Genomic DNA, 72,089 nt, shown 5'->3' with positions numbered 1-72,089 from the left:
ACCAAAAGTTGTTTTTCACAAACATCTATCGCGAATAAACGACTTCAATTAATAAACCCATATATCTCTTCCTCAAACACTTAGTACTGGAAACAAAATTAAGATCCCACAGGCCAGTAATTTGGTCATCAGTTACATCTGGCATTACCAAAACAAGGATGAAAACATTACAAAGAATCCCAAACACAGTTCGTTAGTTGAGCTTGTCGGCACGCCCATTAACCACTAACACGACGTCACACGAGAAACCCAGTGTGGCACCACTCGAGACTAAAATGAAGACTTTACCATAAAGTCGATACATAATAAGACACCATGAACGGACTCAAACATGACGGACATAAAGGTATCAAGACTGGCACAGGAACCGAATACCACAAATTTTAACTGGAAGACTCAAGACCGCTACGATTAAGCAAAAGTCTAGACGATCTAAACGTTTTCACCAATGGTAGAAATTGTAAGCACCCTAACTATCATCGTCGAAGGGCAGCGAAAACTCTAAGGTCTGCAGGCCATGTCATCAACCTGCAATATCCTTCGGATACAATGAAGCAGAAACCAGTCACGAATCCACTCACATCCGCAACGCTGCATTTAAACACAGCAACAAGATAAAAAAATTACCCAGGTCAGTTCATTGCAATAAATGTATCTTACAGGTACGCTTCGTTCACTGTTCGTTACGTGCGACGTTACTGTTAATTTGAATTCCCGACCGGATCTGCTGGGTCTGTTGGCATTGGCTCACAGCAGCTTTTACCCTCATACTTTGTAGAGGGACCTGATTCTGACCATGGCGTTCTTCCTAAGAAAACGATTAATTCTTCAAATGTATATTCGAATATCATTCCCCCACTAGCTTCCCAGACGTCCAACATCTCCCCACATAATTCTATAGTAAATACATGTTGTCAACAAACTATCATGGTTACTTTTTTTTGTTTTTTAATGGACTTGTAGTCCGGGGTGATATGTTACAATCCAGCATCACCGGTCTATTTCGGTCTAACTGTGTTGGTGAGGCAGTAAATTTCCATTGGGCAGTGACTGCGTCACTGCAATTCACTTTGGAGGTGTGGCGGTGGGACTTACAGTCCCGTACCACCCTCTGACGGTGACCCCACTAGCTTCCCAGACGTCCAACATCTCCCCACATAATTCTATAGTAAATACATGTTGTCAACAAACTATCATGGTTACTTTTTTTTGTTTTTAATGGACTTGTAGTCCGGGGTGATATGTTACAATCCAGCATCACCGGTCTATTTCGGTCTAACTGTGTTGGTGAGGCAGTAAATTTCCATTGGGCAGTGACTGCGTCACTGCAATTCACTTTGGAGGTGTGGCGGTGGGACTTACAGTCCCGTACCACCCTCTGACGGTGACCCCACTAGCTTCCCAGACGTCCAACATCTCCCCACATAATTCTATAGTAAATACATGTTATCAACAAACTATCATGGTTACTTTTTTTTTTGTTTTTAATGGACTTGTAGTCCGGGGTGATATGTTATAGTATTACATGAGTCAGGCAGAAATTTTGCATAACCTTCGCAGGTGAGGGTTTTTTTTTTTTTAATTTTATTAAATGGACTTGTAGTCCGGGGTGATGGGTTACAATACAGCTAGTCTTTTCCATTATTTATCAGCCTGTTCCACAAAAGTGGCTGCGAGAAACTCGCCCAGACAATGTCTTGGATGTCGAAAGATCTATTTGCAATACGTTTATTTAGTTTAAGGAGCACGTAGCAGCAGATTGATGAGTAACTAGATTAGGTATTAAGTCTAAAAGCTCTGTAGCTAAAATGAAAAAAGGAACAAGGTGCAGCTATTTGTGTAGTTAGTGAAGAAACCTGTTTAGCTAAAATGATAATGATGATGGAAGGTTTGTGGGGCGCTCAACTGCGCGGTTATCAGCGCCCGTACAAATTCCCAACCTTTACTCTGTCCTGTCTCGCTGCGTTAATATACGGGGATGAAATGATGAGGACAGCACAAACACCCAGTCATCTGAGTTAAAAGGCTCTTGTGAGACGCAAATTAATAATCAATGTACAGCAGTTGAAAATATAGTTAGTAGTTTAAGTGAAGAATAATCAGAGATAGCTGAACAAGCTGGAACACTAGCAAAAATCATCAGATACAACATATTGAAGTGATAGCCTGTTTTAGAGCCCTACATACATACGGCCAAACAACCTGCACTGAAAGAGATGTACATATGGAGGAGAGTAATGTAGCTACCTTAGATAATGTTGTGTCCCAAACCAAGCAGTGGGTAACTAAACAGTTAAATTAAGTAATGGAACATAAGTGGAATGAGCCTACTGTGGTTAATGGTGTTAGGACCAAATGAGACGAATTGAAATTACATGATTTTACTCCATATGATCTCATTGGTGATTTCTATCTGGGTATATTTTTAAAATCATTCGATTTCCTGAAGGATAGTCCGATGAGGAGAAAATCAGATTTGTCGTGGGCTATCTAAGAGGTGATGATATCCAATGGGGATTCATGTCCCAATATAATTATAAAACATTTTATGAATTTCAAGTAGCTTTTAGAAACCAAGACTGGTCGGAAAGAGCTCACAGTAGGTCAAGTGTATAAAAGCTAGTTCCAGGTGAATACACTAACAAGTATGATGGTCTCAAACCTTATTCTGAAAGATAATTGAATCTTAAGAGTACTTGGCTTGTTCCTTACGTTCTGAACACCTTGTGTGCAATTTATTATGTCAATTTCCTTTATCAGTAAGACAGAACGTAATCGGCAGATACCTCAGTGAAGATGAAGTTTTGCCGTATTTCTTATATCAACTAGATGTAATGGATTGTTTGATGAAAATTTCGGAGGGAAAGACATAAAGTGTGTACGAGTATTTCCCAAACTTGGTCAAAGGGTGCAATTTTCGTGTAGAGGGGATCTAGAAAAGTGTGTGTGGTGTTATTCAGAGTAATTAGTGATGTATCTGAAAAACATTTTTTATTGGTTTGAAAATCAATTGTTAATATTTATTTTACACATGGCATTTTATTAAGTAAAGCGAATTACCTATGAGTATTTTTTATTTGCCTATCAAAATAATGACCTTAAATCTATTTTTAATTAGTGATAGCAGAGTTCACTTCTTGTAACTTCAGTAGTAGCTTTTGTTATGTTATCGCTGGCTGAGGGCAACAGAGAAAGAGAAAATATTCAAGATCCAAGGCATTGTCTGAGCATATCCCTGAAATTGAGTTTCTCACAGTCACATTTTATAGAACTGGACAATAAATTATGTTTCCTACTCTTTCGACGGTACGGGACTATAAGTCCCACCGCCACACCTTCACCTGCTAGGCAAAATTTTCTGCCTGACTCATGTAGTACTATCACCGTCAGAGGGTGGTACGGGACTACAAGTCCCACCGCCACACCTCCAAAGTGAATTGCAGTGAAGCAGTCACTGCCCTGTGGAAATTTACTGCCTCACCAACACAGTTAGACCGCAATAGACCGGTGATGCTGTATTGTAACATATCACCCCGGACTACAAGTCCATTAAAAAAAAAAAAAAAAAAAAAACCTACTCTTTCGATGGTGTTTCAGTCACTGCCCTGTGGAAATTTACTGCCTCACCAACACAGTTAGACCGCAATAGACCGGTGATGTTGTATTGTAACATATCACCCCGGACTACAAGTCCATTAAAAAAAAAAACCTACTCTTTCGATGGTGTTTTCATTCCAATATCCTTTTCTATCCTGTAATAGAATTACCAAATGCTCGCAGTAGCACCTCCCGCGGGATGGCAGTGATTTCGTCTTCGATCTAGTTTCATTTCATGGACAGTTATGGAATGTTTGCGGTATGCATTGCATTTAAGACGTTCCTACAGGAAGAAATAACATACGCTAAGGTCAAGAGTTCTAGCAGGGACAGGAATGTCACCGTTAAATGAATGACAGACCTTCAAAATAATTGGTTAATGGCATCCACCGATGGTTGAGCAATATGTAACATGGCTCTGTCCTTCTGAAACCGGACGCTTTCGCTGTTAAGATCATGTAGTATCAGTGTAAAGAGTGTTTCAAGCATATCAAAATACCAAGCGGATGGTACCATTCACAGTAAGGGCCAGTTACGTCATGAGATGATTCCACTCACCAAACTGTAGCCCGTGAGCTATATTCTGGAGCTCGTGACACTCAAAAGGCTTTTTCTATTCCCACTAACAAAAACTTCGTTTGTTAACAAGTCCGTTAAGTTAGGAGTGAACTTCGTCTGACATCGGTATGTTGGTAAGGAAATTGGTGTCCTTGTTGATTTTAACCAACACGTGTGCACTAAATCCCCTGTAAATTACAGAGGTAGAACTTTAATTCGTACCATACTCTTTATATGCTTTGACACCCAATCTGTAGCGCTTATGCATGTTGTCGAACAAAGTAACGAAGTCTCCTCTCGCTGCAAACTCGATCAGCCACAATAGCCTCTGGGGTATTTCCCATTCGAACGCTACCTGGAGGATTCTTCCTAAAGTCTCATTGTAATCGCATGGGCAGACTGGTCACGTCCGTTACGTCCTAGATGGTAATGGTGTCAGTATACCTTTCTCGCAGCAGTCACAAAATCACACTGGTTTAGAAACACTGTCACAGCAACAGCATGTTCCTCACTACACCAGTGCTGCACGATTACTAAATGGAAATGCGTACACAACAACTATGCATCGATTCCGAACAACTGTCGTCTGTAAAGTGCTGATAACACTAACGTTAACAACGTCCTGGTTTACTGCACCAGCCTGCATAAGAAAGAATAAGACTGAAGTATGTATGCCACCACCGTGGTAAGTCAGTTCCGCAACCTGCGGTCAGGTGAGAGTCACAGGGCTGCCAACTGTACTCCACTACCAGATTACGAGCTAGCATGACGAAAGGCTGTGCTCTGTCGCAGAAGTTAAAATGATTACCACACACTGGGTGGCAGACCTGTTGCTTAGGCCTCATGCATGACTGGAAGTGACGCCTTAATAAATCCAAGGCAAGCCAGTGTAAGTTCTGGCTATCCAAATACAGCTGTCAGCGACCGCTGCCTACAATGAAAATTACTCCATGCGGTTCATCCTGGCTCTGCTAGCTGCTGTTACATGAACTGTGCCCAGTCATGATGTTGCCACATGCTGAACTAGTGCCTTCCAACTAGGGCCCAATGCTGGTTGAAATCAAGTGACTCCAGAGTGTCTCCTGCTGATCCTTGGTTTGCAGTCTGCTGTCAACTGCCAGCCGCACCTTCAGAGCCACTGCCTGACCAACATTCACCTGTTCTCTGCTGCAGACTCTTGTCTGTGGCCTTCTGATGCTGCATGCTTCACCGAGATCCCGGGTTCAAGACACAGTACACCATGGCCATGTCCGCCAGCAGAGCACAGTGCCAGTAGCGCAACAAGTGTTAAGCCGACTGTGCTGCATCAGCATCTGATGTAGGAGTATCTTTGTTGCAATACGCTTACCACACAAGACCGTCCAGCTGCTGTGCCTTGCTGAGCAAAGCGACTACAGCCGCCACCACATACTGCCCTGCTTTTCCGTAGTCAACCCTGCTGTCCAGGGTCATCACACACTACAGTGATGCTGTCTACATCAGCTGCATGAATACTTCTGAATATATCATGCTGTGTTACCACTGCATTTATGATTCCAAGATGTCAAAGTAACTGGTTCTTTCTACCTACGACCCAGTCTACAATTATGTACCCGTTTTGTAATGCAAACGATTTTCCTGACTGCTGCTGTAAATAATTATACGTATTAAGGTCACTTTCGGTTTGCTGATTTAATGTACACGCAAAGACCACATCCGAATTTGTGCCAAGTTTAACGATTTTTATTTTCTTTCAAAATTTACATGTAAATATGAAAGTTGAAAGTCGAGCTATCATGATGTCTAGATACGTTCTTATTGTAATTTCATTCATCCTCATTCATCACCGAGATTTCTACACTACTGGCTATAAAATTGCTACATTACGAAAATGACGAGCTACAGACGCGAAATTTAACCGATAAAAGAAGATGCTGTGAAATGAAAATGATTAGTTTTCAGAGCATTCACACAAGGTTGGCGCCGGTGGCGACACCTACAACGTGCTGACATGACGAAAGTTTCCAACAGATTTCTCATACACAAACAGCAGTTGACCGTCGCTGCTTGGTGAAACGTTGTTGTGATGCTTAGTGTAAAGAGGAGAAATGCGTACCATCACGATTCCAACTTTGATAAAGGTCGGATTGTAGTCTATCGCGATTGCGGTTTATCGTATCGCGACGTTGCTGCTCGCGTTGGTCGAGATCCAATGACTGTTATCAGAACATGGAATCGATGGGTTCAGGAGGGTAATACGGAACGCCGTGCTGGATCCCAACGGCCTCGTATCACTAGCAGTCGAGATGATAGGCATCTTATCCGCATGGCTGTAACGGATCGTGCAGCCACGTCTCGATCCCTGAGTCAACAGATGGGGACGTTTGCAAGACAACAACTATCTGCACGAACAGTTAGACGACGTTTGCAGCAGCATGGACTATCGGCTCGGAGACCATGGCTGCGGTTACCCTTGACGCTGCATCACAGGTAGGAGCGCCTGCGACGGTGTACTCAACGACGAACCTGGGTGCACGAATGGCAAAACCGTATTGTTTCGGATGAATCCAGGTTCTGTTTACAGTATCATGATGGTCGCATCCGAGTTTGGCGTCATCGCGGTGAACGCACATTGGAAGCGTGTATTCGTCATCGCCATATTGGCATATCAACCGGCGTGATGATATGCGGTGCCTTTGGTTACTCGTCTCGGTCACCCCTTGTTCGCATTGACGGCACTTTGAACAGTGGACGTTACATTTCAGATGTGTTACGACCCGTGGATCTACTCTTCATTCGAACCCTGCGAAACCATCCATTTCAGCAGGATAATGCAAGACCGCATGTTGCAGGTCCTCTACGGGCCTTTCTGGATACAGAAAATGTTCGACTGCTGGCCTCGCCAGCACATTCTCCAGATCTCTCACCAACTGAAAACGTCTGGTCAATGGTGGCCGAGCAGCTGGCTCGTCACAACACGCCAATCACTACTCTTGATGATCTGTGGTATCGTGTTGAAGCTGCATGGGCAGCTGTACCTGTACACGCCATGCAAGCTCTGTTTGACTCATTGCCCAGGCGTATCAAGGCCGTTATTACGGCCAGAAGTGATTGTTCTGGGTACTGATTTCTCAGGATCTATGCACCCAAATTGCGTAAAAATGTAATCACATGTCAGTTCCAGTATTATGTATTTGTCCAATGAATACCCGTTTATCATCTGCATTTCTTCTTAGTGTAGCTATTTTAATGGCCAGTAGTGTATCTATCTGGCCTATAAAATACAGGGTATAACAAAAAGGTACGGCCAAACTTTCAGGAAACATTCCTCACACGCAAATAAAGAAACGATGTTATGTGGACATGTGTCCGGAAACGCTTAATTTCCATGTTAGAGCTCATTTTAGTTTCGTCTCTATGTACTCCAACGTGATCAAATTGTAAATTTTCACAATCAACATGTGCGGACCGACAAGAATCCGCACGCAATTGTGCAATCACGTCATCAACACAGATTTTCTGTGAACGTTTGTGCAGGCATTGTTGGTGATGTCTTGATTCGTACGCTTCTCAACAACAGATTCGGTGAATGATGGATTGGTAGAGATGGACCAATTCCATGGCCTCCACGCTCTCCTGACCTCAACCCTCTTGACTTTCATTTATATGGGGATTTGAAAGCTGTTGTCTACGCAACACCGGTACCAAATGTACAGACTATTCGTGCTCGTATTGTGGACGGCTGTGATACAATACGCCATTCTCCAGGGCTGCATCAGCGCATCAGGGATTCCATGTGACGGAGGGTGGATGCATGTATCCTCGCTAACGGAGGACATTTTGAACATTTCCTGTAACAAAGTGTTTGAAGTCACGCTGGTACGTTCTGTTGCTGTGTGTTTCCATTCCATGATTAATGTGATTTGAAGAGGAGTAATAAAATGAGGTCTAACATGGAAAGTAAGCGTTTCCGGACACATGTCCACATAACATATTTTCTTTCTTTGTGTGTGAGGAATGTTTCCTGGAAGTTTGGCCGTACCTTTTTGTAACACCCTGTATAAACGGTGTTAATTATTACGGTTAAAAGTTTTGTTCAGATGCGTGGTCATGGAACGACGTGAGCACTGTCAAACGCTGGAGGTGGAAGCCTCTGCGGGAGAAACGAGACATTATGCCGTCGCCGACCCAGACGCCGACTGCCGACAACAGGTGGGATGCCGCACCACAAAGGGTCAGGGGCCACCGCTGGCTGTCCACAGGGAGAGAATCTGGTCATGGTAAGAAATGGAAAACGGGCACTCTCACTTTTCCTCAAAGGTGCTTTGCCGCCAGACGCCACGCTATGTGGATGGGAAGCAGTGATGCATAGGAGAAGCAGTCCTCCACTAACGAAGCCCTCGGGTAGTCAACCACACGGCATCCAGTTCAGTGCAGCCAGCAACGTAACATCACGCCTTAATGGGAGGTTTACTATCTTATGCCCGAAAAAAGCATATTCTTTGAAATTTTTTTTCTCGGGATATGTAATAGATATCAATGTGAAATTTGGTCAAAATATTTATTGATGTTTCCTCAACCAACTGGAATTTTTTCGACCGTAAATGTCAAAGAGCAAAGGCGGAAGTGCCGTCGGAACGCAACAAAATTTCGATGTAGACCTGCATGCGCGGTAAGTCACAGGTCAGCCGGATCGTCTGAAATCAAAATTGAACTGACATTAGCGAAGTATATAAGACTCTTTAGAAGCTGAACCTCGCTTAAGTTATTTGGACAATAGGGAACAAAATGGGGGCCATTTGAAAAACATACGGTTTTTTTCATCGATTTTGCGACTACGTCGGCCAAGTAAAAATATTTATAGGTTATGGATCGGAATAAAAGTGGTGCAACTCCTAGACAATTTAGTTAGCTTCGTCGGAAACAAATACTCGTGCCAATCGGTTCAGTAGATTTGAAGTTACCATTCCAAGCTATAAAAAACGTCATTTCGAGAAAAACACGTTTGAAGGTTTGACTACATATAAATGCAATATTATGCAACGTACGTTCAATCTGCTATTCCGGGTCCATAAACTAGTCCTTCCTCTTCCTCTTAGAGGGCGTTCTGCTCGATGTGGGCCATCCTGCGCTGCTCCAGAGCCGCTCGTACGGCCGGTGACAAGCAGTTTTCGGCCGCTTGAATCCGGTGGTCGTCCGAGTGCTTGGCGAACTGCGTCGAATAGAGTCCCAGGGTAACGTCCATCGTTGTCATGGCCTTCAGAATTGCTGAATACCCTTCGCTGAAGCTGCTCACTGCCAGGAAAGTCGCACGAGGATGCAAATGCTTGGGGGCTAACTTCGAAACAAACGCATTCAAACTTTCATTCCAATTTTGTGTGTTTCCTCCTTTTGTGTGTTTCCTCCCAAGCACCGGCACAATAACTCGTCCTGCTTGAAAGAAAAAAAGCTGGTGAGTGAAAAAGGCCGATTTCAGGCAGGTGCATTTTTTTGTTCAATCGCGAATAACAAACATATCCGTCCATGACGGAATCACCAGCTTCTGACCACTGACAGAACGGACAACGAAGCCCTTCTTCTTTCAGTCATGGTGCCAGTAACTCAAATCTCGCTGTCGTAAACGCAGCGACAAGATCCCTGGTCATCTCTCCTCAGGGAGAAGCTTGTCAAGAACTTTAACTTGGATGCAGATCTCATGACGCCAGTACAGCAGATGCAAGAAAATGTCGTCATAGTACCAAACGTTTTTTACTTAACTACATCACTTCCCACTGCCCGTGTGTTCGTTCTGAACTTTATACGTCGAATTTCCGCTCAACAATGTTCAGAGCGTACATTTGAGGATAAGTAGGGTATAAAGAAGCATCAGGCTTGCTTTTTCTCTTTCAGATGAACTAATAGAAGTACGTATTGTATTACATGCCTTTTCTTACTTTTGTGTTCAAACTTGTTTTGCCAACGGGGGACATGAGTAATTAGGATTTACATTTATTTTTAATGTAATGCTGCGTAAATTTCACGTAGTTTTTACGATGATACACATAGGAAAAAACCTTTTTGACGGTCTGTTCATTCATTTTCCTTCTCCGCTGTAGCATATTGAATCACAGTTTACATAAATAAAGGTTTCTTGAAGATTATATACTGAAGGTGTGCATTCCTGCACAGGGAATCACAATTGAATTGCATTAGTATGTCCAAATGTTCTGCACAGTATTCAGTAATGATTTACGACTATGTTTCATGATTAATTGTTAGTTTTGTCGAGAAAATTTTGAAAACTTTGATCATTGCATTGCCAGTGTTGTTTGCTACTCTCTTCAGAATAATTAAGATTAAGAAAAACAATATGTATGTTACCAGCTAAATATGTCAATTATTTCTCTCAGTTTAAATTTTTTTATGTGTTGGAATGAGAGGAGTTTCTAAGAGTGCAGTTAACGTTACTCTGAGACTCTGTCTGATAAGAACAACTTGCAGCGACAGCTATCACAGGATGCGAATGACTAGCATTCCGCTTTGTCTCCTTTAAACTTCATTAAATGACGTGACTTGATACTATGTCTTACAACACAGGTTTCATTTACAACTACGTGTGTTTGGATATTTGCATGTAAAATCAACGCCTTTTATCCTGATACGATCGGAGAAATTATTACACAAGTAGAAACTATTATTTGTTAGAGGGGAGGAATTGTTGATATGACTATCACTCTTATCTTATCCTTTCTTTGCGGGACTTGCTTAATAGGTTTAAGATGCATTTAAATTGCCCTGCATTGACTGCTTATACTTCATTGGTTTTGTATATCATATTAATGTGTGCGTTCTGTTGGTCTGTATGCTCACAAGGACCAAACAGAACTGGGGTTAATCCGGACCAATATTATGAATGCAGTAGAGAGATAACTTACTTTAGTCTGTAATCTTCATTGGCATCCAGACTTCATTTATGAGGGCCTCTTCCTTTCTCACTATGCTATCCGTTGCTTCGGAAACTTGTTTACGTATTGGATTTTATGGGGAGCAATCTGATTCCCAGATGGTCAAGTCAGAACATATTACAGAAACGACCGAAAAGTTAGTTTAGCTCGATTTGGCGTCTTGCTCATGAGGGATCAGTATTTCCAGCCAGTAAGACGTTAGCAGTGTAATGTTGAAACGTCCCCTTAGAAAAATTATACATGACTGTCCTTAAACTGACACACAATATGTTTAGCACAACGCTATCTGACTTTCAAAAATCCCTACAAAAGAATGGCCCTGACTAACATTAACCTACACCTTTCACAAATCACTTACCTCACAAAAATCTTCATTACTCGAACTACTGCAATTCAGCGAGCGCCACTACTGCCAGCTAAATAAAAGATTCAAACTACTGAAGGCACTAACTACTGATAGGCATAGTTAGCAAATGAAAGATTTTGATAGAGAACAAACAATGTATTTACCTTAATAGTCATAATATATATAGCAGTTCATGACATCCATTCCTGCAAATGTACTGTTTCTGATGGCACACCTCCAGATTATCCATTCTCAAAATCCGCCATCTCACTTCACCACATCCACCACTGCTGGCGGCCCACCTCCAACTGCGCAACGCTACACGCTGTTAACAGCCAACAGCGCAACACTACAATGGCAGACAACAATGCAAACTAGCCACAGACTGCAAACAGCACAGCCAGTGATTTTCATACAGAGCGCTACGTAAAGTTGCCAATAAGAAAACATAAACAGCCTACTCACATAGCCCCCATGCTCCCTACAAAAAATTTTACAAATTGTTTTGGGCAGTGGCCAAATTTTTCATAATTACAATAACAAAGAAATCAAATGCACACACTTATCGATACAATGTTGGTCAAAAGCTAAAATTTTCTCACAGTCCATAAAGACAGTCCTGATCGTTCATCACAGTGAAATTGCAGTGTTTTTCTCAAAGTCTGAGCCGCAAAAGAGAATGCACACGGAAGTAGTGGATTTCCATGCAGTCTCGAAGAAGTAGTGTTGTCCTTGACTGACTCTTGACATGCAGACAGGTAATGGGCCACAACAGAGCATACCCACAGCAGAGTCAGTCGAAGTTTTGAAGAATATTGGTAGGTAGGTCGTCACAGAGTAGACCCACTGTAGTCCTGGTAGAGATTACGGTATTGGTGGGCCACCAGAGGTGCAGACCCAGTGCAGTCCTTTTAGAGATAATGCAGAGATGCAGACCCACTCTAGTCCTTGTAGAGATGGCTAGCAGTCATCCGTTGCGACTGTGCAGGTGCACAATCACCATCAAAGAGCCTTGCGGAGAATATAGCAAGTCCATAAACCACCACTTGTGCACTCACAAAGTTTTTGGAATTGTCCTTAGAACCAGCAATGCTGTTAACCAGTCCCTTGCTGAATTATTAACACACGTGTAAGCACTAACAGTCCCAACTTCTCACATATTGTACATATACTATGTCCAACAGAAACGTGTGCAGTGAAATGGAACTTACAAGAAATAATATGATGAACTGGTGTCAATTACAATTTTATAACATAAGAATACAATTACTAAGGTACAAAATATATCACTAAAGAACATAACAATACAGATTACATTTGTGGTAATACGGGCTTTACAAAAGAGTTGAACTAACATATACATCAGTGTACTGGAATTATGACATAAGTAAATACATAGAAGATCAGAATAACTTTTGAAACATCAACTTTACACATGAGCATTAAAACAAATCAAAGCAAATAATGTCTAAACATTTTTACAAAGTAAATAACATATTTTCAGAAAAATTCTACAACATAACTCTTATTAGCTAAACACATAAAGACAGGGAAAACACAAATTCACATAGTGTAATAACACAAAACTACAGGACAGGGTTGTTTTCAGTGTGACATTTGGTACTGCAGTCCATCTTTCCTCCTATTTCAACATTTGTTTCCACCAAAAAAATTCCTATCCAAGCATGCTTCCTGTATTCTGCTCACATCCTCTTTCAGAAATAGTATTTCTCCACTGTACACTACTTTTTTGGCCAAACCATTTTCTTATAGCTTCTCAATGCATTTCTTCCAATTCATCACAACTCGTCCTCTTATGTAGCCTACCCCATCTGAAGGTAACTTAAATCTACTGAGCTCAGATGCTAAACTAAGGGACGAGGCAATGCAGCAGCACAAAACAATTAGTACAAACAGCAATGACAAAAAATTCAAATTGGCAAAGCAAACAGCAGGAAATCTAAATTAGCAAAGCAATTGCAGTATTACAACTAATATAAGGCACTGTGCAGCAATCAAGAAAAGTAAATCAGTAGTAAAACTGGCTTAACAGAGTAATACAAAGTCAAATTCAGTAACACTATGCCTGGCAAACAGCAGCAGCAAATGCTATATCTTATACTTAAACATGACAAAGCTCAAGCAGAAAAAATATTACAGTAAAAGTGGCCATGTTTAATACCTATGTCACATCTTAACACTAGGGTGATGCATCACCTTAACTTACACTACTAAATAAGTTACCCAGTCACTGACAAAAATTATGTATGCAATTCCTGTGAAGGGAAATGTCTTTTTGTGCTCCCTTGTTTTTTTAAGTAGATTATAAAATGGTTATTTACTGGATCTGTAGGCATAAAATATCTATATTAGTACATCTATTAAATTTTATTTTAACCAATGCAGCAGTGCAGCTAGAAACTAGATATCAAACAAAATGAGCAATCTCTCAACTAGAAAGACAATAGATGTAAAATGTTTCTCATCATTTCATTAGGCATTTTAGTAAATATCATAAATTAACAGCTCCACAGTGTAATCATATATTTTCAAGTTTGAGCGTGTCGTATTTGTGGTGCTTTCTACAAAAAAATGTCAGTAGTGAGGATAATGGCCTCCTTTTTTCTCCACTTGTGCCTCTGAAAGGCGCACACTAATGGCTTTTTTTCCAGGCGACTGTCACGCAGCTGCCCATGTAATGCATCGTGCCCATAACGCATTACGTGAAGGTCACTTAAATTTCTTACCAAAATATTTACAACACCAGTTTGCACTACAGGGGCAGTCCCATATACAAAATTTCACGGGTCGAGAATTTGCGTTGCAAATGTGTAGAAACAAAATCTTATGAATATAACAGTGTCCAAAACATTTTCGCCGGCATTGTGATACATTCACGCATTTACACACATTTCATAACTGTTAAAGTACGATTCTTGGTTTCCAACATCCTTTTCATAAATCATAGTCCCTAACCACTACTCATTATTCCTTACCTTATTACACATATACATATTTGTCGACACTTCTTCAATATTTATTCATAATAAATACGTAGCATAATCAAATTCCTCATATAACATCAGCTTATTGATCATAAACACACCTCAACAGCATAATACACATTGTCATCATAATAATAACATCATAACACCTCAGTCAAATCTCAAAAACGTCGTTGCTTTCTGCAATAATGTCAAAACCTAAATAAAAAACCTCTGCTCATTTCAACAGTGTCATCTATCTCCAACATACTTTAAAAGTCATGATCCCATACCAAATACATTATTCAGAGCTCTCATAGTATCACAATGGTTCCGAAAAAATACGAACAGTTCACAAAGTACAGACAAAATACAATTTCATAAGTGTGAAGTTATCCGTCTGTGTAATTGTGTAAACAGGTGTCACTGATGTAGTAAAAAAATGTTTCTTTCTCTGTTAAATAATCGGATAGCTGGTTATGTGTTAGAGAAATATGGTACCGATGTGTAAAGTTGTATAAGCAAATACCATATTAGCTAGGGCTCCTTGTGCTTGCCAAACACATGGTACACAAAGTAGGCGTGTACCCCCTCAGGATTAATGTAATTATACCCTTAGGTGTTACAGATTACAGCAAGGGAATGAAATGTATCACGGAAAACCTTTGTATCATTGTACTTCAAATATCTTTAGAAATAAATGTTTTAAGTATAAAATTAATCACTCAAATATGTGTACTGTAGCGCTAAGCTGTGCGTCTTGTTGTAAGATAATCTCTGTGGAAGTGTCGTAGTTATCGTCCTCCGAAAGCTAATTTCTGCAGAAGTCAATGTACTTACCTCATGATAAACAAAAGTGAAATGCTTTGTGTATATATATATTAGTTATTACGCTTATTGCCGTGATGAAGAAAATACAATGCTGTAATGCATTGTTGTGCTACGGAAAAGGCTGTCTCATTGTAGCTATACCACAAAAGTTACTACTAAAACATGTTTTACTTTCCAGAATAATTCAGAAAAACTGTGCAGATATAAAACAGAAACACCACAAAAGCAACATTGTGAATTGTCACTCATTAGTAGTGTCGGGATAAAATCGTGTAGCTGTCACATAAACTAACCACTGTGTCATCTGGTATCTCACAGAAAGTACTTTAAATCCAGAATGTATTTTCAAGTCAGCCAAAATGTTGCATTAAAATCTCATTAGCAGTACTGGTAAATGTTCTAAGTATGTAAGCCTGATAGTCGTTACGTAATCGTGCAACTAACAAGCATGAATGTACACACACAATAACACTGTGTCGTCTGTTCACTATAACAATGCACTCATAAATACTGTCTAAATATGTTTCCTAGGTTCTAGACTGGATAGTTAACTGCAAAACATTGTTGCATGTTAACAGTTTCTAAGTCTGACAAGGCATACTAATAACGTGAAGTGAAAAATTTTATGGTAAAGACTAAGTTATAAAGCAGATTATCTTTCAATAAACGGTTTTACATGTGAAATGTGGTGTAAACCTTTACTCTTCCTAGTACGCAGTGTTTCAAGTTCGATGCAATTATCATGTGGTGTACATCGGTAAAGAATACTGGAATTTTTCTCAAGGTTAGCGTCTATGTAATTTTTCCCTGAGCCAGCCTGCGCACGTGGCTGCCTGCGGTGCGTGTCATTGTCTGTCTCTTTGTTGGCGTGCGTCTTTATTGGGATTAAGAGACCTAACTTCTACAAACTCACCTTGTCGAGAGTGCCCTGCTCTGTTTGAATCCCGCCAGTTCTGATGGAATTCAGGTCTGTCATTTTGTTGGTAGTTTACATAGTTTCTTGTTTGTCGGTCATGTGGTGGAGAATTTCTCCCGGAATCGTAACTGCGCGCTAATCTGTTGTGTCTGAAGTTATTCTGTCTCCCTTGATAATAATTGTTTTTGTTTCCATATTGTTTGTTTCTGTGGTAATCTCTGTCATATTCATTACTACGGAAATGCGATCTTTCTCTGTAACTATTATTACTCTGCCAGTGGTTGTCATATGGGTGGTGTCTGTTTTGTTCACGATTTGCGTTGTAAGAATAGCCTTGTCGTGTACAGTTATTATTTCTTTAATTTCGGAATTGTGACGGATGTGATCTGTAATTGTTGTGTTCCTGTTTTCGTGTTCCGCGATTGTCAGTATCAATTTCTAATTCTTTTAAGAGTCCCTGAAAAGCTTCAATGTCGTCTTTGCAACGTCCTGCCAAAATAATATGACGTAAATGTTCAGGCAATTTGATTAAGCAAATGCGGATGAGTTCTGAGGGGCTGTATGGGTTTGACAGGTACTGATTCTTGTGCAACATGTCTTCAAAATATTTCACAAGACTGGAAAATTCAGATTGTTCGAAATGTTTCATCATTATGATGCTATGTTTTACTCGCTCTTGTGTAGCTTGAGACCAATATGCTGAAAGGAAGGCATGACAAAATTCTCCTTCACTGTGGCAGTCGTGAATGACTGATCGCATACTCACAGCTGTTTCATTCTCTAAATAGCCGCACATAAATTCTAATCTGTGCTCTAATGACCAGTTGGGAGGAAAACAATGAGAGAATTGATGGAGCCACGCTTGTGGATGAATGTCGTTGCCTGAATTCTTAAATGTTTTAAATTTACGTGTAGTAATGAACAGCTTATAGTCAAAATCATCATGTCGGCGAGTCGCATATCGATCATTGTTACGTCGTTTCGGCGGTTCCATTTCAAAATTCGGTGCACCTTGCCAATTTCTTTCATAATTTCCGAAATGCGCTGTGTTATTATTTTGTGACTGTTCCATATTTCTATGTCCCTCTTCCCGTATTGGGGCGCGGGTGTCCTCTGAAATACGTAATTCTTGTATTACCTGTGTCAGCTGATCTTGTGCTTCCCGGATTTCTCTTTGGTGTTGCGTATTAATTTGATAGTGATTTTGTTTGAATTTCCTAATTTGTTCGCACTCTTCTGTGTCATTAAAGACTACCGGTTTTGTGTCATTCAGATTATCATCTACCTTCGTAGATAAATTATTTAGCTGATCCAAAAGTTCAACTACTTTCTCTGATAATGAACTAATTTCCTCCATGTGTCTTTCTAAACCAATTTTCAGAGTATCTACTGTGTCCTTTAAATTTTCCTGAGTCTTTGCAAGTTGCATAACCGAATCGGTAGATGCAACTGAGTCAAGTTTAGCTTGCAAGGTCTCATGATTTTCATGAACAATAGTTTGCAGTTGTTTTATGGCTGCTTCGTGATTCTGTAATGCATTTTCATTCCGCGAAAAAATAGGTTGAAAATGCTCACAATTTCGTGTTTTTATGTCATTACAGATTTTTTGACATTTTGATTCAATGTTATGTAACTCAGTAGTTATATCTTCACGTGTTTGTTCAAGCGTGGTGTCTAACTTCCGAAGATTATGTTCCATTGTGTCTAACTTTTGAAGCTTTTGCTGTGTTTGTATCTGATTTTGTTCCATTGTGTTTAACTTTCGAAAATTTTGTTCCATTGTGTCTAACTTTTGAAGCTTTTGCTGTGTTTGTCCCATTTGTTGTATTAATTGTAATAACTATGCACTGGTGTCTGAAACATGTTCCTCAGTGCTTTTCAGCAGTGAATTTGCACCAGCAACATTCACATATTGACAAGCAGAAAATGTGTCTTGACTTATTTGAGAAAATGGTGAGGATCCAGAACCTGAATCTACAGTATTTGCGAGATTGTGTCCTGTCATTTCGGATCCCTGAGGCGAGCTATTGCCGACCGATCGATCGATAATGCTTCCCTGTTCACTAATTGTTTCACTGTCTACGCCATTATTTACCGCCCGCTCCATTTCCCTATGCACAATTACCAAATTACTACTTTGAATGTGTGTTAATTCATTACACAGTAGTGCTGATAAACTACGCTCGTCGTCACTATTATTTCTCAGTTTACTTTGGAGTCTAGTATTACGTTTTTCACACGCCATTATTGTCACAATATTTCGCACGATAACACAGAAAAGCACAATTTGAAGAGCAAAAATAAGAGAACACATTAATATAGCACTGAAAACAATATCTAGTTAATTGCAAGCGCAGCTGTGAAATACTTGGTGCAAATCTACATGCATGCCACAACTGTTTTACTGTACAACAATGAAAGACTGCAACTACAAAGGAGATTCTCTCTACAATTTCGCGCTAGCAATAAACAATAGCTACACTAATTACACAAACTACAAGGAAAAATCTAAAGATTCCAGTGAGGTATCCTCGGGTAAGGGTCGACATATGAAACGTCCCTTAGAAAAATCATACATGACTGTCCTTAAAATGACACACATTATTTTTAGTGCAACGCTATCTGACAGTGTCGTCGTAACTGCCGTCTGCTTCACGTCTGCTGTGCAGCGAACTACCTTAATTTAAGTATTAACTGTATTTTTCTTACTTGTCACTTCTTCTTCCGGGTGTATTTGCTTTTAGGAAGCTTTAATTGTCGGGTGCTATTAATAGTGTTCCATTGATTTCGTGTTTGTTTTGAATACAGTCAGAGAGAGTCCCTTTAGTCAGCCATAGTGCCAGTAGAGTCAGTGTCGTCGTAATTGCCGTCTGCTTCACGTCTGCTGTGCAGCGAATTACCTTAATTTAAGTATTAACTGTATTTTTCTTACTTGTCACTTCTTCCCTCTGTTTTTGCTTTTAGGAAGCTTTAATTGTCGAGTGCTATTAATAGTTCCATAGATTTCGTGTTTGTTTTGAATACAGTCAGAGAGAGTCCCTTTAGTCAACCATAGTGCCAGTAGCGCTAGTGTTTATTTTCAGTACAGTCCAGAGACAGGTAGTGCTATTTTCATTGCTTACTACAAGAAGTGGCTAGCAACCACAGTTTAAGGAATAAACAGTCGCCTTTAGTGAATTAGCAATCTAGTTAAAGGTTGATTTACTCTCTTCAGTAAATTGATTCCTTAGGATGGACAGGATGTGTGACTGCTGTGTACGGACGCAGGAGGAGCTGGCCACTGTTCGCGAACAGCTGAGCGTGTTGATGGCCGCGGTCAGCCGTCTTCAGGCTGCTGCCTCGGAGTGTAGCGGCAGCGGGGAGTCTGGTGCGTCGCAAGGTACACCCCAGGTGTTACATGCTTCACCCACTGTCCCTGCTGTCGAGACATCTTCGCGGGTACTGGGCGCGGTTGGGCCACCCTCTCCCCAAGGGAGTGGCGGGTTCAGCAGCGTTCGCGGCGCACGAGGCGGAGGGTCAATGTGGAGGCTGGCCGTGTGGCATCGCCCTCTCTGCCTGTGAGTGGACATGTGGCTGCTCCTTCAGCAAGGTCCGAGCAGGCACACGGGGGGAGGGGTTTATTAGTTATTGGGAGCTCCAACGTTAGGCGGGTGATGGAGCCCCTTAGGGAAATAGCGGGAAGGTCGGGGAAGAAGGCCAGTGTTCACTCTGTCTGCTTGCCGGGGGGTCTTATCCGAGATGTGGAGGAGGCCCTACCGGCGGCAATAGAGAGCACTGGGTGCACCCGACTGCAAATTGTTGCTCATGTCGGCACCAATGACTCCTGCCGTCTGGGTTCAGAGGTTATCCTCAGTTCGTACAGGCGGTTGGCGGAATTGGTGAAGGCGGAAAGCCTCGCTCGCGGAGTGAAATCAGAGCTAACTATTTGTAGTATCGTTCCCAGAACCGATCGCGGTCCTCTGGTTTGGAGCCGAGTGGAAGGCTTAAACCAGTGGCTCAGACGATTCTGCGGAGATCTGGGGTGCAAATTTCTCGACCTCCGCTATCGGGTAGAGAAATGTAGGGTCCCCCTGAATAGGTCAGGCGTGCACTACACGCCGGAAGCGGCTACAAGGGTAGCGGAGTACGTGTGGAGTGCACATGGGGGTTTTATAGGTTAGAGAATCCCCTCCTTAGGCCCGACAAGACGCCTCCTGAGACGCGGCAAGGTAGGAGTAGGCAAAATGCAACAGGGAATAACAATATTAATGTGCTAATAGTAAACTGCAGGAGCGTCTACAGAAATGTCCCACAACTGCTCTCATTAATAAACGGTCACAACGCCCATATAGTACTAGGGACAGAAAGTTGGCTGAAACCAGACGTAAACAGTAATGAAATCCTAAACTCAGATTGGAATGTATACCGCAGAGACAGGCTGTACAGTGAAGGGGTAGGCGTTTTTATAGCGATAAGAAGTGCAATAGTATCGAAGGAAATTGATGGAGATCCGAAATGTGAAATGATTTGGGTGAAAGTCACGGTTAAAGCAGGCTCAGACATGGTAATTGGATGTCTCTATAGGCCCCCTGGCTCAGCAGCCCTGAAGGATAATTTGGAAAATATTTCGAGTAGATTTCCCCACCATGTTATAGTTCTGGGTGGAGATTTTAATTTGCCGGATATAGACTGGGAGACTCAAACGTTCATAACGGGTGGCAGGGACAAAGAATCCAGTGAAATTTTTAAGTGCTTTATCTGAAAACTACCTTGAGCAGTTAAACAGAGAACCGTCTCGTGGCGATAACATATTAGACCTTCTGGTGACAAACAGACCCGAACTATTTGAAAAAGTTAACGCAGAACAGGGAATCAGCGATCATAAAGCGGTTACGGCATCAATGATTTCAGCCGTAAATAGGAATATTAAAAAGGGTAGGAAGATTTTTCTGTTTATCAAAAGTGACAAAAAGCAGATTTCAGAGTACCTGTTGGCTCAACTCAAAAGTTTTCTCTCAAGAACAGATAGTGTTGAGGATCAGTGGACAAAGTTCAAAACCGTCGTACATAATGCGTTAGATGAGTATGTGCCAAGCAAGATCATAAGAGATGGAAAAGAGCCACCGTGGTACAACAACCGAGTTAGAAAACTGCTGCGGAAGCAAAGGGAACTTCACAGCAAACATAAACATAGCCAAAGCCTTGCAGACAAACAAAAACTACGCGAAGCGAAATGTAGTGTGAGGAGGGCTATGCGAGAGGCGTTCAATGAATTCGAAAGTAAAGTTCTATGTACTGACTTGGCAGAAAATCCTAAGAAATTTTGGTCTTATGTCAAAGCGGTAGGTGGATCAAAACAAAATGTCCAGTCATTCTGTAACCAAAATGGTACTGAAACAGAGGATGACAGACTAAAGGCCGAAATACTAAATGTCTTTCTCCAAAGTTGTTTCACAGAGGAAGATTGCACTGTAGTTCCTTCTCTAGATTGTCGCACAGATGACAAAATGGTAGATATCGAAATAGACGACAGAGGGATAGAGAAACAATTAAAATTGCTCAAAAGAGGAAAGGCCTCTGGACCTGATGGGATACCAGTTCAATTTTACACAGAGTACGCGAAGGAACTTGCCCCCCTTCTTGCAGCGGTGTACCGTAGGTCTCTAGAAGAGCGTAGCGTTCCAAAGGATTGGAAAAGGGCACAGGTCATCCCCGTTTTCAAGAAGGGACGTCGAACAGATGTGCAGAACTATAGACCTATATCTCTAACGTCGATCAGTTGTAGAATTTTGGAACATGTATTGTGTTCGAGTATAATGACTTTTCTGGAGACTAGAAATCTACTCTGTAGGAATGAGCAAGGGTTTCGAAAAAGACGGTCATTTGAAACCCAGCTCGCGCTATTCGTCCACGAGACTCAGAGGGCCATAGACACGGGTTCACCGGTAGATGCCGTGTTTCTTGACTTCCGCAAGGCGTTCGATACAGTTCCCCACAGTCGTTTAATGAACAAAGTAAGAGCATATGGACTATCAGACCAATTGTGTGATTGGATCGAGGAGTTCCTAGATAACAGGACGCAGCATGTCATTCTCAATGGAGAGAAGTCTTCCGAAGTAAGAGTGATTTCAGGTGTGCCGCAGGGGAGTGTCATAGGACCGCTGCTATTCACAATATACATAAATGACTGGTGGATGACATCGGAAGTTCACTGAGGCTTTTTGCAGATGATGCTGTGGTATATCGAGAGGTTGTAACAATGGAAAATTGTACTGAAATGCAGGAGGATCTGCAGCGAATTGACGCATGGTGCAGGGAATGGCAATTGAATCTCAATGTAGAAAAGTGTAATGTGCTGCGAATATACATAAAGATAGATCCTTTATGATTTAGCTACAAAATAGCAGGTCAGCAACTGGAAGCAGTTAATACCATAAATTATCTGGGAGTACGCATTAGGAGTGATTTCAAATGGAATGATCATATAATGTTGATCGTCGGTAAAGCAGATGCCTGACTGAGATTCATTGGAAGAATCCTAAGGAAATGCAATCCGAAAACAAAGGAAGTAGGTTACAGTACGCTTGTTCGCCCACTGCTTGAATACTGCTCAGCAGTGTGGGATCCGTACCAGATAGGGTTGGTAGAAGATATAGAGAAGATCCAACGGAGAGCAGCGCGCTTCGTTGCAGGATCATTTAGTAATCGCGAAAGCGTTACGGAGATGATAGATAAACTCTAGTGGAAGACTCTGCAGGAGAGACGCTCATTAGCTCGGTACGGGCATTTGTCAAAGTTTCGAGAACGTACCTTCACCAAAGAGTCAAGCAGTATATTGCTCCCTCCTACGTATATCTCGCGAAGAGACCATGAGGATAAAATCAGAGAGATTAGAGCCCACACAGAGGCATACCGACAATCCTCCTTTCCACGAACAATACGAGACTGGAATGGAAGGGAGAACCGATAGAGGTACTCAAGGTACCCTCCGCCACACACCGTCAGGTAGCTTGCGGAGTATGGATGTAGATGTAGATGGAGATGTAGACTTTCAAAAATCCCTACAAAAGAATGGCCCTGACTAACATTAACCTATACGTTTCACAAATCACTTACCTCACAAAAATCTTGGTTACTCGAATTACTGCAATACAGCGAGCGCCACTACTGCCAGCTAAATAAAAGATTCAAACTACTGAAGGCACTAACTACTGATAGGCATAGTTAGCAAATGAAAGATTTTGATAGAGAACAAACAATGTATTTACCTTAATAGTCATAATATATATAGCAGTTCATGACATCCATTCGTGCAAATGTACTGTTTCTGATGGACACACCTCCAGATTATCCATTCTCAAAAATCCGCCATCTCACTACCCCACATCCACCACTGCTGGCGGCCCGCCTCCAACTGCGCAACGCTACGCGCTGTTAACAGCCAACAGCCCAACACTACAATGGCAGACAACAATGCAAACTAGCCACAGACTGCAAACAGCACAGCCAGTGATTTTCATACAGAGCGCTACGTAACGTTGCCAATAAGAAAACATAAACAGCCTACTTACAATGTGTCAAAACACGAGCCGCTTTGTACTCATTCCGTACCGCCTACATGTAGTAATTGCCAACTTTATGCGCACAAGGCGCATCAGTTTTCAGAATCGCCGTGGTCGCCAGTTCAGCTTAGGGACTCAAAGAATTTCTTGTTCTCATGTCTGAGTGCTGGCAATGTTTATCTACATTTTCTTCACTTTTTGTGTACTTTAAGCGTATTGTCGTTTTTGATGGATAGAGTTTGCACAAATGCCAGGGTCACAAACAGACGTGATGACCACTCAGGAACTGATAGACTCTTTGGTGGAGTGGGTAGTTTGGGTGAGAGAGGATAATGCATAACTGCACAAGCAAATGGGAACATTGATAGTAGATGACGTTTGTATACAGGATGAACTAACTGTAGTAATATAAACAGAAGCTTTATCCAGCATATCCACTCTTTCGTTGAATTTCGCTACAGTCGTCGGGTGACACACACATTTAGTAAAACGACGGCCGATAATGTATCCACTGAAGTCGGTCTAAGGAAAACACTCCCAGGTGGAATATGCCTAAAAAGTATGTTAAACTCATTCATTATTTTCCCATAGGAGGAAATATTAACCACCTATATTTAATGAACAAACATATTTCACCAAGTTACCTTGACAAAAGAACAGAGGGCTGAGGGCCTAAGACTATCTCCCTATAAGTTTGTAGTCATACACTCACGAAACCAGAAAGACTTCTTGTATAACTGAACAGCACAAATAACGTTTTGTTACCGAGACTTTGACAGTAGCTTGGACAATTTCTCATTCTGAGTAATAATATCACATTAACACATTCAATAAGGAACGTACTATTGCTGGTTAAGGTGATGGTCTTTGCATATTTTGCCAGGAAAGCCCCGTCTAAGATTCCTGGTTGGAGAGACTAGCTCAGACAATGGTGACAGTGTAAAGTTGGACTCCAGTGAATTCCTGAAATATGAAGTGCGAGTGCATTTGGATCCTGGCCCAGGAAGCTCACTCGAAGTGAGGCCAGTGCACAAGCCTACGTACAGCCCCCAGTGCCAGGATACAGTCTGTCTTGCTTCCTGTCAAGTGGCTGTCCTAAAAGGAGGTCTGTGAGCCAACAACCCTGTCGGCGCTTAGTCGCCGTCTGGTGCACGTGAGTAGCGTGATAGCCCTAGTCTGTCCTCTGCTAGGAAGCTGGTTACTGCATAACTTGTCTGTAATGTGTGTTTCTGGCAGAATAGGAATATGCTCTCGATATTGCACAGGACGCGTCAGCCGTTATTTAACATTTGGAAGCTGCTGAAAATCTGGGTTGCTGGTCAGAAGAAATAAGCCGGCACACTGACAAATTATATTTAGCGGGTTGGGCAAAGACATATGTAAAGTAGCATGAGGGGTCGAATAGGGCATGCATACTTGAGCAACTTGGGAATGGACACATCTAGCAATACCGCAAGCAAGACAAAACCAGATTCTCAACTCAGTAGAGTATTTCAGAAACAGAGTGAATTAGTGGAGACATTGTTGGATAGCATTAAGAGAACAAATATGGAACCTATGAGATGACAGGAAATGAGAAGGCGGACGAAATTATTCCGTAAGAAGTGGAATATAACGTACTTGAATTCTTGTCAAGGAGCTCGCCAACCAATATGTCGAGGAGAGTATGAATGAAAAACGTTAAAAACTTGGCAGCCGCCATCCAGGTTGCTGTGCGGCTTGAGGAACGTAACAGAGCAATAGAAGTACGGGATATGTGAAGTGTTTTTATACCAGAGGTAAAATGTTACAGATACGGACATATGGTCCACATTTGTAAGCCATTGCACCGACCATAATATTGTGAGTGTGGGGTAGTAGGACATCGCACATAGAATTGTAAGGTTGGGAAACAGAGGGAACAGCCGCATGGTAATGGGGTATTAAACATTAATGAGGATTCTATAATTGTCAGACAGTCTTCCCCCTAAAATTTAATACTACAGAGTTATAGATACAGGTGGAAAGTTGCTAAGTTGACATGGTAAATGACACAGGGTCTGATGCATCGGTAACATATCTGGACGTCTTGGCTAGGAGGAACTGAATTTCCCATGCTAAAGGTTACCTGGATTAGGGGCAAATGATGTGGAATTATTAGGATGCACGTTCCTCAATTTCTGCAATGGTGCAAAGAGGTTTCGAGAGTATATGGAAGTATTTTTCACGTTGCTAAATGGTACATTGCAATACTTGGGTTGGATTTCTTGAATAAGCATCAGGCAAGAGTAATCTTTCACAGCACACTCTCGAACCTACTTGACGAGATATTTTTCTGACTGTGAGAGACCACTGCAAATGATACGCTGTCAGAATGTTATCCTATCATCAAGGTGAAACCGAATGAACTGTGTACAAACTCATTAGGTCTAAGTTGCGTGATAAAGTGCCAAGAGGCACAGGCCAACTATTCTGAGTATTGGTAGGTAATGACATTCTGAATGATATAATGTGTTGTAGAGGCAGTGGAATACAACGAAGAACTGGATAAATCATATTGTGTTATACATAGTAGCAAAGCACATGTGTTGTTAGTGAATGGAGACTACATCGTTCTGGTCAGTGTGGATAATTTTGGTGTCAAAAAAGTGGTTTTATCAAAAGTATCGTTGATTGCCTATTCAGACGTTCTATGCTGGGTGTTAAAAAAAAAGTCATGAATACTTTGAGAGGTGGTAGTACGAACTGTAACAAAAAAAAATAGGTCCAATAAACATGGGTCCTGAAATGCATACTTTTTGCGATAAACACGTGTTTACTGGAGGTCTACAACTTGACGTTCATCCATGACAATGTACCCCTCAGCCTTCTGGTATAAAGAATGACGCACAACTTGAAGTAGACCTGGATGTTGTTGTACCTGCTGGAACGCATTGAAGATGTGACCCTGTAGTGTCTACACATTGTCGATTGGAGTGGTGTAGACCAATTCCTTCAATTGTCCCTACAACCAAAGCTTAAATAGAGTAAGGAGAAGAGAAGAATCTTGTATGTCTTATGTCAACTTACAAAACATGTGTTAAGAAATGTTTTGCCCAGAAGTGTGAGCAGGTAGAAATTGGAGACAAGTTCTTTGAACGGAGGGAGGAATGTTGCACCATGAGTCTGTGCAGGTGATGAACTGTAATGCGTCAATAAGCAGAACGATGTCACAGAGGAAGACACAGTAGTCAACCGGAAGTCCAGTCGCCGTTATGCAACAAGGGGTATTCAGAGTGCAAGAGTACCCGTTCAGGATACTGCCAATGTAAAGACGCCAACCAGCGCCACTTAGAGGCAAAGACAGGAAATCTTGCAGTTCGTGAAGTGCTGCGGAAGAGAAGACTGAAGAAGAAAACCAGAGGAAATGAAGTCATTGGCGCCCAGTGACGATCCTCTACCGCTCCTGTGCGCTGTGAGTTCCGTTTTAGAAGTGCAGCCATTGCTGAAACAATAAACGGTTAACTTATATACATACCTTTACTCTTTCTCAGATGCTCGCCAACGTTCTTTGTACTAAAAGGTACCTGGGTGTGTAAGTGATGGCACGCGCCAGGGAATAGGCTGTCGTTTAACTTTGAGGCGAAGACCATTGCAGTACCAGTTCAAGCAGCCAGCTGTATTCCACAGGCTTTGACTTCACTATCTGAAGGCAACTTCCTGACCCTGTGTTCGCACGCAGACAGCTTGCCTTCATCGCACCACTGGGTCCCGTTGTAAGTGACTTCATTCTGCTCGAAAGCACTTCCCAGGTGGGTTGTGTGGTCATGTCTGGACCAGTGGCAACCTAGCTACGTTGTTGCTGTTCACTGTTCCCTGTGAGACCCCAGTGCTGCTGACCACTACCCATTATGGGGATATCCCTTGGAGTTCAGACATGCTGGATACTACGGTTTAAACACACTGTCCTTACCAGTGTTGTACACTGTGATCGGAATGCAGACAAACCATATAACGGCATGCCTAAGAATTCCGTTAGTATGTTAACAGCACCCCTGTTACAGCTGTTAATGCTAGAAGAATGTATAAAATATATTTTTGAGTGGCTGGACGAAACCACCAGTGTGGGGAATTATTTCGTACGAAGCTCTTTTAGAAAGAGATTGTGTACTGACGCGTGTAGTATCTGGAAGAGCTGAAGCAGATAAATGCATCTAGCGAGGACTGTGTGTACTGGTACAGGAGGGCAACAGCACTCCAGCAACCGTAGAGAATCAGATCGTCACTGCTGCTATGAAGACAATATGAAATTAAATTATGTATAGTCAGTCTTGCCTTTCTACTGCTGAACGACTGACATGACGTTTTATGTTGCGCCAGGGGAACCTTTTCATTGCATCGAATGTTTACTTGAATTGGAATACTTAAGGAAAGACGGGGAAAATGTATGGTGCAATACGTGTACTACGTAAAGTTAAAATGTGTTCAGGTGTTCTCTTAATTTTTATCGGTAGCCTGAAGATGTCTTACTGAAAGAATTGCTGCGTGATTTCTGATTTCAAGTTTAATGAGCTGAACAATTTTTTTAAGGGGGTAAAATAATTATAGGCAAACCAAAACATTTATTCTCAAGAAAAACTTGAATCTCTGAGAGAACTGAAGTTCAGTTTCGCGCCGGGAAGAAAGTGATATAAAAAGCAAGATTAACACATAGGGCTCATACTAACAATTTAACGTAATAAGCCATTGCGTATATACTGGTAGGCCCCTATTGAGGGTGTTCTCACCGGAATTTGATATTCTTTGAGGTTTCAGGAACGGGAGAGAGGCATCCGCTCCTTCGTTGACGCCAGCACCCGTTGCAGTTAGCGCATACTGTCTCCGATAGTCATGCATTACCTGACATCGGTAGGCCACACGTCCACGGCCACTACGTATTCCCTACATCTGCGATCCAGTCTCTGTACTGCGTATAATATGAATAATGGAACAATATATACAAAGGTGTGTTACTAATCGTCTGCCCTGCTCTTTGAGGCACTACCATCTCCCCGACCCAGCTCCACCTAGAGAACAGCGCTTCATCCTGACCTACGAATGGCCGACTCCTCCACCGCCTTTGAGGTCATTTCCCTACTCCTACAGCCTCGCATTCATAACTGTTGAACTGTTAGTCCTACTCCACATTGTGTAAATCTATGTCCTTTTAGTTCATATCCAGTATGGTCGCCTTGAAAGTTAGTGTTAGATCGAAAATACAAAGGGATGCGGTTAGGAAATTAGTTGGTCCTAGAATATTTTGTGAAACCAGCGTTTTACAGTGCTTTATGTGTGTGAAAAATGCCAAGCCGTACTAAAGCGCACGAACATGCTAATACAGACAGAGGTAAAAGACTTGAAGAGGATTCATCTTCTTGGATCAATACTTTTCATATTAACGATTGAAAATACCTATTTTCGTATCTTCTAATTTGTCACGGCTTAGTCATAATTTCAAGATATAAGAAACAAATCAGATGCTGTAAATAAGAAACTAATCACCTCCTATTTTCAGAACATTTGGAACAACATGATCGACACCTTACATATATAGAACAAGACGTGTTGATTATAAGACGAAATAAACGCAACAAATATCTCAGCCCAATGAAAGCAAATATCCTATCGAAAAACCCGAAAGAAAGAGCAAGCAGACGACTAAACACATTTAAAAAATAAATGCCTCCTGAACCTAATGGAGTATATGGAAAATGATTAATTACTTTATTCGGCCACGGTTATACACCGTTTAGTCATACCAGCATACTAAAATTTGTTATAGAAACATAATAGGAGCAATTTTTGGTATAGTTAATCCTCTGTGTCCATTTTACAGTATTATCAACCGTTAAATCTTGATTTTCCCAAAAAATTGATTATAGTTTTTTAAGTTTCCGTATTGACTGTGTATAAGATGTGAAACATATGAAAACCCACCCACCGACACACACACACACACACACACACACACACACACACACACACATTTTCAAATGTAATCTTTGACCATTGATGTCAGGTAAACACATTTTAGAGCTGGTAACAATGCAGAAGCTTAAACATAACAACACCAACAGAAAAATGATCCTGCCAGAGCGCAAAAAAAGCAAATATGTTCCTGTTTAGAAACCTCTGGTAGAAAAGTGTAAACCATATGCCTCAATCCTCATTCCGCCTACCTCTCTTGTGACACAGAACATTCTGAACCCCTTTACTCAATCGCTTTGTAGTGAAGCATTCATACTCACCATATACCTTTCACTGCCACTGCCTATATATGTCACTCTTCCACCTTCTCTTATTCCTCGCAATGATTGAAAGTATATTCCACTGACACTGTCTCATCTCTCACTTGCACTGTTTCGTCTTTTGTTCTGTACATAGTTCCACGTAGTCAGTGCGTACACAACTTTCCCACTATAGCGCGCCCCGCTAAGCACAAGAGTGCAGGTGCAGCGCTCGTACATCTCCACACTACGAGATGGCGCTGCCTTAGAAACGGACCAAATTCTGCTTCCGCCGATCCACGTATTACTATGTAATGCAGCCAATGAGATTGCTGCTAATGTAGAACCTTTTCTCCTTGCGGATCACACTCGTGCAGTGATACCTGAACGCGTGAGGTATTATAACGAGTGTACAGACCTCTGATTAGTCAGTCTGCATTTGTCTGAACCAGCCTGTACCAGTCTGCATTAGTCTGTACCAGTCTATAGTCAAGTTTCAGTCTGCACCTAAGAAGATTATCATATTCCTGTACATAGCCATGAAGATAAATGTATAGACACTTTGTCAAGTATCAGAGATATGTGAGAATGAGATTAACGTACCAAGACCAAAGGAACTTCAGATTGTCAATTGTAAATAGCATCCTGAATCAAGTTACCTAATGTTTATGCTTGTTATTATTTTAATAAATGTGTGTGAAAATTAATCAAGTTCTGTTTAAAGTAGGTCACCGTCAATCTGCTACTCTAAGCGTGCTAGTGGCATTTCTATCGTCAGACCTAATGGTAGTAGATAAACACCCCACGATAAGACCACGAGACGTATTGCTGACAATCGCTTACTTCGTTAGAGCGACAAGTCAAATAATCTGATGGTGTGTGTACCAGAGGTCTCACAGTACGCACACCACATCTTTCTTTCCCACTGTCACCATCTCCACCATATCTCGGCAGCTCAAAACTCTCAGGGATCCAACTTTTTCCCCTTTACCGACACTCTTGAAATTTAGGTCCAAAATGCACCCTCCCATATACATACATGTTACAGTTTGCCGGTCTGAGAGGGTCCTAACAGTCCCCCCAGCCTTTGTGTGATCTTTATTCATCTATATTTTTCAATTTTACTGTCTCCTTTCTCTTATTCTCTCACTGTTTCTATCTCCATCCATGTTTCTTTGTGTTTACAGCTGCTGTCTCTCACTGACTATCAGTACCTTCTCTCTTTGTCTCCTGCTGCTGTTGTCTCCCTTTCTCTTTTATTGCTACTTTTTCTCTCCCACCATCACTTTCTCCTCCCTCTTTCATGTTCGAACGTCAAATGTGTGTGAAAATTAATCAAGTTCTGTACTTTTCTCACATGGCATCCCAAAAGCCACACATCAAGGTATTCAGGAATGAGTATTGAAGCAGCTGCACCCCACTTTCCTGTCAGAGTCTTTTAAAAAGGAACACATTCGCCTTTCTTCTTTTTTTCTTTTTTTGTTTCGACAGGAGCATTTTTTCTCTGGTTCACCTCATATCTGTTGAAAACCATCTAGTGACGTGAAGAGCATACACATGACTACCGTTACAGCCCTGACACTTGGTGGCTCAAAATATTCATTTTATTATACGCAGTGTGTGTGTGTGTGTGTGTGTGTGTGTGTGTGTGTGTGTGTGTGTGCGTGTGTGCGCGCGTGCGCGTGTAGATCAGCGTGTGTGTAAATCAGTGTGGCATTCCTGTTCCGCATGTTGCAGCGGTGTTGATACATCAGCCAATATATGAACTTAAAAAAGCTGCAGGCGAAAAGGTGATTTTTCAGGGGGTCATATTTCGGTCATATTTCTGGTTTTCTTCTTTTCCCTGCTACAGCACGATGTGCTGCTCATATCAAACGAATTCCAGTTAAGTAGGGATAGTTTATTTACATACTTCGACACATTAGTATGGGTTGACACACATAAACAACAAATAAGTACACATTATAAAAGGCTGACACAAAATCGTTTGCTTTCCGTTTTTCTGGGTACTTCGCTCATCAATCGCAGTTCATAAAAACGCACCGCTTATGATTCGTATCTCAAGAGAGTAAATATGTTATTGGGAATATTTTACTGAATTTACAGTCTTTCCAGTTCTACGCGATTTTGGCAGTGATTTTAAGCTTTTCTTCAGGCATGTCAAAGGTCTTTTTTAGCGCATTTCTGTCACTGTAGCACCGCTTTAGGCATACTCGTATAAGCGTGAAGTGCCTATTATGCAGAGAAAACGTGTCATAACATTTTATTGATTAAAAACAATTCAGATTAAAAACATAATTTGATGACCTCAGAGTCTCGTGATGACTCTAGAACCCTTACCATTTTTTTAATTTCGTCAGTTAGAACTCCATTTTAGTCACAGAACGGACAATACACATATATTTTACACGCATAAGTACAGTGACTTTAAATCTCTGGACCTCGGTAACGAATAATGACATCGAAGAAAGTTTCAAAATTCCCCGAGAAATTGGCACTTTAAGTACCCAAAAATCATGGTTTTTCGGTGTTTTCTCAGGAACGGCTTATGAACAAATGCTGGTTCTATAAGCCGCCTAAGATTCACCCTGGAGAACAAATAACTTAAAAAAACCAACCGATTCGCTCAGTATTCCTGAGATGGAGGAAATATGTAATATTTAAATTTTGACTCTGTACTGTTGTATGGCTATAGTATGCCCATCCTCCAGATAGGTATACAAATGGTCGCTACCGCAAGGGCTATCCCAAACGCTTGACCCCTTATCTTTGTGATCAGTAGAACCCGAAATATGACCCCTTGAAAAATCACCTTTTCGCCTGCAGCTTTTTTAAGTTCATATATTGGCTGATGTATCAACACAGCTGCAACATGCGGAACAGGAAGGCCACACTGATTTACACACACGCTGATCTACACGCGCACGCACACACACACACACACACACACACACACACACACACACACACTGCGTATAATAAAATGAATATTTTGAGCCACCAAGTGTCAGGGCTGTAACGGTAGTCATCTGTATGCTCTTCACGTCACTGGATGGTTTTCAACAGATATGAGGTGAACTAGTGTGGTAAGATTAAGTTACATTCATTGCACTGAGACACCCACTAACAATCAGTCAAATAATATCAATAAGGAAAATTCGAAAGTAGACTGAAAAATCTGTTATAATAAGATTAAACTGATGGATAATTAACAATCGAAAAGAAAATAGTGGAAATTAACAATGAAGTTTAGAAGCAGCTGTTGAGTGACTGTACTTAGCACACCTGAAGTGAACTAACGCTTGAGGTCGATAAGAAATAATCGTATGAGTAAAAACGGCATAAAATTATTTTGTTTAAGCAAACAAAGTTTTGAAATCGAAGTTTCCAACCTGTCTGAAAGAGAGACAGTGGGGGGGGGGAGAAGGAGAGAGGGAGAGAGAGAGAGATGACAGAAACAGAGCTGCCAGCGGAATAGAAAGAGGGGAGATAACATTACAGAAACATGCAAGAGCAACGTGGATGAGTGTAGTTGAAGAGCGTAATATAAGGGATTGTCTAAAGTTGACCGTCATCCAGCAGTACATATCAAAGCGCTGCTGATGGTGGTGGATGTCATATTAGTTCTTCTCTCTGCCAGCAACAGAATTAGGTTTCGTCCTCAGTCACAAAGTGCAGACCGTTAAAAGAATATAACTACTAGAACATCTGTATTTTACAGGGCGAAGCTAACTCCAGTTGAGGTGCTTAAACGTTACTTTCTATTTTAGTATAAGGGGCCCGTGGCCACCAGTACCTCGTTACAGGCTAACGAAGTGTTATGACTTCTGCACCACTTGTTAGCAGCAGAAACAGTGGCTGCGCCAAAGACTGAGACAGCGCGGAGTTTTACAATTATTTATTGAACTTTCTTTACAATTTCTTCCTCATCATCGCTGCCCAGCCCTGCAGATCCCTCCGCCTTGCTGCTGTTGTGTAGATTCTCTGCCAATGTGAGCAATGAACGCCGCTGATCGCACTGGGGCGCCTCGGTCCAGCAGTGCTCCGCTGAAGCCAGGATGCCCTGTGGTTGAGATGAACTCGTCGCCGCTCGGCACTGGCGGCTGGGAAGCCGTCAGTCGCTATGTCCACGAGGTCCCGTCATGGACGGACCATGTGCCGTGGGGCCAGGTTGCCGTGAAGTCTGGGCATCAGTCCCCAGCGGCGCAGACCGCGCTGCAGCTGGTCCTGCTGGACGTTCTCGCTGTAGTTAGCCAGCCGTGGTGCCGACCGAACTCGGGCCGACCTCCAGAGCTGAAGTTGACATCTGGCGGCGAATGGATGACTCCTGCGAGCTGGAACAGACTTCCAGAATCGTCACCTACGAAGATTGAACATTCGGACCGGACCACGTCCGTCCTCAGATCCGAACTGCTTCCTAATGGCTTCTGTCTGTTGCTGCCTGCACTCCACTATTTGTATCCGGCAGGAGGACGTTTTTTTACCCTCGTTGGTAGCTTTTGGTATTACTCCTGCAGTATATTGCAGTGTAAGTTAGCGTGCTGGCCTCACTTCCCCTTACCCAGCACTCTCCAGGCTTCGCTCGGCGCTCGGTCTGTGTGCGTCCTTGCGTCAGCCTGTGGGTAGACTGCTGCTGTTAGCAAGGCTATCTGTGCCTGCCTACTTCACAACGCCTCGGTCGCCGGTGTGTCTCCGTTTTGCCATTCTCTACTGCATGAAGCAACGCTTACTACATATGGCTGCAACAGAAGTATTTATGATTTATTCGGTTTGTTATCTCTATTACCTTTGCTTCTATTAACGTGCCATCACAACAGTAAGAAAGTGTGTGATGTCCTATCACCACAATACAAAAGAATCCGACTTTTCTTGGGCGTCTATGTAAAGATCCAAAAGTACTTTGATCTGGCTGCCGTCACTGAGGAAGCTGCGTAGCATAGCTTCATTCTGGCGGCCCACGATTGCATTCAGTGAACCCATGCATACCGGCACATACCGGCCAAATCATCGTCAGTAAACCTATCCGTTCTGCTCTGTTTCACTGTGAATGCACAAACAAAGGTGCGATTCCAATGCGGCGAGGCTGTCATGACTGAAGCCGCACGGTCATGCAGTCGCACGCCGTTTCCATGTCTCTGCTCTCGCGTGACTACAGACTCGCCTTTGGAAATAACTGCGTTCACCTACATTAAAAGAGTTCCATTAGACAAGGGCACGGATACTGCCACATGACGAGTGCCAACACCACCGCAGCATTCGAATCGCTCATTTAGACTGACAAAAAGTGAACGTACCTCTGTGAATACACCGGTTCCAGACAGATCACTGAATATGAGCAACGCTGGGCTTGACCGGTACGTGAAGGGTAACCGATCGGGTTCGTCAGCTGCTGTTCGTAATTTTCCCTTTTTCTTTTGGCAAACTGGAGGAGGGATAGTGGGGTAAAGCTCATGGTCATCAGAGTTTGCACCAATGTCCTGGTTACATTCCAAACCTCCCTGCTGCATCTCACCGAGGACAGCAAGTGTCACTGTTGACGGGCACGCTAAGATCAGCGGCCCCCTTGGTGCCATTCGAGCGGTGTAGGCTACGTGCCGGCACCGGATTTCACCCTCTCTCTCCTCTCACCATCGAACAACAGAAACATCACTCCAAACTACACACACACCCATTACAGTCATCCCCACACATCCACGTAACACGCAACTCTCACACTTCGCGAAGGAAATGTGCCAGTGTGCGCGAAGGATAGGTAAAATATTTACAATAAGGCAGCTGCACCGTGAAACTTCTTAGCTCTTACTTACACCCAAACCTCCAGAGATCAGACACTGATGCCGGCCGGTGTGGCCGAGTGGTTCTAGACGCTTCAGTCTGGAACCGCGCGACCACTACGGTCGCAGGTTCGAATCCAGTCTCGGGCATGGAAGAGTGTGATGTCCTTAGGTTAGTTAGGTTTAAGTAGTTCTAAGTCTAGAGGACTGATGACCTCAGATGTTAAGTCCCATAGCGCTCAGAGCCATTTGTACCACCAGACACTGGCGCCAGACGCTCAGATCAATACCAAACGATGTTTGTCGACAGACTATCAACCAAAACACCGATTTACTTCGTGCTCTCACCAATCCGACCATAATTGACCCGATCTCTCAGTAACCTAGCACTTATCCAATGTTATACGTTTGAAATTGTGCCTTTCTTCACGATTCAGTATCATGGCTTCAAAAATGGAAACATGTTATACTAAGCAGAAACTCGAAATCAGAGATAAGTTGAACTGAGTTTCTTCGCAGAAAGCTATTGCTGTGATCATCTTGGGGTTGAAGCCTTTTTTCCCTGTTTGCGTTAACAGTACATATGTTTCTGGATAGGGTCCACCTTTAGCAAAACACAATTTTATGAAAGTCTCTTCGGGTTTGCTGCCGGATCCTAAAATCAACTTGACTCGATATTTCGGCGATCCAACTGGTCGCCATCTTCAGGAAAATGCTGCTTCTGCCGATGAGTCCCGCTTAGAACTGACGCTAGGTTGCAAATCGACGTCCTATATAGGCCCCCGTTCAGTACGCGGCGCATGCGCCGCCCATCACGGTTTCTGCCTTCCAAAACAGGGAGGTGGGGCCGCCCTTAGTGAAACACTGCTGGCAACGATATATCGCAATCAAGGCCGCACCGAAGAACGTTCAGTTTTGATGCTAGATAATACAGGATTCCACGTTTTGCTAAGAGGAGACCCATTGTCTCTGTTGATTAAATTATCAGCCAACATAATTTCAATCGCCTCTTTATAGGCACTGTTCCAAAAACCGGAAATATTGGCAATCACAACAGTTTACTCAAATTTCATTTTGTGTCCCTCATTTAGGCAGCGTTCTGCTACCGCCGATTTTTCCGGCTGTTGTAGTTTCGTATGACGGCGATGTTCCACACACCTGTTATCCACTGCGCGAATAGAACGACCAACGTAAGCTTTCCCACATTGACACGGAATTTTGTACACCCCGGGTTTCCTAGGCCCCAAATCATCCTTCACAGAGCCGAGCAGAGCCCTAAGCTTAGGAAACCCGTGCCTTCCTTCACACGCGTGACCCGGACACACTACGACGCCACCGGCAACTCCAGCGCCACATCCGAAACTTGCTCGCGGCTAAGAAACGCCGGGACTGGCAACAGACATGCACCCGTTTAAATGCTGCCCTACCTATAAACTCGTCCAAGTACTGATCAGCCTTCCGTCGCCTTACCGGAACTAAACCCTCCCCCTACTATCCTCTTCTCCATGATGATCACCCCTTCCCTGACACCCTTAGTAAGGCCAGTCACTTTGCCTCCTACCTTTCCGACGTCTTCTCCATTCCCGACGATCCCCAGTTCGATTACTCCCTCTTCCCAGATGCCCGCGATCGAACTGATACCTCTGTCCCTCCACTCACACCGGGTTTCCAGTACTTGGACAACATTGCACACACGGAACTCAATGACCCTATCACTACGCAGGATCTCATTGCTACACTCCGCACAAAACGCAACACCGTTCCTGGTCACGATCGTGTCACCTACCGCCACCGTCGTGAAGCTCCGGTCTCTTTCCTCTCCACCCTGGCCAGGCTCTACAATGTAGTCCTGTCCACCGACTACTACCCCTACCTGTGGAAAACCTCCCGCATCCTGCTGTTCCTTAAACCCGGTAAACCGCCGTCCGCCGTCTCCTCCTACCGTCCCATCAGCCTTACCTCGGTCAAGGTACTAGAATCTATCCTCACCCGACGCATCCACAAGCATCTCCGCCAGTACCGCCTCCTTCCCGTTACCCAGTGTGGCTTTCGACCATCCTGCTCTTCCGATGACCTTCTCCTCCACCTCATCTCCTTTCCGAACAGCTACATTCCCGTCGCTACGCAATCTTCCTCTCCCTGGACCTCGAACGTGCCTATGAACGCGTATGGCATTCCGGTCTCCTCTTCAAGCTCCAAACCTTCGCCCTTCCCATTAACTACGTCCATCTGATCGGCTCCTTTCTCTCCCTCCGTCCTTCCTATGCCACCATCCATAACACGGATTCCTAAGCCTTTTTTCCCTCCGCCGGTGTGCCCCAAGGCTCTGTACTCTCCTTCCTTCTGTTCCTTTTGTATATGGCGGACATGCCGCCGCCGTCACCCCCCGTCCACCATCTCCACTTTGCCAATGACACCGCCTTCCTTGCCCTTGCCCCCACCCTGCAGCGTTCCCAACACCTTCTCCAATCCCATCTTGACAGGTTCACCACTTGGTGCAACCAGTGGTTGCTCAAGGTCAATCCCTCCAAAACCCAGGCGATCATTGCAGGCAAAACCACCCCTTCCTTCCGCCTCCTTCATTTCTATCTCACCATCTATGGCCGTCCTATCGCCCTCACCCCCACCCTTAAGTACCTTGGCGTAACCCTCAACCGTCGCCTCTCCTGGACCCCCCATCTCCGGACTATCCAAGCCAAGGCATGCTCCCTACTCCGTCTCCTCCTTTCCGGCCGTACATGGGGTCTGGACCCCTCCACCATACTCCACGCCTATAAATCCCTCATCCGCCCTATCCTCTGTTACTCCCATCCTGCCTGGATCTCCGCCCCCCTACCTTTTACAAATCCCTTCAGATCCTTGAACGCCATGCTCTCCGCCTCGCCTATCGCATCCATCTCCCCTCCCCCACGGGGATCCTGTACGACCCCATTCCGTTCCCCCACCTCCTCCTTTTCCTTAAACGGATACAGATCCCGTACACCTCCCAAAAACTCGATCCTCCTCAACTGCTTGTCTCCCCCATCCTCTCCCACCCCTGCCAAGTGCCGTGCCTGTATTCCCATATCCCACCCTGTCTCCATCTCTCCACCCTCCTTACCCTCTCCTAACGTGTCTTCCGCCAGCTCCCCCTCCCTGATGATCCCCTCCTCCCCTCCATCCACCCTTCTACCAACTTTGATCCTCCCTCCCTCTTCCTGTGTTTGCTCCTTTGGGCACCCTCCCTCCCTTCTCTCCCTCTTCCCTCCTTCCTCCATTTCTCCCCACTCCTCCCCCGGGCTTCCCCTCCCCTGTCCACCTACTCCTCCTCCCATCTTCTCAGCCATTGGCATCTTTGTTCTCCCCTCTCCCCTCCCCCCCACCCTCCTTCCCCTCTTGGGGACACGATACGTGGACATTCGCGCGCCGGAGATCATCGCCATCAGAGTCTCGTGTGTGCCGTCGTGTTTAGTGTTCAGTGTTCACTGTCGCACTCCATCGTTCACCTGTGCCATCGACATCTTCAGTGTTTGTGCGTCGTGTCAACTGTTTGTAGTGTGGATTATCGTCGAGTGTGAACGGCTCCGTGTATGTCTTTATGTGTCTACTGTTTTATTACCCACTGTTATGTCACTTATGTGTATTCTTTCTGTTGTTTATTTGTCTATTCTATGGCTGAAGAGCGGAGTAACATGCTTCTGACAGCCTGCCAGTTTGTATGGTTGTACGGGTTTAAAAATAACAATAAAGAAAAAAAACTACCTAGCGTCAGTTTTTAGCGGGACTCATCAGCAGAAGCAGCATTATCCTGAAGATGGCTACCAGTTGGATCGCCGAAATATCGAGTTAAGTTGACTTTAGGATCTGACAGCAAACCCGAAGAGACTTTCATGACTTATTACGCCGGGAAAGCCTACGTAATCAAAACACAATTTTGTTTTTTAACCCAAACATGTTTCACTGCAGTTGCAGCATATTCAGTGGGATTTTATTTTATGGCTGTTAAGGATAAAGAATGTTCTTTACTCTTCGTATACAAGTAAATATTATTTTTTAAATCGTAATTACAGATATTTGAAAAAAACACGTAAAATTATGAATTCATACCTTTTTACCACATGGTGTGGTTTTTCTGATGTATTGTTTTTCTACAGTTACTGTTTTATTTCACAGTTTGTCATCTGCTACCACTTACACCTTAAAGTAGATAAATTGTTTAAGCCAAAATTACGATTTGAAAATTGTTATGTCTATGCCTGAAATTAATTAATTCTATACGTGTATGCGTCTATTTACATTATATTTGACTTACGTTTCCTTTTTCCTAATCTTCATCACTGTCACTGACACTGTTTCGCTGTTTACCAACTGTAAAAACTAACATAGCGGACAGTGGAACAGTTGACGGTGTAAAAACAAGATGCACAGACACCTCCGAAAGATACAGAACAACCGGCTGGAACACCTTCAACTGTTCCACCGTCAGCCATCTTGTTTTTACACTGTCAACTGTTCCACTGTCTGCCATGTTTGTTATTGCATCTGGTAAACAGTGAAACAGCGACAGTGACACTGACGTTACAGCTCAATATGTAGTGTTTGACAATGATGAATGTGAGGAAAATGACAAACTGTGAAACAAATCAGTCACTGCAGAAACACAATCCATCAGAAAAATCAGGTATGAATTCATAATTTTATGTGTTTTTTCGAATACCTGTAATTACGATTTAAAAACTAAGTTACATGTGTGCAGACAGTAAAGAACATTCTTTATCTTTAACAGCCATAAAATAAAAGCCCACTGAAGATGCTGCAACTGCAGTGAAACATGTTTGGGTTAAAAAACAAAATTGTGTTTTGCAAAAGGCAGACCCTATCCCAAAACGTATGTAAAGCTATTGCTGCTGAGTACAATGCTGAATGGGCTAGTGTTTATTACCAAACTTTAAAAGATGAAATGCTCAAAAGCATATTGCAAAATTATGATGAAAGCGATAAAGAAGAGGACGTGGAAGGCTGCAGTCATCTTCCTGGAGTACATTATGCAACAATCAGAAACATGCAGTACCGACATATTGCTTGCACAGGGATTGTGTGATAAAGTATTATTGCCATCGCGATCCTCATTCTCACAACAAAAAATTTGGGACATGTTTCATAGTGATTGATACTGCAGTATATGTACTCACTCAAGAACTATGTTTTCTACGAAAATGAATATAACTTGGATTTAATAAATTATAATCCCTATGTGTTTGCACCAAATTTAAGATATCCTCAATAATGCAGCACGTCCGCTAATCCGGCACCGTTATTTGCAAGGCATGGCCGTATTGGTAAGAGTCTAGGTACTTATTCCTTTATGTTATTGTTTCCCAACTCTGACACTCCTGAATCCGAGTGACTGTTAATTTCTTTGCCATAAGATATGGGAAGCCGTGTTTGCTGAGTCTGTTGTCAATCATTCTGTGTATATGACCAAAAAATAATAATAGCCTCTTCCTTTTTCTTCTGATATTGTTATTACCGACGAGGCTTACACGAAAACATGAAAAGCCACAGATAGAAGAACTGAAAATTCTCAAAATTCTGTGCAGTTAACCAACTAGAAATCGTTCGGTGATTTGGAGAGTGACCAGAGATGTTCCTTAATTCGAGAATCCCTCTGCTAAAAACTAAAAGTGCTAATTTAAACCATCAAATTTTCCAAGACCGTCGGCAGTGTGCCCCGACTATCCGCTTGCAGTTCGCAGCAGCCGGACTTACACATTTTTCATGCGCCATGTGGCCTCGATTTAACAACAGACGCTCGCTCGCTACTACACACACTCACACTCCCGCATATTAAGCAGTTCCAGACGTAATACGGCAGCCACTCGCGAATTTATTCCACGCCTGTGAATAGCAACGTTAATCTGAGGCACAAGTTTTCAAATCCCGTAGAGATTTGCTTTTCCTGTTTTCTTTGTTTCGTACCCACCTACGTCCACGACTGGCAGGTTTTTAAAGAATAAAAAAATGGAAAATCTGGGAGGGCATCTTTAAGCGGCGGCTGTGGCGGCCAGCAGAATGAGATTACGGCGGAGCGCGCGGTCCTGGTCGTGGTTAGCCGGCTGGCCACAAACGCGGTATGTGCGTCGCTACGCGCCACGCACTCACATTTATACACGCCTAAGTCCACATCCTGCCCGGCGGTGCCGGCTTAAACGTCCGCAAAAACGCGAGTTTCCTGTAGACTCCTGTTCCGCCTCCGCGTACAGGTCGTTCACCGCAGCCAGATGTGGCCACCAGAAAACTGTTCTGCCCCATATCAGGCAGCAAGTGCAGGCATTGCGCTACTAACAACCAGTACTGGTCACGGGGGGGGGGGGGGGTTTCGTCGGTCAACTTTCGCACCAGTTCAACCGAACCCTCCACGTTACTCCGGCTGAGAAGAGAGTGAGGGAATATGCGTGGTCCTGCCCTGGGTGAGGCATTTGCACTACTGGCCTTTAAAATTGCTACACCACGAAGATGACGTGCTACAGACGCGAAATTTAACCGACAGGAAGAAGATGCTGTGATATGCAAATTATTAGCTTTTCAGAGCATTCACACAACATGCTGACATGGTAAAAGTTTCCAACCGATTTCTCATACACAGACAGTAGTTGACCGGCTTTGCCTGGTGAAATGTTGTTGTGATGCCTCGTGTAAGGAGGAGATATGCGTACCATCACGTTTCCGACTTTGATAAAGGTCGGATTGTAGCCTATCGCGGTTGTGGTATATCGTGTCGCGACACTGCTGCTCGCGTTGGTCGAGATCCAAAGACTGTTACAGAACATGGAATCGGTGGGTTCGGCAGGGTAATACGGAACGCCGTGCTGGATCCCAACGGCCACGTATCACTAGCAGTCGAGATGGCAGGCATCTTATCCCCATGGCTGTAACGACTCATGCAGCCACGTCTCGATCCTTGGGTGAACAGATGGGGACGTTTGCAAGACAACAAGCATCTTCAGAAACAGTTCGACGACGTTTGGAGCAGCATGGACTATCATGTCAGAGACCATTGCTGTGGTTACCCTTGACGCTGCATCACAGACAGGAGCGCCTGCAATGGTGTACTCAACGACGAACCTGGGTCCACGAATGGCAAAACGTCATTTTTTCGGATGAATCCACGTTGTGTTTACAGCATAATGACGGTCGCATCCGTGTTTTGGCAACATCGCGGTGAGCGCACATTGGAAGCGTGTATTCGTCATCGCCATACTGGCGTATCACCCGGCGTGATGGTATGGGGTGCCATTGTTTACACGTCTCGGTAACCTCTTGTTGGCATTGACGGCACTTTGAACAGTGGACGTTACATTTCAGATGTGTTACGATCCGTGGCTCTACCCTTCATTCTAACCCTGCGAAACCCTACATTTCAGCAGGATAATGCACTACCGCATGTTGCAGGTCCTGCACGGGCCTTTCTGGATACAGAAAATGTTCGACTGCTGCCCTGGGCACCACATTCTCCAGATCTCTCGCCAATTGAAAAGTCTGCTCAATGGTGGCCGAGCAACTGGCTCATCACAATACGCCAGTCACTACTCTTGATGAACTGTGGTATCGTGTTGAAGCTGCATGGGCAGCTGTACCTGTACACGCCATCCAAGCTCTGTTTGACTCAATGCCCAGGCGTATCAAGGCCATTGTTTCTACGGCCAGTGGTGGTTGTTCTGCGTACTGATTTCTCAGGATCTATGCAACCAAATTGCGTGAAAATGTAATCACATGTCAGTTCTAGTGTAATATATTTGTCCAATGAATACCCGTTTATCATCTGCATTTCTTCTTGGTGTAGCAATTTTAATGGCCAGTAGTGTATTTCACTTTACATACCTGAACCGTAGTACTACTCAGTTCAGGAGAAAATCAAAAATTTCAATCTCACTACAGTTATTTAGAGGAAATAGGAAGCGGGGGGATCACTAGTGATGGACAAGCTTGTGATTTTTTCACAATTTTAACTTGACTCAAAACATACTTCATTATAAAGTTCAATTCGGACATTTGTCCTCTTACTGATGCAATATACAAATCTTCATTGCAATTGAATTACATAAACACGAATAAGAATCATATTTTGCGTCCGCAACCAAAATCATAGATAGTAGGCACGGTGAAATAAACAGTCATAAAGAATCGTTCTTGTTTAACCATATCTCAAAAGACTAGTAACACTACACACTTCCAACCCAAAGTTACACAGCCACATGATACCACAACTTCATTAAAACACAAAGATCTTAAAACTGAACTCCCCACATAAAGGTCCACAGTGAAACATGCTTATACTAAAAATGCAAAGTGAGCCAACCAAGGTCGTAACACTGTCACTCGGGAAAAATAACAAGTTGCACATTCATTAAAGTTACACAAATAATTAACATGAGTGTTAAATAAGTATGGCTAGTAATAACTCAACCAGTAAAATGACTTACAGAAACGCTAATATTAACAAAGTGGCCTCACTTAATTAACGGACATAATGACTCCGAATGATCCCCAAATTGCACTTAACTTTAGAGAACAGCGTTAAGGCCCACAGAAGCATCTGGAAGCAATAACGCTACGGCCGGCAGGCAGTATGGCCGTTCACTCCCTACGGCTTGTGCAGAGGCTCACTAGCAGGCGGTATATGTTTGTATATAGTCCGATAGGCCTCACAATGAGCGGTCCTGACAAGAATCCATAACCGCACCGACGCCAGACAGAAACAAATGTCGGCGCTTTCCGTGATGAATAATAGCGTAAGTTATTTTCAAGAACTTTTTTCTCGACAACTGCACTCGTGTGATGTGATTTAAGGACAGAACGCAATACATCTTGTATTGGTTTTCTTATTGGTAACGCCACGTAGCGCTCTGTATGAAAATCACTGGCTGTGCTGTGTGCAGCCTGTGGCTGGGTGGCATTGTTGGAATTTGCTATTGTAGTGTTGGGCAGTTGGCTGTTAACAGCGCGTAGCGTTGCGCAGTTGGAGGTGAGCCGCCAGCAGTCGTGGATGTGGGGAGAGAAATGGCGGAATTTTGAGAGCGGATGATCTGGACGTGTGTCCATCAGAGACAGTACATTTGTAAGACTGGATGTCATGAACTGCTATATATATATATAATGACTTTTGAGCACTATTAAGGTAAATACATTGTTTGTTCTCTATCTAAATCTTTCATTTGCTGACTATGCCTATCAGTAGTTAGTGCCTTCAGTAGTTAGAATCTTTTATTTAGCTGGCAGTATTGGCGCTCGCTGTATTGCAGTAGTTCGAGTAACGAAGATTTTTGTGAGGTAAGTGATACATGAAAGGTATAGGTTAATGTTAGTCAGGGCCATTCTTTTGTAGGTATTACTGAAAGTCAGATTGCGTTGCGCTAAAAATACTGTGTGTCAGTTTAAGCACAGTCATGTATAATTTTTCAAAGGGGACGTTTCATAACCTGTACAGTAGTGGGCGCGTTGTGTTGAGTGAGGTCACCATTCTGATGCTTGGGACGAGGCACATGACCTCTGCAAGTTACCAAATGCGCCCGGAAGGTTCCCCCTGTTGAACGGAATACGTAATCACAGATATTTCTAAAGCAGTCTTACTTTACACAGGCTTGCAAAGATTCTGCGCTCATAAGACGAGCCTCGCGGAACGTCGGAAAAGAATTAAGAGAGAGGGGTGTGCGGAGAACGAGGTAAATCCGCACCCGACACGTTTTATTTATACGCCACATCAAGCGGCGCTGCCTCGCCGACAGAACGACCTGCAGTTTAAACGGATTTTTTTTTTAATTCCGCCGGTATTATTTCAGTATTAATTATGGAGTTGGTGGTTCCGTTTTCCGCCTGGCAGTCAGCTGCGGCAGCGCGGCGCTGGCGGGCAGTTATAATTCGGCGAACATCCGGCCGCCTTGTGTCCGGACTGATAGCTGCGACATCAGGGGCCGCCAGTTGTTGTGAGCGACGCGGGCGCTGAAGACGGCGGTGGCGGCGGCGCCGGTTCGTTTTTCCCGGATCACAATGATTTCGCTCTAATTAACTGGGCGAGCTCCCGCACTGGCTAATGAGACCGCGACGCCGGCGTGCTCGCGGTCGCTCCTCCCCCCCTCCCCTCCCCGCAGCTGGTGCCTCGCAAACTCACAGCCCTCCCGTCCTCCCAACCCTCCCCCTCTATATTCTCCCCTCCCGTGAACCCGCCCCCACGTGGCAGCACTGTGCGTCCTTGCGGCCCCCCGCGCCGGTCCCACCCCGTGCTCGCTGTCTCTTCCTCCCCCACCCCTACCTCTCACCACCCACGCCGAGTGTACCTCTGTCTCTTTGCCGTACTCGATTCGTTACACAATAAATGCTACTGCAGGCTGCTACAGCTGGTGCACGGGCGACGTCCCTTCCGCTCCACTCGTCTTCAGCGCCGGCGTCGACGCCACGGTGCCCGTGTACCAGACCCGCTGCCGGCTTCCACTCGTGTGGCCGCACTCGGAAGTTCGCCTGCAAGTCAGCAAAATGCGGTGCATCATTTCGTTGTATTCTCTGACATGTCTACTGCGGACGTATCCGCTGTTTCGAAATCCCGCTTTAAACATTTATTTAAATCTCAAAAAAGACCTGCTGCATATTATTGCATAGCAGGTCGTACAGTGAGTGATTTTACATGTTATATCACATAAATTTAGTTTGATTGCTAGTACCGTTTTGTTGGCGAAAAATTTACAAACGAATTATACAGGGTGTTACAAAAAGGTACGGCCAAACTTTCAGGAAACATTCCTCACACACAAAGAAAGAAAATATGTTATGAGGACATGTGTCCGGAAACGCTTACTTTCCATGTTAGAGCTCATTTTATTACTTCTCTTCAAATCACATTAATCATGGGATGGAAACACACAGAACAGAACGTACCAGCGTGACTTCAAACACTTTGTTACAGGAAATGTTCAAAATGCCCTCCGTTAGCGAGGATACATGCATCCACCCTCCGTCGCATGGAATCCCTGATGCGCTGATGCAGCCCTGGAGAATAGAGTATCGTATCACAGCCGTCCACAATAAAAGCACAAAGAGTCTCTACATTTGGTACCGGGGTTGCGTAGACAAGAGCTTTCAAATGCCCCCATAAATGCAAGTCAAAAGGGTTGAGGTCAGGAGAGCGTGGAGGCCATGGAATGGTCCGCCTCTACCAATCCATTGGTCACCGAATCTGTTATTGAGAAGCGTACGAACACTTCGACTGAAATGTGCAGGAGCTCCATCGTGCATGAACCACATGTTGTGTCTTACTTGTAAAGGCACATGTTCTAGCAGCACAGGTAGAGTATTCCGTATGAAATCATGATAACGTGCGCCATTGAGCGTAGGTGGAAGAACATGGGGCCCAATCAAAACATCACCAACAATGCCTGCCCAAACGTTCGCAGAAAATCTGTGTTGGTGACGTGATTGCACAATTGCGTGCGGATTCTCGTCAGCCCACACATGTTGAATGTGAAAATTTACAATATGATCACGTTGGAATGAAGACTCATCCGTAAAGAGAACATTTGCACTGAAACTATTGTTGGATGAACCATTCGCTGAAGTGTACCCGTGGAGGCCAATCAGCTGCTGATAGTGCCTACACACGCTGTACATGGTACGGAAACAACTGGTTCTCCCGTAGCACTCTCCATACAGTGACGTGGTCAACGTTACCTTGTACAGCAGCAACTTCTCTGACGCTGACATTAGGGTTATCGTCAACTGCACGACGAATTGCCTCGTCCATTGCAGGTGTCTTCGTCGTTCTAGGTCTTCCCCAGTCGCGAGTGATAGCCTGGAATGTTCCGTGATCCCTAAGACGCCGATCGATTACTTCGAACGCCTTCCTGTCGGGACACCTTCGTTCTGGAAATCTGTCTCGATACAAACGTACCGCGCCACGGCTATTGCCCCGTGCTAATCCATACATCAAATGGGCATCCGCCAACTCCGCATTTGATGCTGCGTACTGATGTGCTTGATGCTAGTACTGTAGAGCAATGAGTCGCAGGTCAACACAAGCACCGAAGTCACCATTACCTTCAATTGGACCAACTGGCGGTGAATCGGGGAAGTACAGTACATACTGACGAAACTAAAATGAGCTCTAACATCGAAATTAAGCGTTTCCGGACACATGTCCACATAATATCTTTTCTTTATTTGTGTGTGAGGAATGTTTCCTGAAAGTTTGGCCGTACCTCTTTGTAACACCCTGTATACAGGGTGGTCCATTGATTGTGACCGGGCCAAATATGTCACGAAATAAGCTTCAAACGAAAAACTACAAAGAACGAAACTTGTCTAGCATGAAGGGGGAAACCAGATAGCGCTATGGTTGGCCCGCTAGATGGCGCTGCCATAGGTCACACGGATATCAACTGCGTTTTTTAAAATAGGAACCCCCATTTTTTATTACATATTCGTGTAGTATGGTACGTAAAGAAATATGAATGTTTTAGTTGGACCACTTTTATCGCTTTGTGATAGGTGGCGCTGTAATAGTCACAAACATATGGCTCACAATTGTAGACGAACAGTTGTAAATTAAAATACAGAACATAGGTACGTTTGAACATTTTATTTTATGTTGTTCCAATATGATACCTTTGTGAAATTATCATTTCTGAGAACACATGCTGTTACAGCGTGAAACCTGTAAATACCACATTAATGCAATAAATGATCAAAATGATGTCTGACAACCTCAATGCATTTGGCAATACGCGTAACGACATTCCTCTCAAAACCGAGTAGTTCGCCTTCCGTAATGTTCGCACATGCATTGACAATACGCTGACGCATGTTGTCAGGCGTTCTCGGTGGATCACGATAGCAAATATGCTTCAACTTTCCCCACAGAAAGAAATCCGGGTACGTCAGATCCAGGGAACGTGCGGGCCATGCTTCGACGACCAATCCACCTGTCATTAAAAATGCTATTCAATACCGCTTCAACCGCACGCGAGCTATGTGCCGAACATCCATTATGTTGGAAGTACATCGCCATTCTGTCATGCAGTGAAACATCTTGTAGTAACATCGGTAGAACATTACGGTGGAAATCAGCATACATTGCACCATTTACATTGGCATCGATAAAATGGGGGCCAATTATCCTTCCTCCCATAATGCTGCCCTATACATTAACCGACTAAGGTCTCTGATGTTCCACTTGTCGCACCCATCGTGGATTTTCCGTTGCCGAATAGTGCATATTATGCTGGTTTACGTTACCGCTGTTGGTGAATGACGATTCGTTGCTAAATGGAATGCATGCGAAAAATCTGTCATCGTCCCGTAATTTCTCTTCTGCCCGGTGGCAGAACTGTAAACGACGTTCAAAGTCGTCACCATGCGTTGTACAAACGCATATACACAATTCTGTTTTAACTTTTTCCTAACTTAGATGGTAATAATAAATGAGGAACATAATAGTTTGTGGGTGTACTTTAAATTAAAATTAAAAGTGAATTTAATGGAAGAAACAAGAAATGGCAATTTGACTTAGATATGATGTGACAGTTTTTCCCTTTATACCTTCTGCTTGTATGGTTTCATCTGTTACATATGTTGTCTTGACGGTGCTAATAGTTAATTTAATGTATCGGTTAGTTAGTCTATCTGTCCAAACCTTAGGTAACAGTGGAGGCTGCCGTCCGGTGTGGCCGAGCGTTTCTAGGCGCTTCAGTCTGGAACCGCGTGACCGCTACGGTCGCAGGTTTGAATCCTGCCTCGGACATGGATATGTGTGACGTAGTTCTAAGTCTAGGGGACTGATGACCTCAGGTGTTAAGTCCCATAGTGCTTTTTTTTGCTTTTTTGGTCATCAGTCTACTGACTGGTTTGATGCGGCCCGCCACGAATTCCTTTCCTGTGCTAGCCTCTTCATCTCAGAGTAGCACTTGCAACCTACGTCCTCAATTATTTTCTTGACGTATTCCAATCTCTGTTTTCCTCTACAGTTTTTGCCCTCTACAGCTCCCTCTAGTACCATGTAAGTCATTCCCTCATGTCTTAGCAGATGTCCTATCATCCTGTCCCTTCTCCTTATCAGTGTTTTCCACATATTCCTTTCCTCTCCGATTCTTCGTAGAACCTCCTCATTCCTTACCTTATCAGTCCACCTAATTTTCAACATTCGTCTATAGCACCACATCTCAAATGCTTAGATTCTCTTCTGTTCCGGTTTTCCCACAGTCCATGTTCCACTACCATACAATGCTGTACTCCAGACGTACATCCTCAGAAATTTCTTCCTCAAATTAAGGCCGGTATTTGATATTACTAGACTTCTCTTGGCTAGAAATGCCCTTTTTGCCATAGCGAGTCTGTTTTTGATGTCCTCCTTGCTCCGTCCGTCATTGGTTATTTTACTGCCTAGGTAGCAGAATTCCTTAACTTCATTGACTTCGTGACCATCAATCCTGATGTTAAGTTTCTCGCTGTACTCATTTCTACTACTTCTCATTACCTTCGTCTTTCTCCGATTTACTCTCAAACCATACTGTGTACTCATTAGACTGTTCATTCCGTTCAGCAGATCATTTAATTCTTCTTCACTTTCACTCAGGATAGCAATGTCATCAGCGAATCGTATCATTGATATTCTTTCACCTTGTATTTTGATACCACTCCTGGACCTTTCTTTTATTTCCATCATTGCTTCCTAGATGTACAGATTGAAGAGTAGGGGCGAAAGGCTACAGCCTTGTCTTACACCCTTCTTAATACGAGCACTTCGCTTTGATCGCCCACTCTTTTTATTCCCTCTCGGTTGTTGTACATATTGTATATGACCCGTCTCTCCCTACAGCTTACCCCTACTTTTTTCAGAATCTCGAACAGCTTGCACCATTTTATATTGTCGAACGCTTTTCCCAGGTCGACAAATCCTATGAAAGTGTCTTGATTTTTCTTTAGCCTTGCTTCCATTATTAGCCGTAACGTCAGAATTGCCTCCCTCGTCCCCTTACTTTTCGTAAAGCTAAACTGATCGTCACCTAGCGCATTCTCAATTTTCTTTTCCATTCTTCTGTATATTATTCTTGTAAGCAGCTTCGATGCATGAGCTGCAAAGCTGATTGTGCGATAATTCTCGCACTTGTCAGCTCTTGCTGTCTTCGGAATTGTGTGGATGATGCTTTTCCGAAAGTCAGATGGTATATCGCCAGACTCATATATTCTACACACCAACGTGAATAGTCGTTTTGTTGACACTTCCTCTAATGATTTTAGAAATTCTGATGGAATGTTATCTATCCCTTCTGCCTTATTTGACTTTCCTGTATGCCGAGTCTGTCCTTCCGACAATCATATCTTTTTCGATGTCTTCACATTTTTCCTGCAGCCATTTCGTCTTAGCTTCCCTGCACTTCCTATTTATTTCATTCCTCAGCGACTTGTATGTCTGTATTTGTGATTTTCCCCGAACATGTTTGTACTTCCTCCTTTCATCAATCAGCTGAAGTATTTCTTCTGTTACTCATGGTTTCTTCGCAGCTACCTTCTTTGTACCTATGTTTTCCTTCCCAACTTCTGTTATGGCCCTTTTTAGAGATGTCCATTCCTCTTCAACTGTACTGCCTACTGCGCTATTCCTTACTGCTGTATCTATAGCGTCAGAGAACTTCAAACGTATCTCGTCATTCCTTAGTTCTTCCGTATCCCACTTCTTTGCGTATTGATTCTTCCTGACTAATGTCTTGAACTTCAGCCTACTGTTCATCACTACTATATTGTGATCTGAGTCTATATCTGCTCCTGGGTACGCCTTACAATCCAGTATCTGATTTCGGAATCTCTGTCTGACCATGATGTAATCTAATTGAAACCTTCCCGTATCTCCCGGCCTTTTCCAAGTATACCTCCTCCTCTTGTGATTCTTGAACAGGGTATTCGCTATTACTAGCTGAAACTTGTTACAGAACTCAATTAGTCTTTCTCCTCTTTCATTCCTTGTCCCAAGCCCATATTCTCCTGTAACCTTTTCTTCTACTCCTTCCCCTACAACTCCATTCCAGTCGCCCATGACTATTAGATTTTTGTCCCCCTTTACATACTGCATTACCCTTTCAATATCCTCATACACTTTCTCTATCTGTTCATCTTCAGCTTGCGACGTCGGGATGTATACCTGCATAGTGCTTAGAGCCATTTGAACTGTTGAGACTCGGAGTTGATTTAAAATGACATAGTCACCTGCATCAGGTGCTAGGACTCAGTAAAACTTCGAACCAGTCACACGTGACAAAGTGAAAGATGAAATGTCACATCTTCAAATAGCATTACATGCTACTAAATGATATAACATACAGCTACATAGAGAGTTTCATTTTCAGATTGATTCGATTTAGTGTTGTAGAAACCTCCCTTGCTTTTGGTATGTCTGTATGTTTATCTTGTCTTCACTTCTTGTGTATGGTATAACATCCGATTCCGTGTGTGTGCTCGTGTCTGTGTCGTTTACTATGTACTGCTAATCTGTCCGATGTTGAGCCTTATTTTAACGTATGGTCTCTTCTGTTCCTGTGCCGCATATAGTGCTCGCGATACTTCTTCTGCGATGTTGTTTATAGCGTTCCAGTCATCTTGTCTAGGTATTAACTGTCCAAAGTTCCGGTTTCCTAAACTCGATTTCACGTGTCCTGGGACATGGCAAATTCGCAGTATGTGTTCATGTGTGCCATTCTCATCACAGGCACAAGCGTGAGTCTGGTTTAGGCCAAATCTCTAGAGATGCACAGGATACGGCCCATGGCGCGGAAGAAAGTGCACCATGCCGCTTGTTGAATTTATGTACTTCAGATTGATCCGCTCTTGTACACTGGAGAAGAAAGAATAGACTCGTCTTCCCTTAATCAGTTGTGTCCCATTCTGTCTGACATGTATCAATTCTCCACTTGTTAGTTTCCATTTGTCGATTATGTCTTGTCCAGTTATTTCTCTTACTTTGTCTCTTCTTCCCTCTTCAGCCAGTAGGCAGTTTTTATTTGACGAATTGTAATATCTATAGGGAAAACTCCCAGTACCACGTACTGTGCCTCAATCGAGGTCGTGACGAAAGCCCCCGAGTTCCTGAGTAGAAGACTCCTCTGTGCGCGCCTCACAATGGCTTTATGCGTAACTAAACAGAATTGATGTGCCGAAGCACCAGCCGCAAAACACGCTATTGACTCAAAGAGTGCTGTGTAAAATATCTTCATTATCTGGAGGCGTGATATTCAGTCTTGCAAGTTTATGCATGAGTTTTGTCGCTGTCAGACTAGGTTGTTCGTTGAAGAATAAATGTTCGTCAATGTAAATGCTAAGTTATCGTGTCATAGGTTTCCATTTTATAGATATATTGTTTGACTTTATAATAGGATTTATTTTTAGTGTGCCTCTTAGATGTAGGTAATCAGGTTTCTTTGTTACTTTTGCGAGTTCGTTGTTCGAGTAACATTCACCGATGAACGTGAGAAGCTGCGTGGCTTTACCCTCTAATTGGGATCTTGAAACGTTACGGTAACTTGCAGCCAGGTTCTGTTAACAGGCAACACCACTGTAATGGCCTAACACAGCGATTCCTTAATTTTTTTTTTTTTTTGGCTACCCGAAAGGTCACACAGAAATAATACTTCGGTTAGCTAGTGAGCATATATTAATCACAGAGGGTGAACCACCTAAGTCTTGCACAGCAAATATTGCAGAAATGGAAATTGCTACTCACGCAAGGTTTTCGCAGAGTTGATTGGTAGTCAGGGCCTCGTACTGTCAACCAATAATCTGATTGTACTAATACTTAGGAAGTGTGTTTTTTGTGCAAACATTACTTCTTAAATTTCCCGGGTTCGATTACCGGCGGGGTCAGGGATTTTCCCTGCCTCGTGATGACTGGGTGTTGTGTGATATCCTTAGGTTAGTTAGGTTTAAGTAGTTCTAAGTTCTAGGGGACTGATGACCATAGATGTTAAGTCCCATAGTGCTCAGAGCCATTTGAACCATTCTTTTGAACTTCTTAAATGCAACAATGCTTATTGATATTAACAAACTAAAATTATGGTCCATTAGAATGTCTGTGGTGTTTGTTGCAACATTCTAGTGCTAGTGGTTTCCGAGACAACGTATTTTGAAAAATTTCCACACCGACACTTCCTTGTCCCTTTCAACCTGCGTCGCTGCTAGGTACGATTTTTTTGTGTTTGCTTACAGTGTGGTAGTCGGTCCCTTGAATTCGCTGCGACTTGCTAATAAATTATTGTGTCACAATCCGAGCACTAAGTAGTGTGTGACGATACCATTTACCAATACAGAAAAAGCTGACATGCTCATGGTGTACGTCGAGTGAAGAATGAATGCAGTTTGTTTTTGTGCGGTATATGCTGCAAGATATCCCAATAGATGTCAATCATCTCATTAATTATTTATCAACCACTTCAACCATTTGCGTGAAAGTAGTATTGTAACAAACACCTAGACAACGTAACAGAAGGAACCAAGTGACGACAGAAGATGGGGAAATTAACGTTTTAGCTGCTGTTGCAGTTGGTCCGCAAGTTGGCTACCGCGCAATCGCATGAGGAAGTGAATCAGGCAAGTGTTCCAAGCATGCTCCATCCACATGGTTTCCATCCCTAGCACATCTCGCTCCGTCAAGAGTTGCGCTGAAATGATAATGAGAACCGTCTTAACTTCTGTACATGGGTATTAAGATGCTCGAGATGTATCATGTATCTTGTTTAGGGATGAAGCCATATTCACCAATCATGATCGCGTAAACTGCCCAAACATGCACTATTGGCCTGTTGACAATCTCCGTTGGCTTCGTCAGGTGAAACATCAGCGTCCGTGGAGTGTAAATGAGTGGTATGAGACGGTGAACCATCTGCTCATAGGACCGATTTTCATAGAGTGAACACTGAACGCGCAAAGTATCGCAGCCTACTAACAGACCATCTTCCACAGATGCTGGAAGACGTTCCTCTGCATACTAGGAGGAACCTGTGATACCAACCGTTGTGACTGACAATGAGCAATTTTTCTCAAACAACTTTCATTGATGTAAGTTCACAACGTTGATGACTGAACATACAAACGAAAGGTAACAATAACGATGCCAGTAAAAGTCTCCTAATTTAGGCAAACAAAAGTTCTCTTCTAATTCTCCACAAAGGTTAGTGGTAATACACACACTAGTAAGAGTCCAATTCAGAGACGAAGATGTAATCTTCCACGGTCGCAGTACACGAGGTCGGCATCCGGCGTGAACTGCAATTTGGGGCTGGTTCTAGCCCCTAAATAGGTGTCTCCAGCCAATCAGGTTTTTGGCGCAGTGATACTTCCTGCAGGCCGTGGCTCGAGCTCCTGCTGCAGGAAGTAGTGCTCGGAGTGTCTGCTTCCATTATCTTGTATGTAAATATCCGGTGGTTACTATGGTGCTTTCGGTACACCTTGTGTATAGACAACCTCGTCCTCAGTGGTGTAATAAGGGTTGCCGGCTCTCAGGGGTTACCTTGGCTCCGGTATAACACCAAAATTATGGGTGCTCAGCACACAGTGCACGAAGTACTACGGCATGTCTTGGCGAATAGTTTCTAAATCGTCGGATTGGACGCAGAGGACCCGCGCCTTGGCCGTCCTGTTTCCCGGGTTTGACGCCTGTAGACTTTTTTTTCTGTGGGTAAAGCCGAAAGACGCCGTCTACAAGGATGTACTAACTACACCCACTGACATGCAACTACGTATTACTGCAACCTACTCGCACATCTCCGCTGCCGTGCACGCGTGCAGCAGTTTTTCCATGCCATATTGGAAGCACGTACTGCCGCTTCCGGTCGTCATTTTGAATTAGTTCATGTGATGGTCAGTTGTCTCATTACTGATCAGAATCCACATAACTGTCGTATGCTCTCGCATTGTTCTTTAGTGTGTCCTATCACAGGGTGGGAACTTTTCAAAGAACGATATCTCGCAAACGATGCGCACTGCAATCCTGCAAACAAACACGACTGACATTCTGATTAACTAATTTACCCTAATTTTAGTTTGTTATTGTCAACAGGCATTGTTCCATTTAGAAAAAAGTATGTGTTTGCACAAAAAATGCACTTTCTAAGTGTTATTACTATCTGTTGATTGGCTAAGAACATGAGCCCATGACTACCAATCCATTCTGTGATAACCGTACATCAATAGTACTTTCCATTTCCACAGTAACTGCGTTGGAAGTTTTAGATGATTCACCCTGTATTACAAATAATTTTGGTCGGAAAATATTGCAAAATAGTGGCACTGCAGCAGTATTACCGAGGCATGTTGAATTTGAGTCGATCTGCGGCACGCACTATAACTGGTGCCAGTTTGAATCTGGAAAAAAAATCTATGTAGTGTAATTGTGTTTATCTAGTTAGTACTGTAGGGAATTTTAAAAATATTGATTTTTGCTTAATGGGCGAATGTTTGAAGAAATTCGGCCAATCTTATCCGAAAAAGGACACTCATTTGTTAATAAATAGTGTTTAAGTCAACTAAATGAAAATTTTCTAAGTGACTCATTATAAAATATTATTTCAATTTTGGGGTTAAATTTTGGAGTCAAGCTGCGTGATGTTTTGAAAAACCATACTCTTAGAAAAACACGTTTGAAGTTTACAGATGTGTTATATACACGAAAAAATGAAAATTTCTGGTTTCAGAAAAATTTTACCTTTAATCTGCTATCCCAGAGCTGGCTTGTCGTACTGTTGTCGTTGGCATAAAAGTCATATCCTGTAGTTTGTCATAGAACGATTGAAATGTCGGTCGTGGTAATTCCATGACCGCACAATACTTTACAGTTCCGTTCAGTCCTACTCCAAGTAAGCTACGACTAGTACCATTCGACGGTTTATTTCATATGCATTCCGTATAAACTTAATACTTGGTATAACAACTTCTGAGCAGTTTGGGCAAGCAATAATTATTGAGAAGCCTAAGTCTTGAGGACCTCGGTCTTGCAACGTGATGTCTACATCTCTCGTTTTCCACTTCATGCGTTGAGAAGCAACAGAGAATTCGGCATGAAAATTAATAACCCAATAGCTCAATCTGTAATTCACATCATAAACCTAGTTAGTGTCTTTCAGTTTCTTAGCAGAGACATTTACTCCTTCCGAACTGCTCTCAGTCTCAATTTTGTTCTTTTAACTCTTCGACGCCGCGTTGGGTACGATCTTTTCTGCCCAAGTATATTTTCTTACCACTCATTCTTGCTTGAAACTCGAAATTGTATACTGCAACATCACAAATAAACTATCAGAAGTTAATGCCGCACACAAAATCAAGATTCGAATGGAAAGAGCTGTGTTTTTGGCACATATACTGATGCTTGTTGAAGCTAAGCTAATGTAATATTTCTGGTTTTAAGTGCTTCTAACTATACCCAGATAGTACAAGGGGTATCAAATTGGAGCATATAGGCCGTTTCGGGTCATCGAAGGTTCCAAAGTGAAAGGTCGTACTCTAGAGACCGACGAGGTTCACCTTTAAAATCTTTGTAAGTATCTGTAAAGTGAAACTGCTTTCGTGACAGCCAATCCCTTCAACAGGAGGAAACTTTCTGGTGTATCTAGTCACCTGCGTAGCACGATAGGTCATTTGTCACTGTTTCAGTTATCGGAATGATGCCCTCACTCAACACCGTGCTGCCAGTACTGTTCAGCTGGAACACAGGATCACATCCTTGCCTCAGATCACATCGAATGGTTGCAGTTGTGACATATGTATAGTGTGTGCCAGAAATGAATATATAAAATGAGAGGGCTGATGGAGTTGGTCATGAAAGCTTATTTCACATAGCAGCCCATGTCCGCACCCCTTAGCGTACTGGGCAAGGCGTTCAACAGCGTCGCTCGCCGCCAAGAGGCTAGGCACACAACATGCCATCTGAGCCGTCATGGTAGCAGGTACTCAGGGCAAAGATTTCAATGTATTTTGTGACGTCAAGGTAAAATATACGTCGGGCTGAAGTTTTATGACCTTTATTTGCAAACACTGTAGTCGATATTGCTGCATGTCTTCCAGTTGGGACATCACTACTGGTATTCTGCCTGTTACTGGGAAGTGCTTTTGGCTGTGCAAATGCCTGTTTGATAGGTGTTGTACAGAGGGCAGCACCTCTGCACACTGCGGAGTCTGGTTTGCCCTGCGTCAGTTTGTCATCAAACAGGGACACTTCGGGGACACTCTTGTGTTTGTTACTGTGTAAAGCGGATAGGAAATGGAGCGCTGTTCTTGGGAGGAAAGGGCATACATGCACCGTGTTTACTAGACGAGGGATGAAAATGCTCACGCTACCCCAAATTTGTATTTCGACAGTTTCCGATTCGTCGAGTGCCAGATCCAGCACATTCAATAGCATCCACGGGTGCCTGCGTGAGGCAGGTTCACGAGAGGTACGTTTTCCACTGGGATTCTCGTAATGGCAGATGTGCATTTAAAGCCTACTTTGAAACCCGGTGTACTAATTTTGTGTTACAGGTGCGAAGGGCTGACTGGCGCGGCCCTCAACGCGAAGTGAGTACACCAGGTCTTGAAGAGGAGGCGTTAGCACTGCGGGAAAACGCATCCTCAACAATCACGCGGCGTGTTGCACAGGAAATGGGTGTAAGCCATTCCACAATTTGGTGTGTGTGGCATGAAGATTATTTGCACCCTACCGCCTTCAGATGGTTCACGCCCTTAACCCAGACGATTTTCCACGTCGAACTGAATTCTGCCAGTGGTTTTGGAAAAGATGTGCTATTCAGCCGGACTTTCCGAACCGTATACTTCATACGGATGAAGCATCCTTTACACGAGAGGATATGTTCAACAGCAACAGTCAGCACGTGTGGGCACGGGAAAATCCGAACGCCACCTTTGTCCGTGGTCGCAAAGATCGCTTCGCTGCGAACATTTGGGCCGGTTTGGTAGGCGATAACCTGATCGGTCCATACATGGTCCACTGGCGACTGAACAGAGACAGACACTTAATCTTTTTACGAGAAATTGCCAAAGTTGTTGGAGATGTTCCACCCCACATATGACAGTGAATGTGTTACCAACAAGTTGGCGCAAGTGCGCACTTCGCACATGCACTACGAATGCATTTAGATGAAACCTTTGATGAGTACTGGATAGTGCGAGGTGACATGTGCTGCCCTCATGTGGAGCCACCTGAAATCTCTTGTCTATGAAACACCCTTTGAGACAGATTAGGAGCTGACAGCGGGCATTATGGTAGCTTCCAATGTAATTTCCACTTTGGTAGGAGCACTTTTTGCCGCTGTTTGCAGATAAAGGTTATAAAACTTTCCCTCGATTTCTTCTTGATGCCACAAATGCATTGAAAACGTTGCCCTGCAGACCTGCTACGATGACGGCTCGAGTGGTATGTTTGTTCAACGACGCCTAGCGCCGTACGCTAAGCAATGCGGACATGTGCTGCTATGTAAAATATGCTTGTTATGACCCACTCTGCTAACCCTCTCGTTTTCTACGTTTATTTCAGATACCCCAGAAACAATGACACATCATTAAGGAGTTACGCAAATTGAATTGGTCACAAATTATTTTCATGTAGGCATCAATGTAAAATGCAAAATTGTAAACTTTGGCGGCCGATACATGAATGCGTGACGCGGCACGTCTTTGCCAGAAAAGAATGATAAAACTCCGTACCAGTGCATTAACATGATTATCTAGTTAATAAAGTACATGATATAAATAGAGAACGAACAAGAAAACTCCTGGGTTATGCGCACAACGTGAGAAAACGAAGTAGATATGTAAGGCACTCAGTATGAAGGAAATAGTGAACTTGCAACACAAACATTTTGTGGCTACTGTACGGCAGCTTGTTTTCAACAGCAATGCTGCTGACAAGATGACTCTGGCATATGCTGTTATTTATGTATATTTGACGATGGTGGTACTGATTTTGTGTTTACCATTTGACGATGCCACTTTGACTCCAGTACAATGTAACCTGCCAACAGTTTAAATTCCATAACCTCCCAATAAAAATGGGTGACTAACCTCTCAATATAAATGTGACTCATATATAACCGTTCAGTAATTAACTGACTGTGAATATAAACTGGAAAATCTAGAAGTCAGCTATGCTGTGTCATGGCCCTGAAAAGTCATTCTGAATAAACTGAAGATTATTACCTCAATTATGTCGCCGGATAACGCGTGTATATCTGCACATGTATGTCAGTAGTACCTTTCATTGTGGTCTCTTTTATTGTTTTAAGCTGTAGACCATCTGCTAGTGTATTTATCTTTTTTCGTATATTTTTCTGCAGATCTAAAGATAGTCGTTACAGACCGAAATCGGTAATCATATGTCAAAAATTTGTGACCATACACGTGAAGTAAAGGAAATTTATTCTTCACAAATTTCATTCCGTGTACTGAGTTGAATAGTAAGTATGCGTCCCAGACAGGTGAGGGTAATAATACATCATTATTTGAGAGATCATGTAGTTAAGCCCAAAGAAGCCAGTTGGAGTAATCGGCGAATCGCTCGACATTTGAATAGGAGCTGTGCCACTATTCGACGATGATGGCAGTAATGGGTGAACTATGGCCGGAAGCAGCGTCAAGAACGAAGCGTTCGACCTTGAGAGACGACAGAACGTGACGATCGAGCAATCGTCACATATTCAGTGACCACAAGGACGATCAATAGGCGGCTCACAGAAAGGAGGCTAACCTCACTGTTCCCCTTACACCGACTACCATTGACCTCTGTACATTACAAGCACGTTTGTAATGATGTCTAGCACATTGAGCCTAGAATCTTATTGACTGGAACAGAATTGTCTTAAGTGATGAGTCCCACTTCGAATTGAGCCCCGATGAAAAGCAAAGATGGCTCTGAAGACGCCCCAGACAGTGGCGGGATACCAGCCTGACTGTCACCCGCCATACAGCCCGACATCCAGCAGCGATGGTTTGCGGTGCCACTTAATTTCATAGTAGGACTCGTTTGATTGTCATCCACAACCTCCGTACAGCACAGCTGTACGTCGATTTTCTGTGCACCGTATTGTTGCCCTTCACAGCAAGTCATCCTGGGCATACATTTCAGCAAGATAATGGCCTCCTGTACAAGGCGAGTTGTCAGTGTCTTTGCCAACACCTACATTGGCCAATGAGGTCGCCAGATCTCTCCCCAACTGAGAACGATTGGAGGATTAAGGGCAGAGTCCTCCACCCCAACTAAGGATTTTTACTACCTAAAGCGTCAGTTGGACAGAATTTGGTGCTATGTTCCCCAGGAGGACATCAAATAACTCTATCAGCCGATCCCAAATCAAATAATTGCTTCCATAAGGGCCAGAGGTGGACCAATGCGTTATTGACTTGCTCAATTTGTGAAACTCTTTGTCCTGAATTTCATGAAATTGCAAACTTTTTTTGTTTGTCCATGTACATCACATCTGCCGATTTCCGTCCCATTCGAATAATTCCATCGTGGTTCGTCTTTCTTTCTTCTTAGATTATATTTACTATGAACCAGTCGTAGGCTGCCTTACAAAATTTAAACATCTACGCCCCCAAGAAAGGCGCGATACCGGACTACAGGTCCTCTGCTAGCATCACAAGAGAAGCCAATATAAATTGTTGTCATTAAACATATCGGCAGACATACTCATGCCGGCCTGCTTAAAAGCTAGCCCTAGGTGGCGCTCTAGTCATGGAACTATTTCTTTGTGTCGATCATGTGTACCTCAACACGCGGAACAAGTAACTATCCTCCAGGTCCATATTTAAATGACCGCCCAGCAGCAAAGTGGTGAGTTCCAACTGATTTGCCGGTCTCATATGATCAACACAGATGGACAAGTCTTAGCAACCAAGGATTTGCCACAGAAGATATCGGACTCCGCCGACTACTGCCAGTTTGGACTCTATACAACCCAACTGAATATAGAATCCGAACGAACGTTTAGTAGTTACAGTCAGTGAATAACGTCAGGTATAACTTGGACTGTCACTGTCAATTATTCATACTGAGCGAACTTTCTAAATTGTGACTTCCGAATTTCCGTGTGGAACTTATTTAGGTACTAATTACTTCGAAAGTCTTTCAGACTTGCGAGGACTTACGTCCACAGTTGAAAATCGTTAAAAAATTTTCATTATGTTCATTGTTGTAATAAAAGCTCTGATTGTGCGTTACTGGATGGGAATCTTAATTAGATTTTGTGGTTCCGCTTTCATCAACAAATGCAATGGTGACGAGGTTGTAGGAACTTTTGCATTCCCAACGTTGTTACCTCCCACAAAGACGCTAAGAGAGGTACGTTGTTTTATCAGTCTCGATAATCGGATGCATTACCAACTGAAACCGGTTCCTATTTTCACTCAAAACATCATAGGTAAAAAAGAGTCTCTAAGATAGGTGTGTGCTTCTGTTATGGTATAGTTGTGTACGTAGATAGTTGTAATTTGTGGCAGCGCCTGTTACGCAACATGGCATGGATTTTTGCTTAATTATTGAGATTTCGCGATTGAACCGTCGTCCTCCGCAGGGGCAATGTCACACAAAACACTTCGCTAAAATTATAGATTAAACCCTTGTGAGATCATTGACCAGAAATTATGGCCCGCAGAGGGTAAACTCCATTGTCTCTGTACGATTGCGCAGTGGCGTCGTTTCATTGGACTCTTATGCTTCATAACTGAACTTGTATTCCTTAGAAATTCTCATTACAAAAATGGTTTTGGGGAATGTGTTACACTAATTACTGAACATGCACAGACTATAACGAAAAGCGATTGATTGAAGATAAAAATGAAGATTTACTACACTCAGATTAGACTTCCACAAACAACACACACATTGCGAACAAATACAGATTCTACGTGCTCCGTTACACAACTACGAGAAATATTGACACACTTAATTAAATTGATGAACAGTGTAGCCTTTTTGGGGAGGAAGCAGGATATGACGCATGAGAATCATTGAACCGTGAATGATTATGAACGACACCTATCTATTAGGTAAACAATGAGGAAACCAAATGAACCAGTACAACGGGACTCTTCGGGTTACAGAACATTGCATATGACTGAAACCCAAATGCATAACACCAGAGAAAATGTTAGATTGACTAAACTCGACATTCAGAAATATTACCGTGTGTACAGGAGATCGTCCTACTTAATAACATTAGCATCATGCCATTGCAGATGGTAATTAGGGATTAACTATCTCTTTCTCTGTGTTACATGTCCTGAATAAATTCTGAACGATGCAACTAAGGGACTGTGAGTCTTGAAATGTTCCGGTGGCGATCTAGTGGTGACGTGTCTACTCAGGTACTTTTACAGTTACAAAATACGAAACAGTCGCAGGAGTTACGTTAGGAGAAGTTGATCTGTAACAACACGCCACCGGAGGTGCCCAGTTGTCTCTCCAGCACTGATACCATGACCAATGCGATCCGTCCAACCGCGCCGCCTTTTTCTAGCTTTGACTTGAAGCTGTAAACGTGGATGAACCACACCGCGTTGTTATAACAGTGTCATGTGGGCCATGGCATAATAGCCATGAAAGAATCTTTTTTAGTAGCAAATTCGGAAGAGGAAGTGCACAGATACTCCAAAAATCCAATCCAATAAACTAACAGACGCGCAGCTGAAGGAGAAGCTGACGGACTTCTTTGATTGTCAAATTCATGCGACAGCAGCACGCCACAAAATTTTTAACTGTCCTAATAAATATGGCTATAGCTATGGAGAGCAGAGGTTCAGAGGTTGTCTCGAGAAGGCAGATTTCAGTGTCAGGATGTCAGGATGCTAATCGTAAACTGTCATATGCGGACTCATTAATACGTGATATATTTTCTCACATTCGCCAGGCGGAGGTCTTCGAAAGGACTTACTGAAGTTAAACGACACCACCTCGGCTGCCTCTTGTCATTCGGGCATTTGAGCACATCACGATGTTATCAGCAGCCCTCCAGGACCCCTCGAGTCCTCCTGACTAGGCTACCACGCTGAGTTTCGGCTCGCTTCCGCCGTTCCGAAACCACAGTGATCCCGGAAACTGCCACCTGACCTCCGAACACATCGTATCACCCACTCCCCAGGAAGATTCATTCCTGTCCCAATTGTTTTGACATACATCAATGACAACATCGTTACTTCTGTTAGACTAAATGTTCACTTTGTCGTAGTCGGATCAGAAGGCTGAGGTTTGGAAATCTGCCCACAGGATGAAATGGATAGTACGCACCGCCAAAAGCTGGACTCACACAGCGAACCCAGCCAATGAGGGGTGGGTACTTCAAGCGCATGCAGTCTTATGTACTTCCTGCGTCTTGAATTTGGAGGTGTCCGTTTATGGCACTCCAGCACGATTCTAGATAAATATTGGAATCTCCGAAATGATACTCAACTTGTAAATACAGAAGCAATTATGTTCGCCGTGTCTTCCACCATTTCATAAGAATTATAGAGTTACAGCTATGATTCCCATGTCGTGTAGGGCCAGTTTTATCCTAGCATCAGGAATAAGAATTCAGTCCTTACACTTAGATTATTGGCAGTCAAGATACTAATATTTTGGGTCTAGATCTTTCCTCCAATCTCCAAGTTAGGACTCAGGGCATATGTTTCACACCTTCAGGAACTCCACCAAAAAATTTACCACCATATTCTATGGGCAGACTACAGGTGTTCGTAGCTACAAGGCCTAAATTACGTTAAACCATCAGCGGTTCCAAAGTTTTGTACAGCTAGAAACGTTTCGTTTGCCTTGAAAGACAAATTAAAGTTGGAAGTACAGTGGTTACAGGATGAAGGTTTCCTCATTCCAATGTCCAGTAGTTCGTGGATCACCTATCATGTTGGTGGAAAAACCAGACGGATCCTCTCGTATCTGTACCGACTTCAAGTCCCACAATAAATTCTCAAACACTCGTTTTTATCTGTTCCGATCCTTTAAATGGCACTGTGAGCAAACGGACTGGTAGCACTGTTTTTATCAAGGCTGATCTTCGGAAAGCTTACCTTAAAATACGTTTTCACGAACAGACTAAATGCCTTTTGTGATAAACGAACCTTTCGGTCTGATCCGCTACAAGGTTTGCTGCCATTTGGATTTTGTAGCGCTCTCGCCATTTTTCAGTGGTGCTTGAAATATGGTAAGCTATTTGGACGATATTTATCATCACAACAGATTCACTCGATTGGTCTCCAAACTTACTACCAAATAACACAATCTGTCGAAGATAGAAAGAAAAAAAGGAAAAAAAAAAGACGCAAAAATGGCACTGCTGTAATTTTGAACCTTTTTAAAATACCTGATTTTTATGTATATGTATACTGTCATTATAATGCAATAATGTGAAAGGCGAAATAAAGTAAAAACAAAAAAAGACAAAGAGTAATACTCAAAATCAGCAACATGTTAAATCCATATTAATATTATATGTGAATATGTAATTCGGAATGTCGTAAAACCTGCACTTCATCTGTTCTAATTCCTCTTCACAAAAAGGAATCAGTTAGCAACTGACTTATTGGACTTCAACATTAACATTGCACGCTATCGAAGTCCTCCAGTCATAATGAATCAATACCTAAAGAAATTGCTGCGATCTCAGATTTCTGCAGAATAAGCAGGCTCTGTGACAGGTAAACGTACTCTAGAGGTAATCATGAATTTGAAGCAGGTAACTGAAATATGTCGTGAGTTCTTTATCACTGCATACAATTGTTTTTTAGATTATAAAAAGGCCTTTGATTGTGCCATTTGGTGTAAGTTGTGGCATGTGCTCTTTGGTTTTGGGGCTCTAAAACAACTACTGTCATAACTATAGGTTCTTCATAACAATCATACTACAACCAAAACGGTGAGTGGTGAATACTCGGAGTTTATCTATGTGTTAAATGAAGTTGGTTGTAGATTGCTGCCTCAGCTCTGTAACATGTATGCAGAGCAGGCCATCAGGGGCGCACTATCATGGTTGGTTGAATTTTCATGGTTGGTTGAATTTTCATGGTTGGTTGAATTTCAGTTGGGGGCAGGAAAATGAACAATCTACCCTTTGCGTATAATACTACTCTCATCGCAGGAAGTGAGGAAGAGCTCAGTAATCCTCCAGATAGAAGACTATTACTTTAACTTTGGGTCTAGATATAAACATCGTAAAATATTAAACTAATGGTTATTAATATCCAAGGTTTAGATCAAATCCAAATTACATGTAGCTTAATGAATCTGAAGCTAGTGGAGGTTTGTGTCCATGTCGGATCTCAGCTATCAAACTAATAGTCATTAATAGCCAAGGATTAGAGCAAATCCACATTACATATAGATTACTGGATCTAAAGCTAGCCAAAGCTTTTGGATATGATGGAGCTATGATCAATGACACAGGAAAGTGTGATAAAAATAAGGGGACGAATCGTCCTCGGCCGAGACACAATGGTTAAACTCAGTAACAACTGGCAGAACAGGGAGACATCGAAACCAACTAATATGCTCTTGGTGGAAACACTGGTGTTCCCTGTGTTCTCGTACGACTGAGATATCTGAACCGTGAAAGCTAAGTACAAGAGCCAAACTGATGCCTTCGAGATGTGGTGTTGGTGGAAGATGTAAACGGATCGTCATTAGAAATAAGAAACAATACGTCCATTATAGGAGAACTTAGCATGCATGACAAGATGGTTACCTTCCATGTCAGTCAAAGTTGCTTCCAGTTCATTGCACATATTTTGAGTAGAGAAGGGGATAATTTAGAATAGATCAACTTGCAAAGAAAAATCGAAACCAGGATACCGCGTCGAAGAGCAGCAAGTAAATGGTTTGGATCAAGCAAAGAAGATAATGGGTCTACGTCTACACATCGTTTCCAAAAGGGCTGAAGATCGCCAGCGAGTAAACCGACTGATGATGATGAAAACACATTCCATAGATGAAAGGAAACATATGGTATTCCAGCTGTCCTTATTGTTTCCTAGTATAAAACTCTCGATTCTTAGTCGAGGCTCTATCTTCAGACTCGAGGATACGACAATCGATGTATATTCATAACGAGTGTGTCCATAATTAAATATAGGGTACAAGGGAACTTCTCGCCATCTATACGCCACCAAGTTCAACTGCAGCTCAGCTCGAGGATGGTGGCTGGTGACCTACGATATTTCCCAAAGAAGCACCCGAGCTATTGATGGAGCAGTGCTGCCCAACAAAATGACTTCTTATAGAATCTCGTAACGTTTATGATCAAGTACACGGGATAAGCTAGTCTCCCACAACAACAAAGGTGTAGAGTATGTGACGGAGGGTTGAGACAAATTTAGAGATGAAGTCGTGCATCACCCTCTTTAAATTATCCCATTCCCATAAACAGACCGTGGACATGACTCGAAGAAAGTAATTAAAAAAAACTGAAACGTGGACGTGAAAGTGATAGCAAATGAGCAGCAGAGTGGAAAAACGGTCAACACAGCATAATTATAACGAGGATTCGTTATCTTTATTGATCTCCAACAACTTAAACATGTGCATGAATGTGTAAACACCTGAGAATTGGCACAAGCCAGAAACCGGTATTTTATTGTGACTGGTAGCGGAAATTTTTCTGCATCCTATAAAGGAACAGTCACGGAGTTCAACAGCATCGACTATGGATAAAATTCACTTCATATTATTGTCTCACTAGTGTCAGAGTTGTTGAAACGTAATAGAGATGAATGTTGAGCGTCGGAATTGCTTAACGCTGATAGCACAGACAGTTTTGAAAAAATAGTGCAGTAGGTCTACATGTTTTCTGCGCCGTGGTAAATACGCCTGCCGCTACCGAGAAATGAAATGAAAAATAACAGAAAATAATAAAGTGGTAAAAAAAGAAGCAGTACCGGGCGAGTGAAACAACATATATTGCAGAATTACCGCAGGTAATCATCTATCGTTCGTACCCTTGGCGAAATACTGAAATGTTAAGCATTGCATGTTCTGCCTTTGCTGTGTATTTTTAAAAAGGGGAAAACGGTCACCCCCTGGTCAATAAGGTAGCCACCAGAGACACTGAATAATGCAGGTCGAGCGTCACAACGTTCTCATGTCTTCAACAGCTCGTTTCAAACTGTCCATTTGCAAAATAAATGATTACTGAGTAGCAGCCCACTTTTATGCCCACGTTCCCGCCTGAATTTCATAGTGTCGTTAACCAGGCCCGAAATGGTACCAGTACATAATGTATGGATCCACAGCAGGTAGTCCATTTTGCACTCCTTCACTCACCTTTCCACATGGCACTTTTCAACCAATATAACACCCTTTTCTTCTGTTTCATACTTAATCTTTTCGTCGGACAAATGAAGCACGTGGCATGAACTCAAGAATTTAAAATGTATATATTTAATATTTTGAGCCAACTCTGTGCGACACGTATTTTGTTCTGCCAGTTACCCAATGTTGTCACGTGCTCATGATGACGGGTCGTATAATAGAACAATAAACTTCCATCAACGTTTTTGCTAACGTCAAAAAAAGAATAATAATATGGAACACCAAAATTCACAACACTTTACCATGCCTAATACTGTGTAGGAAACCTGTTGGCACTCAAAACAGCTTCCAGTCTTCACGGAATGGATAAATGCAGATCTTGTATGGTTTCCACAAGAATCCTATGTCACACTTGCTGCAAAGTATTGGCGAGTTCAGGTAAGGATGATGGGGACGTGGATAGCGATCAAGCACCGTTCTCTCCAAAGTAGGCAACAAAGGCTCAATAATATTCATATCTAGTGACAGTGGTGGCAGGAGAGATGCGACAGAACAACCTCTTGCTCACAAAACTAGTCCTGGACAATGCGATCTGTGTGAACAGGGCCCTGTCGTCTCGGACCACTGGAAGAGATATTTAACATGGCACGGACATGATCATCAAAAATGGGCACGTAATCCTTGGTAGTAAAGCGTCCTTCAGAGTAATCACGGGGCGCGTACAATACCACAACATGACTGCCCAAATCATCACCGAACCGCCGCCACGTTTTACTCTTCAGACATAAATTCGGCCAAAGTTGAAACAGTTTGCTACGAGACTGGTGCGAACATTCTCCCATTGGTCTACAGTCCACGTTTAACGGTTTTAGCAGCGCGTTTCCCTGTTAAGGGGATCTGCATCACGCTGTTCGGCAGTACTCATTTCTTTACGATGCTGCTTGGACGAAATGACACCGTGTCAAAGCGTACGTTAACAGGCGTTGTAAGGTGGTTGCTCTTTTTGTAAGTGAACCACTAGTGTCAATCGGACCACCAAACCCTGATTAATGAAACTGAGCCTTGTTATAATCAAATTCACAATCCAATAATTATTAATGAACGCCGTCTCACTACGATAAAACTTAAATAAGCAGCTCACGCTTACTTAATTTGAGGAACTTCACAAAAGGTAGGATAGTATGAATAATAGAAAATCAATTAACACGAAAATACTCATAAGATCCTATCAGAACCTACAAAGTGTGATAGCCAAATACTTATAGGAAAACAGTGTGCAACGGGGATGGGGGCCCGGTAATTTAATCTCAATATTCAAAAATAAAGAGAGAATAAATGGTAGCAATTCGACCTAGAGTCAGCTGAATGATGTGGCTATTCGCAAGATTTGAATGAACATCAGCTTCTAGTTAAAATGAGCCACATCAAGACACAGGTCTATGTTCTTTAGTTTGTGCAGTACAAGGCCTGCTTTCTCTGCAGACAGCATGCAGAAGAGCGGGGCACGTATTGTCATAAATAGGGGAAATTATTTGATAAGGAGAGGCCACGGCGTTCGGATCACGGATTTACTTCAAACTTCATATACTTGTAATAATCCATTAGGACAACAGAACGTGCATGTAGTAAAGTGTGCTACTTAGGATATTTCGAGAAAATCGCAATAGAAGTTTTACGTGTCAGTGATGTACCGATACGTTGAGCACGCTGCGGCCGCGATCATGGAGTTAGCGTTCAACTTGCGTCATCAGTGGATCGCTGGATTGAGTCCCACTTACATTTTCTTCAAAATTTATGTTTTATGGAAACATTTAAAGCGTAATATGATGAAAAAGCACGTGTATTTGCATGAAATTTTATTCAATTTCCAGTCTTATTTGGTTGTTTGCTAATTTTCACAACAAATATTATATTTATAGCTCTCGACACCCAAACGACCTAACGCATAAAGTTTCCCTGAAAGTGTATGCCTGTCGTGATTTCTGAAATCTTATATAACTGTAATCTGGTATGGCACCGAGAACTGGTTTCGCACCTGAACGCTTTTGATCTGCGGACACAGGTTTCAAGGACGTGGGACAGGCTTGGGAATCCCTAGACAAACATCGATAAATAAAGGTGTAAATTACTTTGTTCATCAATACAGTCACTTTCAATATACCAGAATATGAGCGTAAGTACGCTTCTAGGTGTCAGGATGATAATTTTTCATACAAACACAGAAAACGTAAATTCAAACGGCATCTGCTACGTTTAATGAATGTAGTTTTCCTGTATGCACATGGAATCTTCTGGGTTTTTAAGAGAAACATTTTGAAAAATTTCTCTTTCTTCCGACAGTTTGGATGCAAACCATGTGTAACGCAACAGCCAACGACACCTCGAGGCAGGTAAATATAAAAATAAATCTTACCTCAATGGAAACACATAATTGCCTAACGCAATGCCAAAAAAAAAACCTGCCAAACGCAAGACGCGAAACCTGTGCCCCCAAGTTCAAGTCGCGCACGTAGGTCCAGAGCCACACCAGTGTGAATGCTTAATTTCAGTTGGGATTATTAGGTGTGACAGACCGATAGGCTCCACACTGGTCATGTGGTGAGGTACGTCAGATGGTGACGTCAAACGTTCAACATCTGTCATCCACTTCCACTTTTGGGTTTATTTCCTGACGCTTTGAAAAGCTTTGTATATGTCGGGTGTGTGTTGCGTGGGGGCTTAATTAAAAAGAAAGGGGACTATAAATGCAATAATTTTAGTAGCTGTGTGACCGAGCAGGCAATCTGACTGCATAAAATAAAAATACAGAATGACAAGGAATTTCCATTAACACAATTGATTAATTAAGTCCCATGCAAGTATAAATGCTACGAAACAACAAAGTTCAAGTGTAACTGTTCTGTGTGTGGTAGTGTGACTCAACGTACATATATCTGGCTCGGTTCTTTCTCAAAATGACAAAATATTTTAAACACCATTTACAATGAACTAATTGAAAAACCAGAAATACGATAATTGCTCATAGAAACCAGAATTACAAGTCTAATAAATGAGCACTAGCCAGATGCTTTGTTGACTGTACCTGTGAGCAAGAGGGATTGTCATTAAAGAAAACTGTAATACCTTTTTACCTCATTATATATTGACGAAAATATTCCATTACACCAGCATCATAAATCAAATGCCCATCTCCTTTCTCAAATATATTCTGACAATTGCAACTTCTTCCATCTATACATTACACCAACTGAACAGCGTCTACTCTCTCGCCCAACAGAACAACAGCCTTCGACATCCTCTGAACTTCTACTGCACCAGTGGAGGCGGCGGAATAATAATCTTTGGCGCAATCTCTGGCGCTGTGACTCAGTGTAGCCACCTTTCAGTGTGTATGTGTAATATTTTCATGCAGCTCTCTCCGACCCATATTTTATTCTGTCAGTTATCCAACGTTGCCACGTGATCATGATGACGGATTGTATAATAATAATACAATAAACATACCTTCAGTGTTTTTACAAATAGAAAAAGAAAAAAAATAGACACCGAAACCATAACACATTACCATGCCTAATACCGTGTAGAAAACATGTTGGAATTCAAAACACTTTCCAGTCGTCTCGGAACGGATAAATACAGGCCCTGTGTGGTTTTCAAAAAAATCTTATATCACTCTTGCTGAAATATAGCAGCAAAAATTTATTTGTGATGTTATTAGTCCAATCGATTGAGTTTAACTATCGAATAATGCGTTTCTCTTTCCCAGTATTACTTTTTACAACCAGCACACCTTTTATATCCGCAAGTATAGTAACGCATAGGTATTTAAAGGAAGGACGACATTTAATACTAAAATTCATAGCATCTACAGCATGCTATTCGTCACGAACTCCAATTTCTTTGTGTTTATTTGTAAACCCTATTTGCGGTATTTTCTATTTCCATAGTGTATGCTGAATGGACTCGGTCGAGATGACGCTAGAATTCTTTAATTGTGTCTAATCCTCGTGGCCAGAATGGAAACGTGTACCGACAAACTGCGAAGAGACTTCAAAATATAAAATACACATCGTGATGGGAAGGCAAGTAACTTTTATTCAGTGCTGCA

Source organism: Schistocerca cancellata, chromosome 6 (assembly GCF_023864275.1).
Source record: "Schistocerca cancellata isolate TAMUIC-IGC-003103 chromosome 6, iqSchCanc2.1, whole genome shotgun sequence".
Lineage (NCBI taxonomy): Eukaryota > Metazoa > Arthropoda > Insecta > Orthoptera > Acrididae > Schistocerca > Schistocerca cancellata.
This window is presented reverse-complemented; position numbering follows the sequence as displayed.